Source organism: Cheilinus undulatus, linkage group 4 (genome assembly GCF_018320785.1).
Source record: "Cheilinus undulatus linkage group 4, ASM1832078v1, whole genome shotgun sequence".
In the NCBI taxonomy this organism is placed as follows: domain Eukaryota; kingdom Metazoa; phylum Chordata; class Actinopteri; order Labriformes; family Labridae; genus Cheilinus; species Cheilinus undulatus.
Genome location: NC_054868.1, coordinates 19995721 through 20046279, shown reverse-complemented (window position 1 = coordinate 20046279; position 50559 = coordinate 19995721). Strand labels below are relative to the sequence as shown.

Here is a 50559-nt window from a genome sequence, read left to right as displayed (position 1 = left end):
TGGGCATATGATTGTGTGTATGACACAATAATAAATTAAAAACTTCAAAACTTCAAACTGTAACAACAAAGGCTTAATTGCACAGTTGAGTTTTGATGCATGTCTTTCAACATCAGAAAGAGAGATTATTCACAACCCTAAGGTGTGCCATGACAATAGCTTACACTTTGAGAGGAACCAGATTATATTGGAGTATAAATAAAAGAATGTAATCATTACGACCGTTGAATCCTTATCCTCTATAAATATTATGTACTCAAACAGCAGCAATAACTTTGTTACAGGGGCCGTAAATTCAGCAGCAGTAACGTCATGAAGGATCTGACCTTAGCTCTGCAGCGATTGGTGGAACACTGCTACTCTTCCTCCTTTGATTGGCCGACTGTATCATTCTCGTTCTCGGGCTGCCGTCCAATCACAGTGTCGTAAAGTTCAGATGCGGAAGAGGGATGCAAAGGAGATGGCTGAACTTAGATAGCCCTGTGTTTGTGGATATCTTCATCATGGAGCTTTTCCAGAGGACAGAGTGGAGCAGAGGGCGACTGCTTGTCCTCTCGCTTGTACTTGGATGGTGTTTCGGATCCGTGAAATGTTTCGGGCAGAGCCTGGACAGCGAGTTAACGTTTCTGCTGCCAGCTGGAAGATCCGAGTGTTTCTTTCAGACGGCAATCAAAAATGGTACGATGGAGGTCGAATATCAGGTAACTGTATGTGTGGTCAAAAGAAGGGAATACTTAATGTGCCCTTGTTTCAGTGAAAACTTTGAAACACGTACAATTAGCAGCGTTTCTAGCCGTTATTTGTAGCTAGCTGACGTGCTGGTAACTGCAAGCATTGCTAAGTTGTCATTCATTATGTCCTCATAAATCCGTGTTTTACTTAACTGTTAATTAATTTGATAGCAGCAAACGTATAACCAGTATCCACAAACTACTGGCAGCTCACAAAACTCGTACAGTTTCTATTTTAGGGGTGAACCTGACCCATTTTACTGAAAATTGAAGAGCTGTCTACAAAGTCCAATAACTCAGCCTAATTCTTGTTAGATTTGTATTTGAAAAGTATATGACACAAGAGAGCATGCAGATTAATTTAGAATACGGAGGAAGAAAACGAAAATGCAACAAAAGCAAACAAGAAAAAATAGTTTGGAGAGTAATGTCTGATATATTTAGTAGAACAACTATGATTAGTGTAATGCCTACCAAGTATCCAAATCATTTGCTGCATAAAGCACACAGGGTACTTCTCCCATATACTTTATTTTTATGCACATCTGTATGCAGCCATGTACACACACTCACAGATGCACATTCAATATATGGACACAAGTATTTGGCCACACCTGTTAATTATTGAACTCAGGTGTTGCAATTGTTGGCACATTTGTGTAAAATCAAGCACATAGCCATGCCGTCTCCATTTGCAAACATTTGTGATACAAAATTGGTCGTTTTGAAAAGCTCAGTGACCTCATGCTTGGTACTGCGATGGATGCCACCTTTGCAATAAAACGGTTCATTACATTTCATGGAATATTCCACAGCTGTAAGTGATATTATTAGAAAGAGGAAGCTACAAAGAAGAACACCATGTAAAATCACAGAGCAGGGTCAATGCCTGCTAAGGCACATACTGTAGTGCATAACAGTCACCAATGCTCTATTGATTCCATTGCTGAAGCGTTCTGAGCTTCCACTTGAAAAAATGTAAGTACAAAAATGGTGGGGTGGAAGCCTTACGGAATGAGTTTCCATGTCCAAGGTGTGCAAGCCACACATCACCAAGTCAAATGCCAAGCGTTGGATGAAGTGGTGTGAAAACACTGGCAATGGACTGTGGAGCCATGGAAATGTCTGATGTGGAGTGACCAATCACTCAATCAATCAATCAGTGATAATAACAGTAGTGATAATAATAGTCTGGATTTATGTTGGTGCCTTTTTCAGGACTCAGGATGCGTTTGAAAAGGATTTTTTTCATTTCCCTAATAGTAGGACTTGTGGGTTTTAATCCATAACAGTATCTGAAATATTACTCTAACATCTTGCTACTAAATTTTCTTTGTACTTTCTTGGGGTTGGGGATGTTTTAAAGAACCAGAAATTGCCCTAATAAAAAGCCAACCTTGCAAAGCAGATGGATTGGCAAGAATCCATGTATGTCATCAGGCAGATCCATCTTATACAGCTCTCATCTTTAAAGACTGAGCCAAGTCTGTTCTCAGACTTTACCAATAATTCAATCAATCGATCAATCAATCAATCAGTCTTTATTTGTGTAGCACCCATTTATTACAAAAGTTATCTCAAGACCCTTTACAAATAGGGCAGTCTAGCTGTATTCTTTGATATATTATTATAAATACACAACCCTTATCACCATGAGCTCAGCACTAGCATTATTTTTCATTCTTACAGTGGCAATAAAAACTTTCCCTTTGACTTGCAGAAATCTTGAGCAGAACCAGACTCATGCTGAAAAGCCATCTGCAGAAGCCACACTGAGGTTAAAAAAGGGGTAAGGGGAGAAGCAGGTAGAGAGAAGAGGGGGATGCAGAGCCAGGAACAAGAGAAACAAAAAACAGCAAAAGACAGGACTACCATGGTCGACTGTGGCTCAGTAGGTAGAGTTGGTCATCTCACAATCAGAAGTTTGTGGGTTCATCCCCAGCTCCTGCAGTCACATGTTGATGTGTCCACCCTCAGAGATTTTTTTTCAAAGGTTCTGCCCTTCCCAAACCCTTTCAGTGAGCTGCTGCCCAGACGGATGTGAGACATATACCATTCAGTGGATGTGTGAAATGGTCTAACTGGCATGTCAGGTTGACGAAAAGTTCCATTATTTCAGTAAAGCATTGACTCAGCAGTGTATTTGGTGGGAGTTAGTCTCTGCCCACCAGGTCTTAAGACATAATCTCTTCTGAAAATGTTTGGCCTGTGTCAGGAGGTAAACAAACACAACACTAAAACTACAGCCTGTCCTGTCACTCTCTCTACATGAGGTTGTCACATTTCATGCCATGATTATTTTAAAAATTGATATAATATTGAATATCTAATGATATTCATGCCTGTTTCAACACCATGGCAACAAAAATTAAAGTTCTCAGCATCTGATATCTGATAATCTCTCTTCATTTTCTGTCTCTCTCCACCTTTACTATCCAAACAGTATGGACTAAATTGTGGCTTGGTTGATCTTCTCAGCTTTTACCCCAGTGCTCTCCAAATTGTGAAAAAAAAACACAAAGATGTAATAAGTAAAGCATTGACTCCAGCAGTGTATTTGTTTAGTGGGAGAGTCTCTGCCCACCAGATGACAATAGGCGCTGTCTTAAGAGGCTCACATAATCTCTTCTGAAAATGTTTGGCCTGTGTCAGGAGGTAAACAAACACAACACTAAAACTACAGCCTGTCCTGTCACTCTCTCTACATGAGGTTGTCACATTTCATGCTATTATTTTAAAAATTGATATAATATTGAATATCTAATGATATTCATGCCTGTTTCAACACCATGGCAACAAAAATTAAAGTTCTCAGCATCTGATATCTGATAATTTCTTCATTTCAGTGAACAAAATTTGTTGGCAGACTTGCAAAAAGCACTAAGTTAAATTTGATACCGCAGGGGTTTGCTGCATGTTTTGCCTGATTCTTTCCTTCTCTGCGACTCTCTAATGAAATAGGCTAAGTGTAGTTTTTAAAGTTCTCAGTAACAGTTATTAGTAGGGGTTAGATGACACAATTATCTCTCGGGATGAGATAAGATGAGATTTTACCTTGTTTTTAACTATGATAAAAGAATACATGACTGAAAAATGTATCTTTTTTAACTGTAAGTTGTAAAATTCAAGGAGTGCAAGTACATTTTGAAAAATATGAAGTTTTAACCCTCTTGCACTGAATATAAGTGCCTACAGAGTTAGTCTTATCTAGTCATGGCTCAAGCAGGCATTTAACAGCACTTCATATCAAATATCTATGCATATAATAATTATTTGTCATATTCGCATTATTTCACTTCTCATTGCTATAGTTCCAATAAGAAGCAGTTTGATAAACCTGAACTCTGTTTATATTCTGAAAATTAGGCTTTATAGATGCAGATGCTCTAGTGAGGTAGTCCAATTGAACTGGAAATTGCCCCTAAGACATTTTTCACCTCGTCACACCTCTAGCCTCAGAAAATGTATGATTTTTTTATGTTATTTATTTATTTTTTATTTTAAAATGTGGCGATGAAAAACTATTGAAAAAGGTTGTCAAACTATTGAAATTTGAAAGTTACTCTGGCCACTGAACCATCACAGAGTTACTCTGACGACCATTCAACAGTCACAGAGTTCCAGAAAACATAACTTTTATTTTACAAGTGTCTCAGCCCTGCTGCCTGTCTCTTACTGTTGTACTGTGTCTCACATTATGTAAGAAAGCTCACCATGGTAAAAGCCTGACCTTTTATACAGATTTGCGCTAATTAAACTAATTATAATTCGTTAATTAAATTACTGCTGTAATATGTCTTACCTCATGTGCATAGATGCACTAATTAATCATTTTTCCGTACTCAAATGCTGCAAGTAATTAATCTATTTATGGTAACTCAAACACTGTTTGAAGGTTCTCTGTGGTAAAATGCCTCACTTCATATAAACATTTGCACTCAACTATCTTAAATAAGCTTAACTGCTTCACGTAAATCTGCCTATATCCTTGCATATTTTATACTACTGATCATGTCTAGTTAGGATTCCTACACAGTCTTGCAACCATACTGTCAGTGCACACAAACTTGTAGGGGAAAAACAAACAATAACTTGTACATGTTTTTATTTATTTATGTATTTGTATGTCTTCATGTCTTAACATCCAGGTCATAGCAGGTGCAGGTATGGACGTAGACTTCACCATCCTCACTCCAGATGGCATCATGGTTGTCATTGAGTCAAGACGCTCTGACGGAGTCCATGTGTAAGTTCTGCCCCTTCACTGCTATTTTCTGATTTCATTGGCCAAGGAGTGTTGAACGTGTCTGTTTATTTTTGTCCTCATATTCTGTCATTCCAGGGTGGAGCCGACGGAGGCGGGGGACTATCAGATCTGCTTTGACAACGGCTTCAGTCGCTTTTCAGAGAAGATGGTGTTTTTCGAGATCATCATTGAGGGCCAAGGAGGTGATGTGGGAGGAGATGAGGAGTGGGCAGGACTAGATGAGCCTGATGGAAGCCTTCTGGAGTACAAGCTGGAGGACATCCGGGTGAGCCAGTTGTTAAAAAGGATTTAAGCAAGGAAGTCAAATTCACTGTACCGTGTTTTTGAAACCTGGCTACCACGTGTTAAAAACATTTCAACGTTATTTAAAGAAATAAATAATGGTATTACAATGTAGCAGAGCTTTAAAAACATTAAATGTACTATCATATTTCCAACCACAACTTGCTGTTAAGCAAAGGGAGGAGCAGCAGGAGTTAAGCATTTCAGAATGTGAGTGAAGTGATCAGACAACTTTTATTGAAAACAAATTTGAGAATCAGACAAAAAGATTTTTTTTTTATTGTATTTCAGCAGTTACTATCTAAAAAAGAGATTAACACTGCACACCAACTCAGGACTTCTTCATTTTGTGGTAACAAAAAAAGTTGTTTTTAGTTTCAAGCTAGTACTTCAGATTGGTGGCATGGTGGTGCAGTGGTTTTTACTTATGCGTTGCAGTATGAAGGTTCCTGGTTTGAATCTTTGCTAGGGAATTTCTGTGTGGAGTTTGTGGCCCTTCTGTGTGTGGGGGATCTCCCGGGGATATTCCAGCTTCCTAACTTTGTCCAGAGATATACATATCTGATCAAAATTTAAGATCAGTTGAAAAATTGCAAGAATTTACATTTTGCACTGTTGGATCTTAAGACCGATCTAAGTTGAGCTTCAAAATGCAAAAAGAAGAAATGAGATGAGAGTGAGACAAAAAAAAAAAATGAGTAAGCAATTTATTGAAAACAGCAATTAAATGGAAATAGGCTGTTCATCAGCTGATCAAAAGTTTAAGACCATTGCTTTTAATAGCCAAAATCTGCGCAAAAATGTGGACTCAATGTCATTTTCTGTAAGGTATTCACACTGTCATGACCTCCTGATGGCAAAGGCAAAAAAAACTTTCTGTCTTTGAACATGGTCGGATTGTTGAGCTGCAGTCAAACAGTTTTTTTTGAAACTTTTATTTTTGTTTTGAGGGGGTTTTGAGCTATAGTCTTAAACTTTTAATCAGCTGATGAACAGCCTATTTCAGTTTAATTGTTGTTTTCAATAAATTGCTTACTCAATTTTTTTTTTGTCACACTCCCATTTCTTCTTTTAGTATTTTGAAGCTCAACTTAGAACCTTCTTAAGATCCAACAGTGCCAAATGTAAATTCTTGCAATTTTTTCAACTGCTGCCTTTTGTGGTGTGTATGATATTCTGTTTTCATTTGTCAGCTCTAGGATTTATTGGTGACCCACCTCTTAACAGCTGGACTTCAGTCCTTTTACAATCCTTATCAAGATAATGGGTATAGATAATGGACAGATGAGTGTTACATTAAAATTCTGCTGTCGTGACTTCCCTGGTTGTCAATGATATGCTGAAGTTCATAATACATTTAAACATGCAAAGGAGGGATAAATGTAGCAATTTTGATCAGCTTTTTCAGGTTTTTATTTTACATTTATTTGTTGTGTTTTCTGCTCTGGGTTGAACTGTTGGCTCAATGATTGGTGGTGGTATTGCAATATTTGATCTGTAAGCCTCGAGAGGACGGACTAAAAACAGATGAAATGAACACAGAGTACTGACAGAAAGGTCTCTCCGTCTCAGTATGCGGATCAAACGTAGAGCACAAATGGGCCTTTACAGGCCAGTGTAGCTCAAGGCTCTCCTCAGCTCCACCTCTGTGCCTGTTTTGATGTTTACTGAAAGTTAGTGTGAGGCAGCGTGTCCACTATAATGGCCATCACTGGGCTTCAAAAGTCCTCCTCAGGAACCAGTGAGTGACTAAGACCCATCTTCTATTCATAGCTGTTCTGTTATGTCACAAACTCACAGACCCACCCCTTGGTGAGCAAGGCTTTCTACTGCTTCAAAATATGGAGGAGTTAACAGTCTGGGTTGACACATACACATGTTTGATTCAGTTTCAATTTAATCTTTTTAATGAAAGACAGTTTTATTATAAACTGGATGCACAAATTAATCAGGGAAAAAAGCCCAAAGAGGTGAAACTAGCAGATTAATGCTGTTACTCCACTGTCTCTGTAGATTACTTAAGACAGTAGCACCTAATAGACTTTTCCTAATGGTGATATCAAATATTTTATTAACATCATCAAAATATGACTGCATTTCACCTTTCATTACTGCCTCAAAATATGACTGTCACAGCGGACAGTGTTCATACACTACTGTATCATTAGCACTTATGCTTTGATGAGAAATTATTTTTTTCCCGTCACTTCCCAACAGCAACACTATGGGCCCAAACACATTTAAAATGCACAAAACTGACCATATTCTTGTCGACTTTCACACAGATAAATCAAATTGTAAACATCACCAGAGAGGGACTTTTCCTAAGAGTTTGATAGTGTTCTGGGTACTGTATAAAGGTCTGAAGTGACGAAAAAGTGAATTTTTAATGATTGACTCAATTTTTATGCAGTTTACAGGCAATGTAAACATGCATCATTTTTAAGAGTTAGAAATTAAAATGCTCACACCTCCACATGGTGGTCAGTGGTAGCTGTTCCTGTCTACACTCCATTTTCCCTTCAGACCTCTGTAAAAACAGTCTCTGATCCTGTTTCTGCAATACTCCTTTGTATATTAATACTTGTCTAATATTAGTCCAAAAATGCACCTATTAATCCTGCTTTAGGATAGTTTACGAAAAACTGTAGTGTCATTTACGATACAGCTTTTTTCATGAACTATACATCTCACTGACCTATATTTTTCATCATCAGAAGGAACAAGTTGAGTGAGAAGCTGAGAGTCACAAACATTGTGGGGAAGTTGGAAAGTATTGAGGGACGCTCTGACGCACTCTTGGTTTTTGTGTTTTTGAGCAATTTGCTGACAATATGGAAAACATGAAATAACAAAAGCCTCAAAGTTGTATTATTTTGTGCGTTAGTACAGGAATATCAACCTCTCTTTAGAGCCCACTACACCAAAAGTGAACAAAAAAACAGTAGAAGATAAATCTCTGTATTGCCACTCAGTGAACACATTTACAATGGTTTGAGAACTGTTGTTACTTCACCTTCTTCTCTCTATAAGATCAGCAGCATTGTTTTTTCAATTCCTCTAACTTTTCTCATATTCCTGTCAGGAGTCCATGGACTCTCTACACAGACGCTTGGAGCGCAGCCGGCAGATGCAAACAGTGCTGCGAGCTTTTGAGGCACGGGACCGAAACCTCCTGGAGGACAATCTGTGGAGGGTGTCTTTCTGGTCCTGTGCCAGCATGTTGGTGATGCTGTGTGTGGCCCTCACACAGGTAAGGTGACACATAACACAGAGACCAGAAAATCTCATAAAGTTTGCTCTAATTTCAGTTACTGTTGGTATATGTTGAATGGTAGATTGTTTTGTCTGTTAGACCGGGCATCCACTGCAATATTTCAAGCTGATTCTGTGATAGCCAGGGTGGAATATCAGCTCACATTGTGCAACTAAATCCATTACAACACACGATTAACCCTTAGACTGAATAGTCCGATGGACAGGCATGACCTAAGTGACCCGCTGTATGAGTTCAACAAGGCGACAGAGAAAAATTTCCTTTGAAAACCTCAATAGATGGAGAAGTCGCACACACCACCAGTAAACAAGCAGCAGCTAACAAAACACATACTTCCTTTGACTTGCTTTGACTTCATTCAAAAGTGAAACTTCCATATATTATTGATCCCAGGTCAGACCAGTTAGCTGGCCAGTCAGACACAGTAATACCATGGTCAGCAAACCAGTTTCTGGTGGTTTTCGTTTAACTGTCAGTAGGTGCCAAGACCTGCTGAAAAAGGAAATCAGTATCTTCATAAAGCTTCTCAGAAGATGGAAGCAAGAAGTGCTCTAAAACCTCCTGGTAGATAGCTAACTGAAAACACTGGACTTTGAGCACCTTAGATTCTGGGCCTCTCTGATCTTCCTCCGGACTGTGGGGCCTCCAAATGAAATGCAAAATTTACTTCCACCTGAAAACAGGACTTAAGCGGCATCTTAAGTTACGGTGTAAAGTCCACGCTAAACTCTACGTTGAAACTAATTCAGCTCTTTGCTCTTGTAAGGTTCTCTGAGGGAATGTGGTAGTTTGCACATCCAGTCTACAAGTGTTTTGTGGATTTGGAGAAGGCTTACAGCCGTCTCCAAACTTGGGATAGGTAATGTGGGTGGTACTGTGGGGCCCCAAGTCACGGGCCATCAGCAGCCTGCGGCACCAGCTATGCGTAAGTTCTGCCTTAAGTTATAGTGTCCACACTAAACCCTACACTGAAACTAGTTGCGTTCTCTTAAGTTGTGTCATTGTTCATTTGCACCACAGAGACGTAAGGTTGATCTTAACTAGTAGAGATTTACGTCCAAACTAAGCAGATATTGTTGCAGATATGACGTATTCTCTTACTTTAACCAATCACTGAAAAGCATTTTTTAACCCTGTGTTTGCCACAGATGCTAATGGCTAAAAATTGTGCCTATGTGAGTATTGTGAAGCCTACAGCCTAAACCTAGAGCCAGTATAAATAACAACACTGTTATCTAGTGGTGAAATCGGTAATAACACGAGATAATATAACAGTGGACGGCGGAAATGATCTCTGCTCATGGAAAACAACAGTTATTGATCATAGAGATCATGGAGTGCTGACTCCAAATTTCCGGTAAAATCCTCAACTCCCCGTCACCTTCCAGGTTATCATGTCTTTTGGAGCTTGGAGCTATCGCTATGACAGTCGTTTTCCACGGAGGACTTTACACCTAGTAGGGGGTAGGTGTAAGATTTAAGTTACAACTTTGGCCTACTTTGAAATTATCACAGCTGGTGCAACACCTTAAATGTTAGGAGAGTGTAAACTCTGTCGTAATTAAGAACTTACGTTCAAACTAGGCTACGTTTGAACTTATGCACAGTTGGTGCAACCCATAGCAGGTCCCTGTATAACCTAAGTGAGAGCTGTGTTTGCACATAGAACATGTTCTTGGTGTGAGTTGGCCTCTGGCAGGGCTGCCCTTTGTGTGCGATTCTGTTAGTGATGTTCATGGACAGGATCTCGAGGGGCAGCCAGGGGGAGGAAGGTTTTTGGTTGGGTGACATCAGAATTCCAGCTTTGCTTTTTGTAGATGATGTGGTTCTGTTGGGTTATCAGCCCGGGACCTCCAGCAGGCACTGGGAGGGTTTGTGGCAGACAGGATGAGGGTCAGCACCTCCAAATCTGAGGCCATGGTTTTCTTCCAGAAAACGGTAGATTGCTCCCTCCAGGTGGGGAGGGTATTCTCAGCCCAGGTGAAAGAGTTTAAGTATCTCTGGGTCTTATTCACAAGTGAGGGTAGAATTGACTGTGAGATCGACAGGTAGATTGGTGAAGCATTGGCAGTATTGCCTATGTTGTACCTTACCGTCATGGTGAAGAGGGAGCTGAGCCGGAGGGAAAAACTCCCAATTTACCTGTCGATCTTTGTCCCAACTCTCATCTGTGGTCATGAACTCTGGGTAATGACCAAAAGAATAATATCGCGAGTTCAAGCGGTCAAAAGGAAAATCCTCAGGAGGGTGTCTGTGCTCAGCTTTAGAACCTTAGAGATATGGTGAGGAGCTCGGACATCTGGAGGGATCTCAAAGTAGAGCCGCTGCTCCTTCACCTCAAAAGGAGCCAGTTGAGGGGGTTCAGGCATCTGATCAGGATGCCTCTTGGTTGCCTCCTTTTGGAAGTCTTCCAGGCGTGTCCAACTGGAAGGCAAGCCCAGGGTAAACCCAGGGCTCACTTGAAGGATTAAATATCTCATCTGGCCTGGTAAGGCCTCATAATCCTACAGGAAGAGCCAGAAAATGCTGCTGGGGAGAGAGATGTATGGGTGGACTTGCTTAGCCTGCTGGCTCCACGAGCCAGCCCTGGATAAACGGAAGAAGATGAATGGGTGGATAGTTGTAGAAATGTGAATATTTGCTGATTTGGTTCTCATCAAATGACACAGAAGTGGCAGCATGTTGTACTTCAGAAAATGTAACTGACATCCTACATTCTGGGATGTAAATGCTGCACATGTGTACAACTTCAAAGCAAGCCCTACAACTCAAGGATCAGGTCACAATTGGCTCGAAGTCACAGTGTACACCTGGCTTTACACAGTTGTATTTACATGCATGTTTCTTCCTCCATTCTCAGGTCTACACTGTCCGTAAACTGTTTGACGACAAGCGGAGAGTCTGCACATAGAGACAAGAGAGACCGCCTGGGAGAAAAACAAAATGTTCAACTGGTTACTTGTCAGATACAGGTCCACTACTTTTCATTCTGTCCATGCATGGAGCAGCTGATTGAGAGCAATAATGACCTATTGTTACATCAGGGAGAGTAGCCAGATGCTTTAAAGGAAGTTTAATTTATTTCATTTTGATGCGTTTAATATCAAATCTCACCCTAAAGTAATGAGGAACTTCTATCTAAAAGGCACATTTATTTACAAAACAGTATAGATCAGTGCAGATCTCTGCTGTTGAAATTAGTGAGAGAATTTTGGACCTCACAATAGGTGGAACATTTCTTCCCTAATGAAAAAGACGGTTTAAATGACAAATATTAAAATGTGATTTGCAGAACTTCTAGTTAACCAATTTAAGGGGATAACGGTGTGCAATAGTGTTGTTGGCGTATTTGTTCTTCCTTATAATTTAGGAATCTTTCATATTTGTTATTCTTCCTTGGCTATACTCCTTTAGTTTGTGTTGAAAAGTTACTGACTTATTTTAACGTGCCAGTTTAAAGTCAATGCTGAGATGACGACAAAAAGAATGTAAAGAAAGTGTGAGACTTAAAGTTTGATAAATGCCAATATGAACTTCTATGTCTGAGCTAATCCTGATCAATAAGTGGTAGGTACAGGTTTGCCACTTCAGAAGTACTGATCAGAATGTGTCGGTATAAACTCACTGATTGTTAGTTTGTTTGAGCTTTTAAAATCACCAAACTCACTTTTTTAGATGTACGTGTGTCAAAATGATGTGATCTTTGGTTTTGCTTAGTCAGCAGGTGTTTTTTTTTCTAAGAACAGTTTCAGTACATCAAGTAAGGTTTTCATGGATGTCATCAATATGAATAAATGCATTTTTTTACACTGAAACTTGTGTGGGTTGTTTTTGTAAAATGAGACTGGTGACACACTGAGCTGACTAAGATGATAACAATAACTTCTCATCATTTTTAGTATTCAGTATCAGATAGAATTTAATCAGAATGCCAAGTTAAAGCTCATAGACTTTAGCAGGTTTTGAAACTGACGACATTCAATACTGATGCCTCCTTGTGAATGGCAAAAGCAAACCAGACCATCTGCTGCCACTGTTTTTATTGAACTGAAACCTCTACTGGGGAGTGTACAGAAAATACCCCTTATTCACATTTGCACAGAAGTAACACTTAATGTTATAAATCAGGTCGCTAAAAGACACATATATAAACGGAACCGGCTTAACTTACACATAAATCACACAAATTCTTGCCTTTCATTGGGAGGCGGGGTAGCAAAATGAAGTATCAGTACCTGTGTTGTATTTCGGTCTGCTAGGTATCTGATGTGTTGATACTGGTACCATGTCAGTACCGGATTTCGATACTCATCACTGGCTGGGGTGGTTTTTGTGGTTAGTTATCTTACTTTTTTTTTTTTTTTTTTTTTTTTTGTTATCTTACATTTTTAACTTAGGGGTGCAAGAGATCATCTGCATGATATTGGTATCGTTAGATTTTAAATTTTTGCAGATATTTACAACCAATATTTTGGCTATAAAAATCTGCCTATATGAGCTTTGAATATTGGCCACATGAACAAATAAGTGAGGGTGGTTTTAGGCTGGACCAACAGACCAACATCAGTTGAAGTCTTTTCTTTATTCATCATCATATCTTATACTTTAAAGTTTGTTTTAAGGACTGGAATTTGTTTATTTGTTCATCCTCAAACTTTAAATTTTGTGTTTTAAGGACAGAAGTTTTAGCTCTGAACTACATTCAATTATTGAGATTGGGTTGAAACTGATGTATAAAATAATGACCTTAGATTTGTGTTTCCCCAAACACTTTTTAGGAGGTCCAAGCCCAAGTTATTTTTGTTAACTAAAACTAACCGAATAACTAAAACTAAAATGTAAAAATCAGTTTCGTTAACTGAAACTAAATAGTAACTAAACTTTACAAATAAAACAAAAACTAACTAAAACTGTATTGTGTGCTTACAAAACTAACTAAAACAAAATAGAATTAGGGACAAAATCTCCTTAGTTTTAGTCTTTGACACTAGCATACTGACTGACATGAACCAACCAAGCCTGGAGAGAGTAATATTGCCTGGTTTGATTGAAAACACAATAGTAATTTTAGATCTTTAGTTGTGTAAAAAAACATTAAAATTGATTAATGACAGCAAAAAGTGAAGAGCCATTTTGGGTCGCACCCCTGGCAGTTATCCCACATTGCCAAGAAAAAACAACTAAAACTAATAAAAACTTAACTAAAACGAAGCATTTTTGCAAAATAAAAACTAAACTAAAAACATAGCAGTAAAAACTAATTAAAACTAAACTGAAAACAAAGTTTAAAACTAATAAAAAATCCCAAACTATTATAACCATCATGACCCAACAACTTTGTTTTCTGTATATTGTATCTTATCAAGTCTGCCTTCTGCTCCCTCTTTAGCTGGTTGGCTGAGCTGATGGCTGGTGCTAGCTTGGATAACATTAAACCTAGACTGTTTTACAAACCTGGAAGAATCCACCTCTGTAACATAGCATATCGTTTTCAAAATTAGATATACATTTATTTATTTTTTAAATTAAGACTAGAAACACAATGTGTGAATTCATATTAGGGTCAGAAAGACAGGAAAAATTGAGAGGATCTGTTAATTTTTCTTGCAAGAAAGTGGACATTTTTTTGGGGGGGGGGGGAAATCACATTTTTTAAGGTCATAAAGCCAAATATTTACAATATTACATATTTCAGTTTTAAAAAGTCATAAAAATGTACAAGTTCAAAAAGGCTTAAAATTTGACATTATAAACTTTAAAAAGTTTTTAAAATCATAAATTTACAGCAAAGTTAAAGTTAAAGTTGTGGTTCATGTACGTTTACAACTTTAAAAACAAAATCACATTTATTTCTTGTAAGTTAAAGACTTTTTAAACTCGAAAATTTCAAGTTTTATCTTGAAGATTAACAGAGCCTCTTTTTCCCCAAAGCTGTTTCAAGGAAGAAATGACTCTGAGACCAACATGCACACACTTTTTTAATGATGCAGCTCCCCCTAAAGTCAGACATTAAAAAAACATTAGAAGCATTTACAAATACAACTTTGACCACATGCTGCCCTTTGCAGTGCTCTAAAAGCTCTGTAGTGAATCTATCTGTAAAACACTGAGTTCTTTTACAGCTGGATGATTAGAAAGTAAATTTCATTTTCCATAAAAGTAGTTTTAGTCACATAATCGTGTGAGAAAACATGTAGTAGGAGTGCTTCACTCTTGTAGGAGGAAATCATAATGTACATATTACTGCATATGCAGTGTACGCACTGAGCTTTGTTAGATATAGTTTACTATATTAATCCCTTCAAGGGGAGTTCAATTTTACACTCTCTTATTAAACATGCACATATACATAGGCTGAAAGACCCACATTTGCAAAAACACAATCAGATGGACCTGTTACACCACCACCTGTACTGAGGGCTGCTCTCCATGAAGGACCACTGCCAGAGTGGTCAGGTACCTCTTCAGCTACAAGACCAATTTATAGATGCGGTCTGACTGGGACTTAAACTAGCAAACCCCAAACCAGTCCTGACAGACTTAACATCTGCCAGCCTCAGGCTGTTTCATTACAGGACAGTAATTCAGTAGTTGCTAATACACAAAGAAAAGATAAATGATCATTATTCAGCTCATTTGGCGTTAAATCATTAAGATTAAAAGTTTCTTTAGATTTAGTCACTTATAAGTCCTTTTTAAACTTCAAAAACCTTTCATCCAGTTTAAGTCAATAAAATGTCCCAACATTTGACTTTAGGTCAAGTTTCTTTGAACTAATCTAAACAGCCAAATTGTAAAATTTATATAAATTCAGAACACACTAATGCATGAGCATTATATTAATTGATAAAAATAATCTGATTAATTATAAGCAATATAAGCAATTACTCGCATATGTCCCTAATTTGAGAAAGATTGCATTACTTTTAGATTAAATGATAATAGTAAAAATCAGAAAGGACATGCTTCTGAATGGCATTGAAACTTTCTCCTTGCTTTTAAAAAAGAAATTGAAATTGTACAAAAATTAAGAGCAGAAAGAATTTTATATGTGCTAATCCAAGTAAATCTGACATTTGATTTGATACTTTTAAAGAGATTTTTAAAAACTTCTTCATACATTTTAAGACAATACTGAAACCTCATTTTCTAACCAGTTACATCAGTAACTGTTATGTGGGGGTTCTGTGCCAATAGCAGGACTAAAAGGTAACAAAGAAAACGTATGTTGTATTTCTTATTTTAGTATGTGAATTTTGCTTTCTTGGCGCATTTTGAGATTTCACTATTTCTTAACTTAAGGGGTCTAAAAGAAGTTACACCACAATCTATCATTAATTATTTTATAAGTTTTACACTGCAGTTAAAGTTATAAAGTAGAAGAGCATACATTTAGTTTTTAAGAAAAAATACAGGGCATAATTGTTTATATAAGGATATTAATATAAATCCTTATATTTCATTTTCTGCTTTTAAAGCATTTTACTGTTGCAGCTGATCAGCCTTAGCTCAGTTTATATGAGCTGTATTAATTTCTGTATTTTATTTCCATTGTCTTTTAATCCATAACAAGTTTCTTTTTCTGTGGTTCATGGCATAAACTTCATTCCCAACAGGAAGTCAGTCACCTTTACTTCAAGACAAAATGGCACAACAACAACTCTGAATGCAAAATAATGGAATTTTTAAAAGCGATAAAAGGGTGAGATTAATTGTGATTAACTACAGAAATCCTGAGATTAATTACATTCAAAATGTTCAATCTTTGACAGCTCTAATTTTTAGTCATAGTTTTGGTTGACAAAATGAACAGTGCTTTAAAATCGTAATGCTGAAAAGACATAGGATATCCAGCCACAACAACAAGTCATATTTACACCAGTGAATTCAGCCTCTTTCCCTTTTAAAATGTCCTGTAAACAAAACATCACCAGACTGAGAAATGAACACAGAGAACAGATCAGGACAAAACTGTGCTACTGCAGAACGTCTCCTGCCAGGTTCCCCTGCCAGTGCTACCAAGTCCAAGTGCTCAGCTCATTTCACCAGTGGTTTGGGCGTGAGGGGACTTGTGGAGGTCGCCTGTGTGGGAGCACCATAAAAAAAAGGACAAATAATCAGATTTCCATCAGTGTCTGGTCAGATGTGTCAGCAGCACCCACAGCGGAACAACACAGCCGAGAAGGGAAAGATCTGTAGTGGAAAAGCAGAAGGACTGCATGCCTTTACTCACTCCTACATGGAGATGAGTTACACTGTCTGTACTGTGTGTTGCCACTAGCAACAACTGTTACCATGGCAACCTACTGCTCCATCATACAGTAAGGGAGGGAGGTCATAGCAGGCTAAACAGTGAAACACAAGACATTTTTCTGCACCGCTGTCTTCATCTGACTCATGAAAGGTGTGGGCAAAGTGAAAAAAACTATCTGTGGATGGAGGTCGAGCAACATGTGAAAAACATATGGGGGCAAAAATACACAAGGACAGCCCGGTGCTGGAGAAGGAAAGAAATAAAGCAAAGGAAGCTGAATAGAAAGAAAAAGGCCCAGCCACCACATCATTGTTTTCTACTCCTTTATTCAGACACCTTGTGATAGGCAGGTCCCCCTTATACATGATTCTTTTGATATTATGGCTTTAAAAGTCAGTACAAATTATTTTGACTAAAGGCACAGGGATCAAAATTTCATCCAAGGTTGAGCAAAGTGAGAGCTAACTGTCTCAATATTCTAAACTACTGTTTAATCATCAGTAAGACAATAGAGGACCATTTCAACCAACAACCTTCTTTACTGTATGGAAGCTCACTGCTGCCACAGAGAAAACATTACTGTGTTATGATGTAAAAAAAAAAGAAGTATATTTCTTCCTTTGACATATGGCTTGGTTTTTGCTCTGATATGCATGTCAGCTGTGAGGCCTTCTACAGAGAGGTGTTGGCCTTTTCAAATCATGTTCAATCAGTGTAATTCACCACAGGTGGACTCCAATCAAGGAGTAGAAACATCTCAGCAACAATCAGGAGGAACATGAGCTAAATTTCAAGTGTTTTTACAAAGGGTCTGACTACTTATGTAAATGTGATACTTCAGTTTATTATTTTTAATTAATCTGCAAAAATTTCTAAGTTGTTGTTTTCACTTTGTCATTGTGGGGTACTGGGAAAAATGTTTTTATTGCAACATCAGGCTGCAACATAACAAAACTGGAAAAAAGTGAGGGGTTTGAATACTTTCTGAATGCACTGTAACAAATAGGGAATATGCTGGGAATCAAATAATGGGATCTGTATCAAAAATAGCTTTTAATCGCATCCTCACTTCCAGAATTGAAATGATCCGAATCATAAGATAGTGAAAGATTCACATAGCTATGACATTAAAAGACAAGCTGTAAGAAAAATACGCTTTTCAACTGAAGAGATATTTCTGTGGCAGCAGTGTGTTTCCATATCCTTGTAATAAAAGGCTTAGCAGCTACACGATGCATTAAAATGTAATTAGCTGGTCTAATTTTGATAAACTAATCTGGATCTTTAAAGATCAATGAATAAAAAAGGCTCCATCAAAAAGTGCTGCTTCCTTCATGAGGTGCTTCATGTTTAAGATTACTGACAAAATGTTAAAAAGACATTACATTTTAGCATTACATAAAAGTTACGAATAATATCTTAAAGACACGTTCAAATGAAATAAAAATCCACTTAGACTCTTGGGTTTATAATCTGTAAGTCAATAAAATCATTGAATGTTCCCTTTATCATAAGACTGAATGCAGAATATTTCTTTGTATACTTTGTAAAGTCAAAATTACATACAGAATCTTTCTGAAATGCACAGACTGAAACAGCATCTGATTACCAGTTACAGTAGAACTAAGTTTGTAGTTAAATGAATAAACATAAAAAAGGAATATTTCTGCTCATATAAAAGTATAAACAAAGAGAAAGTTTCTGTTTCTAGTCGAGCAGGGAGGGCTCTGAAGGACGGATGACAGTGGGTCGGTTGGGAGCAGCTGGAGGTCTTCTGCTGCAGGAAGAGAGAGGAGGGGGGGAGGGTTGGGGGAGGGAGAAGAAACATGCAAGGCTAAATATCATCAGAAAGTCATGCACCAAAGATCCCAAATCACCCAAAGAACATTCGGTACAACCCTCCACCAGTAGTTGTATAAGAAACAAACTTCCACCCATATCAAAGCCCGAAAAAGCATCATGTTGATATTTTTGTGTGTGTGTGATTTTACCTGGGGATCCCCGGTGGTAGAGCAGGTGGCACGCGAGCCGGCCTGGAGGGGACAAGAGGAACAGCACCGGACACGGGATCCGGGCCGGGTCGAGATGGAACAGGCGGGGCTCCGAATGCTGGTGATGGGTTGAGAGGAAGCGGAGGACCTGGAGTTGGCCCTCGTACTGCTGGAGGTCGCCCAGGAGGGAGCGCTGTGGCTGCTGCAGGACGGGATGCTGGAGGGGGACTGAAGCAGAAACACTTGAGCTATAGAGAGTATGAATGTAATGTCACAGGCACTGTTAGTCTCTGTCATTCCAGCTGCTGAGTGGCCAAAACCTCACATTTGTGAGAGAATCAGTAGGGAGTAAGCAGTAAATGGCTTTATTTATATATATATATATATATATATATATATATATATATATATATATACACATTTATTTATGTAAAGCTGTCTTTTTTATAGTTAAAAATATAAAGTTGATAAAGTTCACTGCAGTCAGTATAGGTCCTCCTGATGGAATGAATTTACAGGAATGAATGGAGTGGTGATGAATAAAGCCACAAGATAAAGCTGTGCAATTACAGTATCCCCAACAAGCATTCAGTTCATCTAATGAAAAGTTATGATTTATACATATATGTTTGTACATATAGCCCTGCAATGGCCGATTAACGTGGCTGGTTTTATTCAGGAAAAAAAAAACAAAATGGTCAAATCTGTACATATGGATCACTGATTAGATAAAGACGCCTTTGCACATTAACATGATTTCTATTTGGTTACATACTGAAAGTATTTTTGTGGAAGTTTAATGAAATGAAAATTTCTGACGCTGTCACCAAACAGATTTTACAACCACAGGATGTTCAATCAAGTCAATATAATTTAGCTTTTTAGCATAAAAAAGTCTTTGATATCAAGGTGGAAACAGATTTCTACAAAGTAATGTCAATTAAATAAAAATATTTAAGGCAAAATTAATGACTGCATAAACATTTACCCCCTTTAAAATGACTGACCTAATTTAACAGAGGCCCAGCGAATTAGTCCTAGTAGTGTCACAATTAGTGAAATGAGGATCACCTGAGTGCAGTGAATATGTCTCAAGTGATTGTAGTATAAAGACGCCTGTGTCTGAAAGGTCCAATCACTGGTTAATCGGTGTTCCTGGCTACCATTACACCATGAAGACAAAAGAACACTCCAAGAAACTCAGAGAAAAGGTGATTGAAAAGTATAAGTCAGGGGATGGATACCAAAAATGTATAAAGACACTGAAACCCCCCCAGAGTTCAGTCAAATCCATCATCAAGAAATGGAAGGAATATGGCACGTGTAAATTTGCCTAGATCAGGCCGTCCTCACCAGCTGAGTAACCGTGCAAGAAGGAGACTAGTGAGAGAGGCCAACAAGACACTTATTACTACTCTGAAGGAGTAACAAGCTTCAGCAGCTGAAATGGGAGGGACTCTGAATACAACAACTGTTGCCCAATGGCAAAGAAAAAGCCACTGTTAAAGAAAACTCAAATTAAATCTCAACTAGAGTTCACCAAAAGGTATTTGGGAGACTCCATAGTCAAGTCGAAGAAAGTTCTTTGGTCTGATGAGATCAACATGGTGCTTTTTTGGCCATCAGACAAGATGCTGTGTTTGGCAGACACCAAACACTGCACATCACCACAAACACACCATCCCCACTGTGAAGCAACAGTGGTGGCAGCATCATGCTGTGGGGATGCTTCTCTGCAGCCAGCTCGGGAAGGCTTGAAGAGGTAGAGGGTAAAATGAATTTAGAAAAATAAAGGAAAATCCTGGAGGACAGTTTAATTTAGTTGAGCAGACTGCTGTGTTTCAAAATGTTTTGGGATCAGCGGTTGTGTCGTGCGCTGAAGTGAAGTCAGTGCATACCCTATATTTACTCAGTCAACCTACAAATATGATTATAAATGAATAATGATATTTTGCTGCTGTGTTCATGTTTGTTTTCATTATGTTTGTTAGCTTCCCTCAATATCATCCCTCAATAAACCATATATGAACTACAGCAGGTAGCTATCAACTACAGTAACTATTTTCTGTTCTGCATCAACAAATCATATGTTCTTGTCTTGACTGGTCTTGCATTAAAGCGAAACTCTGCTTTGGTAGAGACAGAGATGGGACTGATTAAAAAAATATGTTGAAAATTCTGAGAGAAGAGACTGATTGTACCAAAGATTTTTTTTTACATTGGATAAATATTTTTCAACTAACAGAGTTGCTTCAAAGTTTGTGAGCACTCTTCAGCGTTGATCTGAGCAGATGTAGAGGGATATATTCCTGCAGCAGTATAAAGCCAGTATTACAACTGTGAATGCATACTACTCTCTTCAAGATGTCAGCTGAAGGTACCACATTTTGGTTTAATTTGATGCACAATGCTCATGAGCTTTGAGTTTCCCCTTGCATCTGATATGTTTTTGCTCCAGTGGAAAAATATAATAATGTTACAGTGAAGAATCCCTGAGACCCAATAGTGATATTGATAAGCTTTACAATTATTGATTCCTGGGTTTTGAAAAATACAGAACCAGGTTTTTATATACCCAGCTTTCAATCTCATCGGTAGGTGTGATTTGTCATATTTTGGTATAAGGAGGATGTTTTTCTACATTAGCCTTTTTTTAATTTTATTTATTAGTTTATTTGACAGGGGCCATGCAAAACAAAACTGTCAAGCCAGTTAGCTATAAGCTAATTTTCAACTGTGGTCCCTGGGCAGGAAGATGTAAAAACTTTGCTGTGCTGTTGAAAACAGACTATTATTATAAGTCTTAAAGGCTGAGCTGTAAAAATGTAACTGATGGGAAAAACCCGCTTGTAAAGGAAAAAAAAGGGGGCTCGTTGGTCAGAAAACCAGCCATAAAAAGGAGCCCCGCTGCTAACTGACTGGTGATTACCATCTCAGGATTTATGGTACGTCTAGGCAGATAAAAATAGATATTGTGCACTGTCATAACACTGTCATAGAGCCATACAATATCTCTTTATCTGCTCTTTTGGATCTCTGTGGAGTCATATCCTGCCTCCTGAATCCCCCTCTTGTCCAAAAAGGAAAAGTGCTATTGTAAGGAACATGTACATATATGTCACTTCAGAGGATTCCGTACTGAAATTTTCTATAAATTTTTCGTGTTAAAACAGTGCCAGCCGTCTATGTAACAGTGAGTTTCCTAGTTTCAAATCAGCCTTAATTAAGCCAAACACTGATAAAACTTAAACAAAGTACTATCAGCTCATTAGTGCTGATTCATGTTTGCTACCTTGGATCCTTAGCAATCCAGGTGTCGTCTACTGGTGGGGGGACTGGGGTGGAGATCGTGCTGGTACTGATGTCTCCAATGAGGACTAGGGCCTCCTTTAGAGCGTGATACATCCTCAGCATCTCATCCCTCCTCTGTGCCTGCTCTGGTGACTCCTCCATCATGCTACCTTGATCCCCTGCAGAGTACAGGTAAGCCAACAGCTCTGAGTGGATGAAGTCCTTAGCCTGCAGAGTGAAGAGGGAAAAGGAGACATTTAACACACACAGATGAGTGTAACTACTGGAAAAGAGAAGAATTAATCAGAGGACCTACACTGTTAATCATGAGGTGCATGATGGTCTTGGGCATGAGGTCTCTGATGGACTTGTTGACGATGCCGATGTACGAGTCCACAAGATTGCGGATGGTCTCCACCTGACGCTCCAGCTGAGGGTCCATAGACACGGTGTCATTTGAATTCATGGCTTCTTCGTTGTCAGGCTGAAAGAGAAAAAGAAAGTGGGAGAGGTGAGGATTGTGGGGGGCAGGGAGAGTCTGTCTAAGTGTGATCTTCATTCACAAGTTCTATATAAAAATGTCTGTACTCTGGGATCTGGATTATGAGAATGAGACGTGTCCTGGTTTGTCTTTACAGTAACTCTGTAGGGTAGTGAAATAGTATTTTCATTTGTCCCAAATGGTCACTGTCTGGAGATCACAGTTTGGTGCATGACAAATATGTCTGAACCAAAAAAGGCAGTCACTTATGACAGCATGTACCCACCAAGCTAGGTGGCAGTAATGCTTGAAAGTGATTGTTAACCACAATTAAGCAACCAACGAAGAAGAGAAAGGGCTGGTGTACTGCCATCATATCCCACTCCTCAGCCTCTCTGTTCTCTGTTTTTTTAAAAGCCTCTTGTTGTGAAAGCAGAGTGAGCAATTTGTCTGCCTGCCCTGTTGAGAGCAAAGCATCATGTTTAAGTGCACCAGTTTGACTGTAATGAGCTGTTTTTAGTTCTGAGATACACCCTTAAAGGTCACATATTTTACCCCTTAAAGACGAGTTTATATTGGTATGAGAGGTCCACAAAGCATGTCTGTGAAGTTTGTTGCTAAAAAAAAAAAAAAGAACACTCCAGTATTGGAGTTTTGCATGTCCAAAAACCCTCTGTTTCAGCCCTGCTCGGAACCAACTGTTTCTGTGGCTTTAAATGTCACTGCGCTGTCTGACTCCGCCCCTCTCAGGAAATGGATGTGGCTTATCAGATGTGGCTCTCCCAATCCTCCTCTAAGCTGGATCAGGAGAGGAGAGCTGAACTTTCTTCCAAGGGGGGAGGGCCAACCAAACCTGGGGGTGGTGCTAACTCCCCACATGACATCATGAGTGGAAAATCTGAGAACGGCTTGTTTCAGCACGCATTTTCTGAAAGGTGGAGAAAGGGAAGGGGGAGGGAATGGATTTTTCTGGTTCTTGGGGGGATCGCTGACAGGCCAGTGGCACACATTTTTGCTAGAAAAGCCTGAAAAAGTGTATTTTTCATCATATGTGACCTTTCAATGTAAATGTCCCCGTTAAACTGTGTTTTTGGATTTGAATGTCTACGTTGTTTTTTGTGTTGGAGAAGAGGCTCTTTATTTTCAGCTGCATCTGATCTTTGAGCAATCAGGATCTCCTCTTCGCTTCATTGAAGCATCAGACGTCAGAGTACTCCTTCAGCCTTCTTAGAAGTAACCTGACTCTCTCAACAATGACTTGTGCCCTATTAACGGGAAGAGTATCACCTAGGAAACCCTGGTAATTCGTGATAACCATGCTGGACATCTGTGTTTCAAATCCTGTGTGAATCGACTATGTCTGATTTTAAATTCAAGGGAAAATTACCTAACATGTCAGCGCACAGAGAGATCCACAGGTCCTCTGATGTCCTAATCTACAAGCCTGCACCCCTCCCTACAGTTTCTCTTAAATATAACACAATTTAGGATTTGAAATGTTTCAGTCAACATTCAGCGATTATGCTTCAACAGCTGATTTATGCAAGGAGGGTTGTTGTGGATGTGTAACAATCCCAAATTTATAGAGTGCAGAATATTATCAACAGCATCAACTGCAAAAAACTGTTAGAAGTAACAGGAGGAGAGGACAAATTTCACTTGCTTATTAGTTATTGACAGCTTGCTACAGATCTAAAATATGTTAAAACAAATATATATATATATATATATATATATAATATATATGTGTGTGTGCGAATAGGGCTTTAGTGTGCTAATTTCTAGTGATCTCTTCTGTACTTTGTCTTTTTTCTTGCAGTGCCTCCTACACCCGGCCTGTGCATCTGCCTACCACCAGCTAGCCGACTCACGTTTTTTTACACTATTGTTATCTGTATGTAAAGTCCTTTTTTCCCCACTACCTTGGCTCATGCTCTGCTTCTGGGTTCTAGTCAGCAAATTGTCACTATAAATCTACAATAAAATGTCAAAACCCATGTGGGCAGCTGTGTCCTGGATACAATAGTGGATTAAAAATTTGATTTCTTGACCAGTGAGGTGTGAAATTTATTAGAAAAGTGTATAAAATGTAGTTTTTCAAGGGAATAAAAATGTAAAATTGACTTTTAAACTAAGTCAACAAACATGCCACACCAGTATCCATAAACAGCTGACAAAACTCTGTGGTAATCACATTTCACAGTGGGTTGTTGTCCTTTAAATATTCCTCAGCCACATTGAAATAAATGTAGATATAAATGTAAACACGCTCCTGTACCTGGTCTTTCTCTGGGTAAACACCTGCTCGCAGGAAGGAAGCCTTCCAGCTGTCCACATCCTCCTGGGTGTCACAAGCCAGCTCGATCTGACGCAGGTCCTTATACACATTCCTGTTTTATACACACACACACACAAACAAAACATTAAAGAGAACAAATGGACAGCTATATTTATGTGGAGGATTAGGGAAATAACTTCAAACACACCTCTGTTCAGTATTGAAAATGGCAAAGACATGTTTACTGGACATGAAGCCCTTCTCCACGTCTCTCAGCTTCAGGTTATCAAGAGGCAGCATGTACTTCTTTTCTTTCTCCTGATTAAAGCAACCAAAGAAGTGATAATCAGCATAAAAGACCATAAAGCAAACAAATCATCAGTTCTCTTTAAAACAATCACTAAACAGTGATTAAAAAGAAGACAGACATAGGTACATTTTTACTGAACTGTTCTGGCAATAGCTCAGTAATCACTTTACCAGGGACTTCAACTTTAATGTATAAAAATTAGGCCACTTCCTCTCTTTCCCATAGAGAAAAGAAGAGTGAACTTTACATTTCCTGCCTTTTAAAGGGAGGGTACTGGGCTGTTCCAGGTTTTTATACATACATGTATGGCTACAGTTTTGGACCTTTGTAATAAACATGGAAAACATTTCAGTATGCAGTCAGTCTTCGGAGATGAATCTGCACAGTTCACATATCAGGTTTCAAACAGTATTTTCATGGATTTTCTAACATCACAAATTCATAGAAATCCTTATGAGGTCATGCTGCCTCAACAGAGAGTACTTCCTTTGTGGGCTTCAAGAGAACTGGGCACTAGATCTTATCTGCAGTGGGTTGCACCAGCTATGTGAAAGTTCACACTCAGCCTACTTTGATTGAAGTTCTTAGAACGAAGGTTATGCTCTACTTACTCTGCCTGCACTCTGATTGATGTTTGGTGATATCTTAGTTTGCATAGCATCTCAGGACATATGGGGTTCTTGAAGTCTTGTGATGTTGAATTATTATGTTGAACAGGTTTTTGGTCGGGTTCTTTAACTGTTTGAGTTCTGCTGTTGTTGGGTATCATTTGCTCTGTCTTTTTTGTCTTTTGTTTGGGTTTTGTTGCTTTGTTATTCTGTTTGATTATGTCAAAGCACCCTGTAAAGTATTGTTTTTAAAAGTGCTATACAAATAAAGTTATTATATATGATTATTATGATTTCAATTCTTATTTTTAAAATATTATTTATTATTTTCATTATTAATTATTTTTAGTTCTTATTGATTATCATTATCATTATTATTATTTTTATTATTAGCCTGTTGTAACAATTAACATAGTTTCACTGAAGGGCTTAAGCTCTAACTTCCATAAAAAATCTCTCTCCTAAAGTTTTAGAATTATCTGCAAATATGTCTGTCTTGGTGAAAGTTTAAAAAAAGGATAACTCGGAGGAAGACTAGGAGTGGAGGATTTAACTGAGTACTGGTGTCAGCAGTGTGTTCTTTGAGGTCCATAACTGCCATCCAAAATGTTTGATGACTTTCTTTAGATTTACAGTTTCATTTTTCCACAAGTAGAGATCATTTCCGCCATCCAACAACAGAATTCTGTTAAATCCTCTCAGGCATTGTCGATTTTACCACTCGCAGTCACTCAGGTCATTTTTATACTGGCTGTAAGTTGTGACTGTAGGCATTAGTTCATCATCACCATCTAAGCCTATCCCAGTGGTTTGACTTTTTTCCTACATTTTTGTTGTTGTTTCTGATTAACAGTAGTTAGCAGTAGTTACTTTCAGCTGTTGGTCTGTTCATGGGCAATCCACTACAAGAGGCAGCTTAACTTCGGTGATTTATCAAGTCAATGAAAATTACATATCTGTGTTAATATTTAAGTTTGTTTGGATTTTATGCCCTAAGAGTTAAGATTAACCTTATGTCTCTGTGGTGCAACCAGTGACACAACCAAACTAAATACAACTTAACTATTTTCAGCATAGGGTTTAGTGTAGACTTAACGCTGTAACATAAGAATGAACTTATGCATAGCTGGTGCAACAGGCCACATGTTCCCAAATCCAAACTCAGAGTGGGAAGCTCAAAAATTGTCATGTCATATTGAAACTTCAAGTTGTTATTCATATAAATGTCAAGAATAGAAGAACTGTTTACATTTTATTGCCTCCTGATTAAATAAGGAAATAGATACGAGGAATAAAGAAAGAGACCAGGCCACAGTTCATGATAAACTAGAGATAATGCCTGGCAGTATGCACCTCTGCCAGGAATACACATTCTAGACAGTACGAGTACAGTGATGGGTCAAGAAGAGGGCTGGCGCTGTCTTTGTGGTAGTGTAATTGGTAAAAATCTTTTGTCTTCAATGGTGTAGGTGCATGTTTTTGTTAATACACTTTGGATTACAGAGCTAGTTAAGTCTATGGAGGTAAAACTGATGCATGAAATAAATATCAATCAAAAAGGGAAACAGGGAACAGTGTAAATGTAATTGCTTGTATGTATTCACATGCTAAACAAAACCAAAAAGCAGTTCTTGGAACAAAAAGTAAAGCCACTTTAAAGAACAATGCTTTAAATGCTCCTAGAAAGTTACAACTATGAACAATGAACCAAGCTAAAGCTAAGAAAGTTAAATGGATTTTTACTTCAGAAAACACACTATTAAACTCTATTAGGTGCCTACAAAAAGTATTCACTGCCTTGGATGTTTTACCCTTTATCGATTTTATAAATCAGTTGTGGTCAATATAACCTGGCTTTTTGACAAGAAAGAGAGAAAATTCTGAAATGTCAAAGTGACAACAGATTTCTACAAAGTAATGTCAATTACATAAAAATATGTAAGGTAAATAAGTGATTGCATAAGTATTTACCCCCTTTAAAATGACTGACCTAATTTAACAGTGGCCCAGCCAATCGGTAGTAGTCTCACAATTTAGTGAAATGGGGATCACTGACTGCAGTGAATGTGTCTTAAGTGATTGTAGCATAAAGACACCCGTATCTGGAAGGTCCAGCCACTGGTTATAGTGAGTATTCATGGCTACCTTTACAACATGAAGACAAAAGAACACTCCAAGCAACTCAGAGAAAAGGTTAGCATAAAGTATAAGTCAGGAGATGGATACAAAGAAAATCCAAGGCACTGAACATTCCCCAGAGTTCAGTTAAATCCATCATCAAGCAATCAAAGGAAGATGGTACATGTGTAAATTTGCCTAGATCAGGACATCATCACAAGCTGAGTGACTGTGCATGAAGGAGACTAGTGAGAGAGGTCACCAAGACACCTGTACCTACTCTGAAGGAGTTACAAGCTTCAGCAGCTGAGATGGGTGAGACTCTGCATACAACTGTTGCCTGGGTTCTTCACCTGTCAAAGCTTTATGGGAGAGTGGAAAAGGGAAAGAGTTTTCCAAAAGGCCTGTAGAAGACTCCATTGTAAAGTGGGAGAAAGTTCTCTAGCCTGATAAGACCAAAATGGTGCTTTTTGGCAATCAAACATGATGCTATGTTTTGCAGACACCAAACACTGCACATTACCACGAACACATCATCCCCACTGTGAAGCACTGTTGTGGGAATGGTGGCAGCATTATGTTGTGTGGATGCTTCTCAGCAGCCATCCCTAGAAGGCTTGTAAAGGTAGAAGGTAAAACTGCTTCAGCAAAATATATAAAAAATCTGGAGAATAATCTTAATCGGCCTGTAAGAGAACAATGGCTTGGGAGAAGATTTATTTTCCAGCAAGACAATGACCCGAAGCATACAGCGAAAGCGACACAGAAATGTTTAATGATTTAAAAAAAGGTGAATGCCAAAGGTGCATCTACTAAATACTGACTTAAAGGGGGATGAATATTTATTCAGTCACTTATTTTGTATGATTATGACTATTTTATATTAATCTGTTTTCACTTTGATATTTAAGAGTTTTGTTTTTTTTATTTCCAAAAGCCAAATTATATAGGCCAAGATTGATTTATAAAATCATTATAAGGGGGTGAATAGACACTATATGTAAGGCTAAAGGGACCTTGGACTTGATCCAATCTAATCATTTAGCCTCATGTCTAATTTTTGGTTTGTATCAAATTTAACAAAAAAAAAAAAAAAAACACCAAAGCATTATTGACATATTGTGAACACAAGATTGAGGTCACAGTGGTCTTGATCTTGTACCTCTAAAATGTGTCTGTTAGTTCTTAGGTGTATCTGAAGTCTCTTAAATGATGGGCCCTCTGTTCTCTGTCACCTTCAGCGAACCTTCATAGCATCAGCTAAAATGACAGCTAAAATGAATACTTAACAGATTATAAACATTAACCGTTTTGAAAATGTTGATGTGTGATAACTTGGCAATTAAAATACTGTTCATACCTACAATTAAAAACGCCTGCTACATCCGATCCATGATTCTTAAACAGTAATTTGAATAAGGAGATGTCTAAATGTTAATGTGAGCTGTGGTCTGATGGAGGCTAATGGGCATTCATATGTGCTTTTATCATAAATTAGGGTCTTATCTCTCTCAAGATTTTCAGTGTCGTTAGACTTTATGGTCATCTTAAAACCAGGAGGCAATGAAATGAAAACAGTTGTCAGATGCTTGACTCTCTTTCATAAAGTGTAATATAACACTGGAATGAATAAAACATTTCCACTCTATATAGACTCACCTCTTCATCTTTGTACCAGGAGAGGGACTCTGCCGTCAGGACAAACCAGTAATCCTTGGATCCTCCCTTCATGATACTGATGTTGATTGTGAGCCAACCTCTACGGATCACCTGAGCATGAGAAGCCAGCGGTTTACTAAAACATTTCCCTCAGAACCTAAGCGGTATGTGCGTATTATTCTACAGAGATCAAATAAGATAACTGAAAACAAATAAAAACAAAAACAGAGAAATCCAAAGAGATGAATAAAAACTAATGCAAGTTCAACAGTTTTCTCAAAGAAAAGGAGCACAGTAATCAACACAAGCTGTAAAACAAAAGAATAAACCACAAATGTAAACATAAATCAAGCCAAACTGCAGTGAGGAGTCACCTTTTTAGCATCCATCTCACTGTCAGACTAACGGACAAGAAGACAAAATGAACAGACGCACAGTGATGATAAGAGGACATACATATGAGCAAAGACTGGGTGTTGTATAATGAATGAAGTAAAAGTGGGAGAGTGAATCCTGCAGCTTTTTTTGTTTCTGTGTTAAGATGGGCCACTGCATGAAAGACTGACCTACACCAAAAAAAAAAAGGCTCATATCTATAACAGTGTTTTGGGCCACTCTAAACAATAACAGGATAAAGAGAATCCATTCATTTTCCAGAGAAAAAAACTCTTTTTTTTCAGATTATATTCGTCAATTAGTAAGAAACTGAACTCAGAATTTTTGAGTTGGAAATTTGTTGCCCTGATCACAGAAAAATTGCATGTGACATGTCTTAGAAATCATGACGCGCACTTACTACCAACTTGCAGCAGGTGGTAATTTCTAAACTTTAACAGCACGTAGATGGTTTTGGGATGACTTTTGCAAATAGGTTTATGTAGATAGAATGGGTTCAAATAAATACATGAAGGCAAATTTAAATAAAGCTGTTAGCTCTGCTGTGCACTTAGGGTGCATTTAACCCTTTAAGTGTTTCAAGGATTAGACAATGTCTTCTGATTCATCTGCACTGTGTCAGAGAGTGTGCAATCTTCAAGCCCTTTGACTCTTCAGCTGTTATTAGGTACCATTTACAAATGCTTGACATATTTGCTGACCTATGTACAGATCCGTCAAAGCATTTGCGAACTGTATTAATACTACAGAGGCCTATAAAACATCGTATTATTGACATTTTCACAATAAAACTTGACTCTAAGGAATACAGTTGGCGTCTGGCAAAGGGCACAAAAATGTTGAGAAAGAAATCCCCTTAAAACTACAGATAAAGCTAATAATCATTCTCATCATGGCCTGAATGATTGTGTCCCCCTCGCCCATGCACACAGGAAAAGACAAGTGGAGGTCTGTTAGATGTCATGGAAGGGACAAGGAGGAATCCCCCCCAGGCCATTAACAGGGAGGAAAGAAGAGGAAAGGGAAATAAAGGGCACAGTGTGTAAATGTGAAGCTGATAAGACAGAAGAGATGGGCTCAGAAAATCCGAGATCACCAAGAGAACAAATCTGCTGTTGACTCTGCAGTGATCTTTAAATAATGAATGAGCGTTTCTGTGTGAGCATCAGATACCTGGTTGGGCATGACTCTCTTCTTGGTGGCGTTAGCAGCCGTCCTCTGCTGAGCACTGCGGAAGACACAATCAATGACGTGAACTCTAATGTAAAATACACTATAATACAGAGGAACTTGTCTCAACAAAACTATTTAAACATTATTGATAAAATTATTACCAAAAGATTTATGGATAATTTTCATTATTAAATTTCTATTTTTTCTATTTCTTATTGGCCAAGGTGATGTGACTTATCTATTTTACCCAAAAAAATGACCTGCAACCCCATTGCCAAAAAAGTTGGTGCACTTAGTAAAATGCAGCAACAAAAGGCAATGATTGTCAAATCTCATAAACCCATGTTTTTCAAAATAGAACATAAACAGCACATCAGATGTTGAACTGAGACATTTAACCATTTCATGAAAAATATGAACTAAATTGAATTCCTTGGCTGCAACACATGTCAAAAAAGTATGGCCAGAGCCATGTTCACCATTGTGTAGCATCCCCTCTTATTTTAACAACTGTCTGTAAACGTCTGGGAAGTGAGTTTTTTTTGTCATTTTATGATGTGCTAAATGTTTTTAGCTGGTGAAAGGTCTGGACTGTAGGCAAGCCAGTTCAGCACTCGGACTCCTTAACTGCCAAGCCATGCTGTCGTGATGGATGCAGTATGTGGTTTGGCATTGTCTTGCTGAGAGAGTCAAGGCCTTCCCTGAAAGAGGCACAGTCTGGATGGGAGTATATGTTTCTCTCAGTAAACTCTTCAGCATTGATAGTGTAAGTTGCCCACACCATAGGCACTAATGCAAACGCATACCATCAGAGATGCAGACTTTTGATTCATCTGACCACAGAAGAGTTTTCCATTTTTCCCTCAGTCCATTTTAGGTGAGCTTTGGCCAAGAGAAGACAGTGCATTTCTGGATCGGCGAACTGTGCTCACAATGATTTCTTGATGAGTTTGTTTCATGCCTGGTTTTAATGCTGTGTCCCCCAATGGCTCAAGGGCATGAGGCGAAACATCGCCCATTCCTCCCCCAAGATTTATAATTACAGAGCATAGATCAATTGACACTACAAAGTTGAACTCACACTGGTGGATCAACACTGTCGAATAACTCTAACACTGAAGATTAATTCACTCAGACTAGAGTTAATATTACACTACAGGAGTTAAAATTAGGGATGCACAATATTGGATTGACAATATTCAATATTTTAGCCGATACTGATTTATAAATATGTTTTACATAACTAAAAATTCAGTCATTTTAACTCAATTTAAGGTTTGAGGATGAAAAAAGGAACAATTTTTTTTCTTAAACCACACTTTAAAGTTTAAAGAGTGAGAATGAATAAAGAAAAAGATCTCAACTTACAGAGGTCTGTCAGCCTAAAACGCCACTAATTTACTGGTATAAATGGACAAATTTTACAGTCGCGATATGCTGATATTCACGGCTAAAATATCGGATGTAAATATTGGCAGAAATTTTAATATCTGCCGATAATATCATAGTTAAAATTAACTCCAAAATGTTTCACCCTGAGATTTTAACACTCCAGTTTTTGCTGTTTTGGGATGTGATGTGGAAATATTCTCTTTATGTGCTACTGTGTAGCCAACAGAGGTGGAAAAGAGCATTGCACTCAAGGAAAAGTACAGCTACTCTGGTTAAAACTTACTTAAGCTGAAGCAACAGTACTGATTTCAAAATGTAATCAAAAAGTACAAGCATCCAAAAAAAACTGCTGAATTACTGTATTTGAGTAAATGTAATTAGTTACTTTCCAGCCCTTCTGAAATCTAAAGATAAACCATGTCTCTGCTCATGAAACGCTTTGATAAAGTGTTATCTTACTTGGCAAACCCAATGAAATCTTCATGGTTGGTGTTGATGTAGGAGAGCTCAATGTCTATCAGAAGCAGCACCTTTAAAGAAAAAAACACCACACATTATGATAAAAAAGAATTTAAAGTAGATTTCCATCAGACATTCTGAATCATACACACCTGGTCTTTGGTCTTGCTGTCTCTCTCTCTGACGTAGGTGGTGACGATCCTCTCGGTCTCTTCTTTCAGTCGAGGGTATGATCCCAGCTGATTACAGAAAACACACACTGCTGCAGGCACCGTGATCACAACATTGTAAACTTTGTGTAGCCTTAAAACTAGCTACACCTAAACACTGATGGTAAATATACACACAAACACAAAATAAAAAGATTACGGAAGCGGAGGCATGCACTAGTGAGTTCCGTATCAGCTTGAGATTTCATGTTGGCTGTAGTTTTTTAAATTAAATTTAGCACAATATCATCTCCAGAGCCTGGTTGTTCAGAAGTAATCCATCAGGATTAAAACAATCTCACTGGATTAGATCTTAACTTTGTGTTGCTCAAATAAAAAGTCAGATAAAGTTGGGTAAATTCTGGCTTTTACCCTGATAAAACTTGCCTTTTTTATATTCATACGTGTAGTTTTGTACCATGAACATTCCTTGCGTATTTCAATAATTCCTTTTGAATGACCAGGCTGAGCTGATAGAGGGTCTCTGGATAGGTCTCAGAGGAATAAAGAGGAAAGTATCAGGTTAAAGTTGAGCAGAAGATGAAGATCAGGGTCTTGTGGGGTTGTATTATGGTGTCAGGGGTGCAGAAAAGGTTGTGTAACAGGAAAAATACTCACTTTGAAAACAAGACGTGGTGAAAACACAAACATGTTTAATCAAGCAAATTTCTGATGTGAGAGTGCGGGTTGATTTTGCAGCGAAGTGAGAGTTTTGTTGGGGTCAATGGGCAGGTGGGGGGCCTTGGATCACATGGGACACGGCCTTTTTTAGATTTGTCATTAGAGAGGAAGGGAGTGAGTGGGGAGGGTAGATGGGGCATATGCTGAGTGAAGCCTTAAGCAGCAGTGAGGGGAAGGGTTTAAAAACACTGGACAGTACATTTAGTTCATAAAATAGTGCTTGCTTTAGCTTTCTCTGTCTCTCTTAGCTTGTATTTCTTTCCCCCTGTTTCACTTTACATTTTCAAATCCAACGTTCCAGTGCCCCTTGTTACCTTTTCAGTGCACTTCCTGATCAGGGCGATAAGCTCGGTGACGACCAGGTCGACACATTTCAGACACGGGTCTTTCAGCTTAATGATCTGCTTTTTCACTATGGCCTCAAACGCCATGTCTGGGGTGAACAGGCCTGTCCTGTGGTGAGGCATCATGGGAGGTGGAGATTTAAATTCAGGAAGAGGAGAAGGAGGAAGAGGAGGAGGAGGAGGCGGTGTAGCACGGGCCATGATGAGTAGAAAAGGAGCGGTAGGTGGAAAATAAAAAAATCCAAGTTGGATTGGAAAAAAGAGTGTAAGAAGGGAAGGAATGAGATGTTTGAGGAGGATAAGAAAAAAAAAACAGGCATTTGGTTAGTTCTACAGTACTTCATGTATAAAACTGAAACAAGCTGCAGGTTTTGACAGTTTAAATGTAATTTCTGCTTTTTGTAAACACGCAGGTTAAAATATGGCTACAGCTTTAATGACATGCTAACACCATGACTGTATGAAGGGGCATTTCAGTCCATCCAACACTTCATTCTAGACCACAGACTGTATATAAAAACATAGATGGCATGACAGCTTCCAGAAAGTGTGACCACAACATTTAGGGCTCCCCCTATAGACTGGCCGCAGTTATAGGTCACAAGCTTCACCTTTTCAAACAGATGGGGCATGGATCAAACTAGAACATTAAACTACAAATCAAATAAAGCATTGAGTTGGATATAAGATACTATTTTTTCTTCATGTGACATCCCTGAGAAAAGTGTGGTTGTCTTATATTAATGATATAAAATTTTAAATGTGAGTACACATGTAAGTGGCTCAAAGGTAGGTCAAGTCAACTAATAACTGAGGCAAAGGTATGATGCTTATGTAAGGATAAAGGCTATCAATGCAGCATTTTATCCAAAAAAGATCACCATCTAAGGTTGATAAATTAGTGGACAAGGCTCACTTGTCCTCTACTGTAAGATCCTGGAATATGGTGCAATGGATTTATGAAACTTGAAAACAGGAGTTGGCACAAAAACAGAGAGCCAGAAGGGACATTGCTGCGTGTTAAGACAAGAGATGTGAGTGGTCCTTTCCACACATGCAACCCAGAAATTTTCAAGACATTTTCCAGGTAACCTACCCAGAAAAATTTCTGTTTTGCTTGTTCACACTTGCCCCTAGAGGCAGGGAGTTTTCCCACAACTTGCCCTTGAGGCAGTCTGGGTGAAAACTCTGCAGCTCACCAAGGTAAATTCAGGGAATTATCAGGAGCTTTGTGCAAGTGTGATTAGGGCTTTTGAGTGGATGAGACCTCCACAGACGACCCCCACTCATCCACATACTGTAACTTTATGGGAAATATATAACTAAATGAAATCTGGATTTGCTCTTCAAAACTCTTCTTCTAAAAATGAATCCTGAAAAAAGGGAAGGGGAGGTTGTCTTGGAGATCAGTGGTTCTCAACTGGTTAGCATGAAGACTTACCACCACTTCATCCTAAACAACAAATTGCGACACAAATTTTTTATATATTTAAATTATAATGAAATGTTTTAATGAAAAAAGGGACAGTGTGGACTTGAGATGGCACAAAAGATTAGGTGCAACAAAGAGATGGAGACATTTCCTTCAAAATAAAGCACTTCATAGACTGTTTGTCACATATGATTTTTCCTGGCATGCATTTGTGGCCCGCTGAACATGGCTTCATGACCCCTCGTTTTGGATCCTGACTCACCAATTTAGAACTAATGGTCTAGATGAGAAGAGTCATCTAGTTGTTTGTTCTCCTGAGGACTGAACCAACCTGAGAGATCTTCCTGTTTAATCTCCAAGTTAAATTTTTGTTTTGGCTGTTGAAGGGACATTATTAGCTCAATGTGTTATAGCTGTCTTGGGAGTGTTTGATTCATTTTTGCACAGAGAGAGAAAGTGAAGTCACATCATCCATCTTTATATACATTCAATGGTCCAGGCAGAAACATTTTAACTTGAAACTGCTTTTATGTGACAACTATGATGAATTTTGATCATTTCAGTGATCCATTTATTGTTTTTATAGTTTGCCATCTTGTAAATTTCTCCTTTGTCCATAATCATTTTCTCTGTTTTTGGTGCATTTCTGTGGCAACATTGCAATGCCACTTACATGCCTGGCATACACTACAGCGTTTTCAGTCATTTGAAAGGTTTTGTGCTAAATAAACTTGCAAAATATTAGCTTGTTACCATTGTCGTTATTAGCATGTTAGCAGGCTCTGTACTCTGTATATGATTACTGCCTGACAGAGCTGCACACACGGCTGTTGTTTTTTTTGGCTTACAAGCAAAACCTGCAGCTTGTCTTGTCTTGTAGTGAACCTGTAGAGATTCAGTCTTTTTCTGAGCACACAGCCTCTCAGAGACACCACACCAGTGCACTGCAGTACTGTCAGGATATTTGAATATATTTGCTAATTCAAGTTAAATTTAAATCCTGAACTCTTCAAACACTTGTTAAAGATGTCATAATGTAGTGCAAAAGCTGTGGCTAAAAATTTAAAACTCATAAAACTGCTCTGCACCATGTTGGCTCCTGGCAGCTCTTGGATTGGCTGGTCTCTGTAGTGTGTACATACAGATGTGACAGCCAGGCAGGAGACCATGCATTGATACCTTATTAGTGCACTGTCTGACTGTGTTGATGAGCTCCTGGATGACCAGGTCGATGCATTTCAGACACGGCTCTTTCAGCTTAATGATCTGCTTTTTCACTATGGCCTCAAACGCCAGGTCTGGGGTGAAAAGGCCTGTCCTAAAGGACGAACACAAAGACATACATGGAGACATGGAGCAGGGAAAGGGTGCACAGGGGAAGGTAGAGGAAGCTTATATGAGGAGGGATGGGAGAAAAAAATTTAAGGAGTGGAGAGTAAGATTGTTTAAAGGGGGAAAAGCATCTGTGAGATATGGAAAAAAAGTGGTAAAAAAAAGCAAAGGAAAACAAACAGCAGCACAATGAAGGGACGGGAACAAATAGGGAAGCTGGACAGGTGGGCACACTCACACACAGTGAAGGCAAACATGTGCAACAGGTGAGAGGCTGTTCTCATGTTGTCTCAACTTGCCTGACACCGTGGATGTTTTTGATGGCGTAGCTGATCTCTTTCCTCAGCTCCTTCTCATCAAACTCCATCTAAGACAAAAAACCATCAAAGGATTGATATTTACTTGTTTAAGGCAAAAGACCCAAAGCCTAGCTGTTCTGACTGAGTGCTACAAAGCAGAGGGTACTTTACTTCCTGTGTGTTTAAAAGCCTGCTTTTACCTTTGAAAGAAAATAACCTCTGGTAAACTGAAAGTTAAGACATTAGCTTTACCACATAAAAAAAAAAAACCTGCAATAAATAGGAAAGTAAATAAAAAAAGGCTTAAGGGAACACTAAGTGAAATGTTTGATAAAACAAGGCAATTACTTTCAAATTACTACTGAGGTTTTTTTGAGTTTTCAAAGTAAAATGAGACAATCAAAGGAGCAGTGGTGTCCTTATTTTTTATCTGCTTGAGGCCAGGAAGATGCTAAGGTGAGTAGTATCTGGAATAATCCAGTATAAAATGACAAAATGATAAATGATTTTTCTTTTCAATTAATGCATTGGACCTTGATCCTGTAATGAAAATTGTGTTAACACTACCTTAACCATTAAATGAAAGTTTTAACATTTATTTATTGGTCTGTCCTACTTTTACAGGTCTTCTAGAGGCATCAGTCTTAAATGAGCAAAACTCCAATATTTTGCTTCAATGCTTAAATCTTAACATAATGAAAATCAAAACTGTGTTCACCTTCACCAGCTCAAAAGGAAACCTCTCATGAAAGATACGGTTGATTTTTGCTCCACCAGACAGGTTGGAGGTGTCCACCTGATCTCCAGAGCCTTCAATGCACTTCTCAAAGTCTACACCAAACTGCTGCACCATCCTGCAAGTTTAAAGCATCATTATTATCTCCCCATCCAAACATGTTTTTGTTAGTGCGTTTGTTTCTATGCATGTACTGACTGAAGTAGCGCCTTGGTTTTGCGTGCAGGGTCATCGGGCCGGAAGTTTTTATACTCCTCCACCTCCTTCTCCAGCGACAGCAGCTGGCTTTGCAGCTTACTGCGCAGGCCTGGCAACGTGTCTCGAATGTGGTTGGTAAGTTGCTGGAGAAAAATAAAGATAGGAAAACAATTTGAAAAGAAAGATTAAACTTAGACTTTCAGAGCATTATGTGAGTGTAGGCTGAAGGTTTCTGTCTGACCTGATTGAGCGTCTTCTGCAGGTGTGGTGTGCCCATGCGTTCTGCGATGTGTCTGTACGCAGGGTGGGACAGGAAGAATTTCCTCTCAGCAGCCAAAGCAGCACGGATGTCTTTCTTCCCATCGATGTCCTTTTGGCTGCGGTTCACCACCCCGATGTAGCCTGAAGAAAAAACAGACATAGTAGAAGAATTTTAACTGATGAGTGGAATATATTGAACGCTTAACACAAATCCAGCTGTGGTTCACTTGCAGACAAAGCATTACGATAACAGGCTGAGTCTGACTCTCATGAGAGATGACCTCTCCCATCCCACTGCCTTCTAACAATCAACACCATTAATGTCCTAATTTCCAGCAAAACTGTCTTACCTCTGCGGAGTGGCAGTAGTTTATTTTCCAGGATGTCTCGCGCGTCCGTCCCCTCGTCCATCAGGTCCAGCTTTGTGATCACACCGATAGTCCGCAGCCCTGAGCAGAAGATGTCAAGATAATAATTGCTCTTCTTTAAACAAAGAAACGCCAGTAAAACTGCTGCTATAGCTACATCCATAATAATCTCTTAACCAGCAGCCATTGTTTACAGGCTTGCAGTGCAACTAAACCACACCTTTAGCTATCACCGCTTTATCCTCAAATGATGCTGATTGGTCTGGTCATTCTCTGACTGGGAATAAGCCTATCATATTGAAGCTTTGTGAGACTGATCTGGCTAGCATTTCTGCTTTGCAAGGCTACAATGAGGATGTTTTGCATTAGGATTGGGCGGTATCCTTTTTTAATACTGTCATACCCCCCCAAATTTCACAGGGGTATACGGTAGCCCCCCCAAAAGATGTTAGAGCCGTGTAAAATCTGAGGATAACTTCACCTATGACGCAGCTGCAGACATAATGGAATGATGGAGTCCCCTCTCCCCCTCTCCTCTGAGGCTGACAGTTGAAGGTATCGCATTTAGAATGAATTTGATTCACAAAACCAAAGCACGACTGTTATAATAAAAAGATCTTAAATCATGAGAAATTCATAACCAGCTGGTGAGACTTTCTGTTGTTTTTCCTCGTTACTGTGACACTCTTGTTTGAGTGGTGCCTTTTCAAATGCTTTGATTGATCTGCTGGATGACGTGCTGTCAGTGACACAGCTGCTGATTAATGTCAGCGCTACTGTTGTTGTCTTTTTCCACTGTTATATTTTACTGGGAAACAAAGTGTTCCTAAACAGGACACTTTTATCTGGGAATATTCAGGCTGTTGCTGTCGTTTGCTGTGGTTGTGTGGTTTCCAGGACAGTGTGACAGAGAGTTGTTCTCTAGTTTTCCGTCTGTGTATGAGCTTCGTTCAACATGCATCTGTTCAGTAAACGCCTGTACCGTACCGAGAGGCCCATACTGAAGGGATATGGTAAGAATACATGTATCTTTACAGCCCTATAAACTATTATACAGTATCTATGAATGTGAAGCAATGTCCCATGTGCTTCAAAACAGATAAAGTTCAGCCTTAATTATTTATATCTGCATTGTGCACCCTGGTGAGCTCCGTTGTGCTGCAAGTTCCTTTTACAGGAAGCTTATAAAGAGTTACGAACTACTTTAGCACTTGAAATGACTTCAACACACAACAAACATCAATAAACTTCATCTACATTTCCCAAATAAGGGTCTTAGAAAAGTTCAGACGTTTCTCAAAACTGTTCATGGGGTAATTATGACTTTGCTGTGGTTATTAATAGCTTAAATGTTAACATTTGTCATCACTGATCTACATACTCCCTGTTAGTGAGCCAGGCCATTGCGCGCCGTGCACGGGTTTAAATACTGCAGTATGCGCCTTCATCATTTGCCAAATTGAAATGAAATCTTAAGCAGGATTTCATTTATCATGTTAAAGCATCTTCTCTTACTGGCAGTGCTGCTGCTGGTGGAGAGGGACACATATTTTCAAGGAATTCATTTAAAAACCTGCACTCATCCCATGGCACATTCTTAATGACGGTAATTAAAGCAGTACAGTGGCTATTTTTCAATACCCCGGTATACGTTAATACCGTATTGCCGCTCATTCCTATTTTGCATGTGCAGTTTTCAACATCTTATTCACCATTTAACTCACCATTTTAATTCACAGTAACATGACTTATAATCACCTCACCAAATTATATTTAACAGCAAATGCACCTTTAAATAAAACCTAATAATGTTTCTGTTCACAAATTTGGCAACAATTTTAAAGTCTGTTTCCAGTTGTGTAATTTTGTCCTTAGCTCTCAATAAGAAATGTTACATGTACCAAAATTAACCTTAATATGTCTTTTTCACCTTATTAAGCACATCTATGCTGCCAGGGACTATTTAATAATGTAAACATCCATTGTAGAGAGGAATTGTCTCCTATATTAAGGTTAAGATTAATATTAGTATTAATTATAAAGAGGGCTAATGTCTAAAGGATGCTCTACAGTATAATTTTTCTATTCCATCAAGGGGAATATTCAAAAGAGGTCAAAAAAGGGCATGAGCCTACACACATAAACGTAATTTAAAAAAGGGTCTCCTGTGGCCAACTCACCCTGAGGGTCCACTTCCTTGGCGATCTTGAGGGCATCAGAATTTGCCAGGTCAGTGTTAGCTGGGGTGACAGCGAGGACCAGACAGCTCTCCTTGGTGATAAACTGCATCAGCATGTCTCTGATCTGAAACTCGATGTCATGAGGCTGGTCCCCCACAGCAACTTTGGTCATCCCCGGCAGGTCAATCAGTGTCAGGTTCAGCACTGAGAGAGGACGGTTGGTGGAAATTAAAAAGCAGACGGAGGACGAAAATGTGTAGCTTAAAAGTGTGGAAGTGTTTTAGCGAGTATGTGTTACCATTAGGGGAGTAAACACGCAGGTTGATGGGGATGGGGGAGATGCCCTTATTGGATCCTGTAAGCCGGTCAGTCTCGGCTTCAATCTCCTGACGGACCTCATCAAAGTCCACAAACTTACGGCCCTTACAGTGCAGGAACTCTGCATATTCTGCGCGCAGTAAATAAGAGATTTAGACAGAAAGAAGGATTACTAGCTGATGCGAAATAAACAATGTTACCTAAAGAAAAAAGGCAGGTATGGAAGTGTTAAGTTACAAGGAGCAATATTTGTTTATGTCTATCAGCTTTACAAAATACCTCTGTGTGCATGTGCAGAAAATTTTTGCAAATGATCTTCTTATGCCAAAAATAATATCATTAATTTTTCCCCATTTTTTTCACTTTTTTCTCAAGACATCAAAAGATTCTTAATAATATAATAATACTAGGCTTATATAATAGTGTTATAATACTCTACCTCAGACTAAATAAAAATAATATACTACATGCAACAACATTGTGCAGCAGTGTAATAACAATATAAGGTGCAATAAATGTAACACTTCAATTAAAAATGGATAGAAATTTGGACAACAATTTGTTTTGACAAAAACAATTCTGTAAAGGAGGTTTCTGCACACCTGAATCTATGACAGGTTTGTCAGAGAATGATAGGGTTACAAAAGTTCACAGAAGCTCCCGCACACGTCTCGTTTTTTACTGATATTTATTGTAGCACAAAACATTTTGGTCTTACCAACCTTCATTAGGCGATGATGGTTGGTTATTAATTCACTTCTTTACAGCGTTTTTTTGTGTTTCCTGTGGTCTCGTGTGCACAGATTGTTTTCAAAAAGTAAGCATCTAAAAGTGGAACCATTCCAAAACAAAAACTATCGTTTACCTTTCAACTAAGTAATGGATGCTTTTTAAATGTAGTGATGTAAAGTACTTTCCTTAAAATATACCTGAGAAAAGTAAAATTATTTATTTTAAAAACAACTCAAAATATAAGCACATAAAAAAACCCAAACAAATTTAGTTCCTTTTACCCCTACACAACATAACTTACACGCAGGCCTTTAGCTAGCAGGTAAAATATGTGAAAAGTATTGCTTGTTTCCATTAAATAAATGTATTTCTTTCTTATTGTGGTAAAATTAGACAGCTACTTCAGTTTATTACAAATGCTCACATATGTAAAGCCTAAATTAGAGAGCCCAAACACCGTCTTCATCCTTGTTTGTTATTTAGTGAGAAGAGGACGACTTGCCTGCTTTACTGTTTACCAACTGCAGAATGAGAGGGCGACGGGTGACGATGCCAGATCCTCTTGGCAAGAAGTCCCTGAGAGAGACAGAGACAAAGTTAAACACACGCCCAGGTTGGGAAGAAGGATACTGTTTGCAAAGTAAACAGACAAATGTCACAACATGTAGCATTAAAGGTTAAATAAGACAAAGGGAAAGCAGAAGAACACCGTAGGTATCGGTAGATATTAGCTTCAAGGTTAATTATCGGTATCAGCAGATACGAAAACGTGAATCAGCTGTTAATACTAGCCGTATGTACAAGTGAGTTTGTGATGTTTTAGGCAGGACCAACAGACCTACTGTATGTCAGCAGAAGTATTTTTCTTTGTTCATCTTCATTCCTTGAGATTTAAAGTTTTTTCTAAGGACTGAAGTTTGCTACATTTTTCATCCTTTAGCTCAGTGGTTCTCAACTAGCCTGGCCTCAGGACCAACCAGTCTGTCTTATGACAGATCGTGACCCAAGTGTCCCAAAAATTTTCAACATGTTTAGTCAGGCCTAATTGAATATGCTGCAGTTTGGAGCATGATTAGACCAAAACACCTGATATTAAAAGAAAATGGGCAAAACTGACAAATTTTATACACTCTTTCCCCATCATTATGCGTAAATTTTTGCTTATTTTCCAGAGATCTTGAGAAATTACTTGATTGTCATGGGAAAAGTAGCCACTTATTGCAAGAAAAGGAGGTAAAACTTAGAGAGCCTCCTTTGTTTTTTTTCACTGAACTCATATCTCCTGCACATATTTTAGACAACACAGAAAATGTACAACTTTTTAACCATGTTTTAACTACGACTACCCTGTCACATACATTCAGCTAAGACAACAGTTAACACGGTTGCTTGTTAAACCATAACACCTGCTTTCCTGCAGCACTGTCAGCAGTGAGGGTCTAAGATTTATGATCAATGACAAGTTTCTAATAAATACTTTTCTTACTCAGGACTGTGCAGTTTAGTCATATTAAATTCCGAATTAAGCAAAAACAAATGTTTCTCTGTTTTAGGGTTTTACTTCATTTATTTACATCAATTAATCAGCTGATAAAAATGCAACAAATAATCAAATAATGCACAATCTTTGATACATTCTAGCATTTTTTTGTTGTGAAATAGTAATCTACAGCTCCTTTGTGCATAGTAGACTGGAGTGGAAGTTGAAATAATCATCTCTCTATAAGAATAGTGAATGTGTTTGAAAAGGGAATTGGTTTGAATAGCAAATCAGAATCAAAATTCAATCATGAAATACTGAAAGATTAACATCTCTACTTTCTGGACCCAAACGTTGCCAACTGCGCAATGTAGACCATGTTTGAGAGTTTTCTTGCAATTCTGGATAACTGAGAACAAGAAATAATCTGATATTTGGTGCCTAAGACTTTCTGTTTGTAGTGTTGAAACAATATCAGTATTGTTTTTACTATTATAACATTAAAGTTTAGACCTCTGGTATCATCGCAACCTGTAAAAATACAACCAAAAAAAAAACCAAAAAAAAAACAACAACACAGATCTCTGTTTTGTCGCAAACATTCAGAATGTGTCAGCTTCTACTAGTAAAAGAGTTCAGGTCCAAATTTGAAACCTACACATGTACGTGCATGCATTATTGATATGAGCCATGGATTGACTTACAGCCCTTTTCAGCCCTGTTATGAACAGTGCAGAGAGACATGATGGCTACAAATGCAGCGCTCATCAGAACGGAAACTCCTGTTCAATATGACTGTGTGATCATGTCCAGGTCACTGACTACACATCTCTCCAGGCCATCATAATGTCTGCATGTCCATCTGTTTGCTCTACATGTCAGCCCCACAGAGTGAGCTGAGTTTTAGCGTAAGGTAATCAGGCCACACATACAGAAAACCACACATTTAAACGAACACCCTTACTCACACAGCCTGTTTCTGCTGTCCACTGCTGACAGAGCAGACAGGAAGTTGCACAATAATGATTCCTGTTCTCTCCCTTTGCATCTTCCTGTCACTTATGAAATCACAGCATGAATAATGAGAGTTCCAAAAATCTGTTAATCATCAAATCATAGTGATTTTCTTTTATCTCACTGCTGAAATGCATTGGTCAGAGTTTAGTTTCCTAAAGTCTCTCAACATGCAGCCAATCATGTTACTTTTCCTGACACCACATGGTTGAAATTTATGAACTTGTAAAATATTCGTACTAATATCTTTTTTTAAAGAACCCCAACATCATAAAACATGTTCTTATGAGATAAACTTAAATGTCTTTATAATTATGTTGCACAAAGTCGCACATCAGATTTCTACATTTTGAGAAAATGGAAAAGTACATTCATATCGAGACTGCCATTGATGTGCAACAGTTTGTTGTTCTCCCAATGAAGTGCCATCATTAAAACCTTTCCAGTGTTAATCCTAGCAATATGTTTGTGAAGCGGACAGTAAAGAAGAGGTTACTGTAATGTAGATCAAGGAGAGTACAATCTGAAAAGATGTGCGAAGAAGAACATTGCAACCATTTGACATCACTACCCAGAATGCACTTAACAGCAATTGATAGAAACAGTGCAATGTCACGTCCTTCTCTCCAGAGTGACCGAGCTCCATGTTTGAACGGCAGTAGCTTTAGTAGCGAAGTGATTAAACCCTACTGTGCTGTGTTTGTGATTTGCGTTTTGATTACAGTGGTTAGCTAAATGTCAGACCGTTACTGTGTTTCTACTGACTTAAAGCAAGCAATCACTCTGTGACAACAGGAGTTGTAGTCTTCCTGCAATGAACTGATTTTTTCATGTTCACCATCATATTAACGGTGTTTTAAAAGTTAAGAATCAACTCATTTAACATGGTTAAAATACACATATAAGATATGTGACATGGGTTTATGGCATCCCCGGTCACAAGATGGGGTAGTTTGTCCGGTTTGACTTAGAGAGTCTGAACAGATACTCATATTTACCTCAGACTTTCTGTTTTATAATTTTACAATGCCAGTCATTATTCTGAAATGTCATACGTTTATGCATAACTCACTTGATAGCAGATTTAACCCAGATTTTCCCCAGGTTGCATGGGGAAAGAGCATGAACAGCCCATTTCCAGTCCAGTCACAAATCCTCTATTGACCATTAAACCGTTTGGTTTCATATTTAAAGTTTTTAAACCAAAATGAAGAGATCTTTCTCATTTACCGCCATTTATTCTGATCGAATGTTTTTACCCAGAAAGGGGCTGGATTAGCATCGTTTGGGCAAAGTACCCAGATGTATTGAACCTATCAATAGCTGCCTATTTATCAATCTAGAGTATTTCTTTGTACAACATTAATCTAAAAGACACTGGTGTCACTGGTGTTTAATAAGCCATGGTTCTTAACTGGTGACTTGGGACCCAAAGCTGGTCCCAAAGCCATTTTCGCAGGGCTGCAGACACATGCCTGGAAAAATAATATGTGACAAATGCCTGTGATGTGCTTTTATTTTAAAGGACACGTCTCCATCTCTTTGTTGTGTCACGTCTTTTGTTCCATCTCAAGTCCAAACTGGTCCATTTTTTATTTTAAAAAATTAAGTTGTGATTGGGAATTGGACACAATTTAGGTTGTGATTTTTCATAAAGGGGGTCGTGGTGGATCCTGACACTAGACCAGTTATGAGAACCGCTGTAATGAGGACAATTTAATGCAGGGATCCCTTCAAGCGAGTTTTAACTCCTCAGACTTTTAATGAACCTTAACGCTTCTCTTAGTTGGAACTTTGGTAAATAGTTGTTGCTTATAGTGCCATCACTTTTGAATGTTAAAACTATGCTGTTTTTTGTGCTGCTAATTAGAATACTAAAGACTGATTCTCTCCTCAGGCTTTTTCCCTTGAGTACTTGTTAAAGAAACAAAGAGATAAAACAGTCTTGTATGACTCAAACAAAAGGAAAAAAACCTCCTAAGTTATATATATGAAAGTGACATTACAAAAATCCAAAAATCTATTTGACACCACAGCTACTAAAATAGATGTCATATGCACCAAATACTGGGTGATTTCATGTTTTAAATTACCATAAATTTCAGGTAAAGCATTGTCAGTGTTTTTGTGTTTTCCTGCAGATTTTGATGGATTCTTTTCCTCTTATACCGTCTAGTTTTTCAAAGTTTTAGCTCTTTTTGATATGATCAACATTTCATAATTACATAATAATATAACAGAGATTGCATTTATTTGTGGTACTGAAAATTTATTATGTCAAATATCCTGAGGACATTATGTGGTAAGGGTCTCTACTTGCAGCTCAAAAAGCTCTGCTTTGAACTACAGGATAAATAACAGAATATATCAAGTAGTGCATAAAAATAACTTAGCTGCAGTCGTGCCAAATGAAAACAACTCAGACTGACTTTAACTGATGGCACAAAGTGATCTTATTAAATCTCTTGGCTAACTGACAAACATGAAAACAGTGAAGTTTCCCTCTCAGGGTATCTGGTACCCAGTGTGTGTCATATACACATGACAGTGCAGCTGGTGACATCACTGATGACCCCAGCACAAACACATCAATGCCCCTACTGTCTTCCACGGCCACTGCTTGGGACTCGGAGACAAAAGGCAGCAGGAAAAAAAGGAGATGTAGCTCCCTAATCTACATCCCCTCTCTCATGGACAACAAGTGAAATCATTCTGACATGTTTGAGAGTGAAGTCATCCCTTTACTGGCACCTCAAACCTGCTGAGGGTATCTCCAGCAGATTAGGCCTCGGTCATGTCTACTTCCCCTCCCTTTTCCTTTTAGTGTCTGAGACATTTTTCCCTGTGTTTTTAAAAAGCCCTAACAGTTCAGAGTGATAACTGTCGCATTATTGTGGCTTTATTTGCAGCTATTAATCCCAAAGAGGGCTGACAATTTCTCATTCAAATTCCTTGGAACTCATTCATCAACCGCACACAGAAATCTGGCAGATTTCTTTGGTTTCCCTTATTCTGAGTCACTCTCCATTTATCCATCCATCTTATGATGACCTCAGTAAACAACCTTTTTCATGCCTCACCCTTCAAGGTGAAACATTGGCCTGACCTTTGTCACATGAGGCTTATATAGATGTATTTACAACCCTGAAAGAGCAGTCTTAGGGATTGACAGCCTTTGTAAATGTTTAACAGAACGGGCCTAATATGAACAACATGATCAGTTCAGATATTCATGCCAGGAAAGTCCTGCTTTAATCCATATAAACGTCAGGTGTAGAGTTTCACTCCTAAGCACTTTTAAACAGTTTTTGTCTCAGTTCAGAAACCCACTGCTCTTTTCTTGCGTAAAATGCGTAATAATATGTAGAGAATAGCTGAGTTCCTAAATGGAAAAAATCCGTCGAGGAAAAAAGAAACGTTACAAACTGGGAGGCACCGAAATACACAGCGCGTACCTTAGTGCTTAGTTGGCGACTTTGACGCAAAAGCTTACTGTCGTTTGTCTTAAGAAGTACAACAAAGGTTTAAAACTACTTTAAAATTGTATTTAAATGTCAACTTAATCTAATAGTAGATGTAAAAAGTACAACCTTCCAACAAAATTCTCCAACACCGAGCTCTTCCCTGCGCTCTGGCCGCCGACAACCGCTATCTGCGGCAGGTCCAAGTTGCAGGTCTGTCCGATGGAGCTGAAGGCGTCCTGGAGCTTGTTGATCAGGGGAATGAGGTCTTCCATTCCCCGGTTTCCCATCGCGGCGCCTCGGTCAGCCCAGTGGGCTCTTTTCTGCTCTCCAACCCGGATAAATGAGAGCCAGAGGGTCGCTCTTCCAGCTGCAGACACAAAGTTCCCAGATGGCACAGCAGGCTGTCTGACTGTCTTTGAGTACAAGCAAGTTAGATTCAACAGCCCCTACAGCGTCAGAATCCCAGAGAGGTTAAAAGCTGGAAGACTGCATGATAAAAGTCTCCACATTAAACCGCAAACTTCTGTCATCATCCGGTCAGGCGACACCCAGCCTCCGCCGGAGAGATAAGCCCCGCCTCCAGCCTTATCCTCAGCCGTCATTGGTCAGTTCTGAAGGCTGTCAGTGAACTCAAACGTCATCATTTTTACAACACAGTCTTTGGACCTGCTCTGAGGAGGAGGACTGAAAAATCTGTTTATATTTTTAATTAAAAAGTTACAAAAAACGCCAGTTTTCTTCCCATCAGCCAGCAGAGAATCTGAAAATTCACCAACACTCAACTTCAAACTTTCAGAGCTTATGAGAAGTATTCTCAACTCATTGAAAAGTACCGTTGCTAAAGTGTAAACAAAGACATTTTTACCTACTACCACTGCATTAGCTTATGACTGCAGGGTAAAGAAAAAGTTGATCATTATTACCTTTTATTAATTTCATTATTTCAAGTGATTTCATATTTCATTGTTTGATCACCCATTTTCATAATATGTAGCCTATGACATTTAACAGGTTCTGACTGTTAATACTAGTCTAGATATCTCATTTGTATGATTTGCTTTCATTTTTTCTTTCATTCTTTATTAGAGGACATCATGGTAACTGGTTACATTCATTATGGTTCCACCTGAATATTTCCTCAAAAATAGTCTATTTTTAGGTCCATGGATAAACAACGCATTGACAAAAATATGACAAATGAGATTAAATTTGTTTGACTTTACCCAAAAGCCTTTAATACAATGAAAAGAAAATAATGAAATATAAATAACTGTATCGTCATATGGTTTGTCACATGAGCTGTGACAACCAATGATAGGCTGTTCAATCATGGTGTCATGCTTTGCCAAACTGCACATCTTTCCCACTATTTCTTGCCTATGTAGTCCATAATGGAGAGGAAGAGAGACAGAGAGCCTGTGATGCCTGTGGTCTCACTGCAGGTTCTGCTTTGAAAAATGGCACAAATGCAGCCAATTCAAAGAAGGACAAGAAGTTGTTTTTATAAATATGTGAATGTTTTGAACTTTTTTTGTCACAGAATGATTTTTTTTTTTTTTTTTTTGACCTCGAGAAACTGGAACACAAGTTTAAGTCATTAATATTTACTGTAAGTCACAACCTGGCTCAATAGTGTGTGACAAAGGGAGAGACCACACATAGTTGCAAAGTTTTACAAAATATTTAATGAAATCAGTAAATACATGTCACAAAATTATTAAACTATGATTGTCAGTGTGCATGCAGTGTCGGATTTGTGTGAGTGTATGTGTGTCAGTTAGCAAAGCAAATCTACAAACAAAGCAACGGTCTCAGTCTGCAGGCCAGGGAAAGAGAGAGAGAGAGCTCAGTGAGCAGGGCTGCTTAATAGCCTCCTGAGCCCAGCCTGCTCAGTTGTGCTGCATTGCTGAGTGTGATAGAGACTCCACCCCAGTGTAACCTGACGCGCCAGATGGATGTGTTTCACACATCCATCTGGTAAACCATCAATACTGAGCGTTTGGGAAAGGGCAGAGGCTTTGAAAAAAACTCAGTGTGATTGGATGAATGTTCTGTCTGTCACATCTTTACAGGCCAACCAGAGCAACAAAACATGTGATGTATCCGCGACCGAGGAGCACGTGCGCAGCTACCCAGGAATAACACAAACCAAGGCAACTACAAACATGTGAGTACATGATTTTTATCGTTTTTGAAAAGAAAACAACTCACTGCTGTTCTTTGTTCTTCTTTTAACGAAGAAATGTCATCAAGTTCTGATAAAACGGGCGCTTTAGCAGCATCCATGCTAAGCTCTTCTGCCATAATTGCACCAGCCTCTTGTTGCTGCTTGTTTACGTCATGACTACACCACACCTGAAAGTACTGCCCCCCGTTGCTGATTGGTCCTGTCACTTTCTAACCAGGCCCAAACAGTTCAGATGGGAGCTTTGCTAGATGGATTTGCCAGTGAGGAACACGGAAATGGGCGTATCCATTTGCTTTGCAAGGTTAACCCTAATTACCTGCAACACAAAACACAGCCAGCAAAGAGGAAGAGCAAAA

General features: G+C 38.6%; 2 protein-coding genes across 5 annotated transcripts; one reads left to right on the top strand and one right to left on the bottom strand.

Moving 5' to 3' along the window:
- Positions 1-432: 432 nt before the first annotated feature.
- tmed1b (transmembrane p24 trafficking protein 1b) lies at positions 433-12372 on the top strand. The gene is made up of 5 exons (XM_041786383.1): positions 433-701; positions 4880-4977; positions 5074-5263; positions 8366-8533; positions 11418-12372. The coding sequence occupies exons 1-5, from the start codon at positions 450-452 to the stop codon at positions 11466-11468; spliced, it is 759 nt and encodes a 252-aa protein (XP_041642317.1). The 5' UTR covers positions 433-449; the 3' UTR covers positions 11469-12372.
- A 5313-nt stretch (positions 12373-17685) lies between these two features.
- Positions 17686-48553, bottom strand: LOC121508173 (dynamin-2-like). Of its 4 annotated transcripts, none has more exons than XM_041784781.1 (20): positions 48142-48553; positions 42560-42633; positions 41306-41455; positions 41008-41211; positions 38810-38908; positions 38440-38600; positions 38199-38341; positions 37983-38118; positions 37265-37332; positions 36813-36951; positions 33120-33206; positions 32968-33038; positions 31117-31171; positions 29548-29658; positions 25061-25170; positions 24853-24964; positions 22410-22577; positions 22095-22321; positions 18803-19030; positions 17686-18588 (listed from the first exon to the last, which is right to left on the bottom strand). In XM_041784781.1, the coding sequence occupies exons 1-20, from the start codon at positions 48300-48302 to the stop codon at positions 18519-18521; spliced, it is 2574 nt and encodes an 857-aa protein (XP_041640715.1). In that variant the 5' UTR covers positions 48303-48553; the 3' UTR covers positions 17686-18518. The 4 variants fall into 4 exon arrangements, with proteins under 4 accessions (XP_041640715.1, XP_041640717.1, XP_041640716.1 ...); XM_041784783.1 differs by having other exon boundaries at positions 17686-18585; XM_041784782.1 differs by lacking the exon at positions 36813-36951 and adding an exon at positions 34172-34310.
- Between the last annotated feature and the right edge of the window lie 2006 nt (positions 48554-50559).

What these genes read in the sequence shown, in the direction of transcription:
- LOC121508173 (XM_041784781.1), bottom strand. Translation starts at nt 48,302, where the DNA reads ATGGGAAACCGGGGAATGGAAGACCTCATTCCCCTGATCAACAAGCTC. An exon ending in TTGGAGAATTTTGTTGGAAG is followed by an intron (nt 42,634 to 48,141) that starts GTTGTACTTTTT and finishes TGTCTCTCTCAG; the next exon opens with GGACTTCTTGCCAAGAGGAT. An exon ending in TGCAGAAGACGCTCAATCAG is followed by an intron (nt 38,342 to 38,439) that starts GTCAGACAGAAA and finishes ATTTTTCTCCAG; the next exon opens with CAACTTACCAACCACATTCG.
- tmed1b (XM_041786383.1), top strand. Translation starts at nt 450, where the DNA reads ATGCAAAGGAGATGGCTGAACTTAGATAGCCCTGTGTTTGTGGATATC. An exon ending in CGATGGAGGTCGAATATCAG is followed by an intron (nt 702 to 4,879) that starts GTAACTGTATGT and finishes CTTAACATCCAG; the next exon opens with GTCATAGCAGGTGCAGGTAT. An exon ending in ACAAGCTGGAGGACATCCGG is followed by an intron (nt 5,264 to 8,365) that starts GTGAGCCAGTTG and finishes TATTCCTGTCAG; the next exon opens with GAGTCCATGGACTCTCTACA.